The sequence below is a fragment of the Selaginella moellendorffii genome, unplaced genomic scaffold, assembly GCF_000143415.4.
Source record: "Selaginella moellendorffii unplaced genomic scaffold, v1.0 SELMOscaffold_27, whole genome shotgun sequence".
Taxonomy (NCBI): Eukaryota; Viridiplantae; Streptophyta; class Lycopodiopsida; order Selaginellales; family Selaginellaceae; genus Selaginella; species Selaginella moellendorffii.
In genome coordinates, this window is record NW_003314288.1 from 708,726 (window position 1) to 780,431 (window position 71,706).

At 42.2% G+C, this 71,706-nt stretch overlaps 4 protein-coding genes across 8 annotated transcripts; 3 read left to right on the forward strand and 1 right to left on the reverse strand.

Annotated features, from left to right (window-relative positions):
* Positions 1 to 19,564: 19,564 nt before the first annotated feature.
* Positions 19,565 to 21,584, reverse strand: LOC9629899 (alpha-L-fucosidase 1). Its single transcript, XM_002975356.2, has 2 exons — positions 20,894 to 21,584; positions 19,565 to 20,706 (listed from the first exon to the last, which is right to left on the reverse strand). The coding sequence occupies exons 1-2, from the start codon at positions 21,454 to 21,456 to the stop codon at positions 20,553 to 20,555; spliced, it is 717 nt and encodes a 238-aa protein (XP_002975402.2). The 5' UTR covers positions 21,457 to 21,584; the 3' UTR covers positions 19,565 to 20,552.
* A 234-nt stretch (positions 21,585 to 21,818) lies between these two features.
* On the forward strand, positions 21,819 to 24,304 carry LOC112348126 (protein transport protein SEC16B homolog). Of its 5 annotated transcripts, none has more exons than XM_024680194.1 (9): positions 21,827 to 21,858; positions 21,913 to 22,035; positions 22,086 to 22,257; positions 22,314 to 22,795; positions 22,848 to 22,906; positions 22,955 to 23,183; positions 23,238 to 23,330; positions 23,388 to 23,668; positions 23,718 to 24,304. In XM_024680194.1, the coding sequence occupies exons 7-9, from the start codon at positions 23,259 to 23,261 to the stop codon at positions 23,980 to 23,982; spliced, it is 618 nt and encodes a 205-aa protein (XP_024535962.1). In that variant the 5' UTR covers positions 21,827 to 21,858; positions 21,913 to 22,035; positions 22,086 to 22,257; positions 22,314 to 22,795; positions 22,848 to 22,906; positions 22,955 to 23,183; positions 23,238 to 23,258; the 3' UTR covers positions 23,983 to 24,304. The 5 variants fall into 5 exon arrangements, with proteins under 5 accessions (XP_024535961.1, XP_024535962.1, XP_024535963.1 ...); XM_024680195.1 differs by having other exon boundaries at positions 22,101 to 22,257; XM_024680193.1 differs by lacking the exons at positions 23,388 to 23,668; positions 23,718 to 24,304 and having other exon boundaries at positions 21,819 to 21,858; positions 21,913 to 22,257; positions 22,314 to 22,618; positions 22,668 to 22,795.
* A 187-nt stretch (positions 24,305 to 24,491) lies between these two features.
* On the forward strand, positions 24,492 to 25,907 carry LOC112348157 (pentatricopeptide repeat-containing protein At4g02750-like). The gene has a single exon (XM_024680252.1). It carries the CDS (start codon positions 24,492 to 24,494, stop codon positions 25,905 to 25,907), a length of 1,416 nt encoding a protein of 471 aa, XP_024536020.1.
* Positions 25,908 to 66,537: 40,630 nt separating this feature from the next.
* On the forward strand, positions 66,538 to 67,613 carry LOC112348158 (pentatricopeptide repeat-containing protein At2g41080-like). The gene is made up of 2 exons (XM_024680253.1): positions 66,538 to 66,624; positions 66,732 to 67,613. The coding sequence occupies exons 1-2, from the start codon at positions 66,538 to 66,540 to the stop codon at positions 67,611 to 67,613; spliced, it is 969 nt and encodes a 322-aa protein (XP_024536021.1).
* Positions 67,614 to 71,706: the final 4,093 nt, after the last annotated feature.

Genomic DNA, 71,706 nt, shown 5'->3' on the forward strand with positions numbered 1-71,706 from the left:
TCCAAGTAAACATTCCTTGGTGGATCAATTCAAGATTCCAACCTTTTTCGGTGATGGTGGTGTGGATAAGTGTCTAGCTTGGCCAGCGAATGTGAAAAAGTTTTTGGCTGCTAGAGGAACTCTAGATGCAGAGGCTTTAATGGCTATTCCAATAGTTTTGTGTGATGCAGGTCTTTGGTGGTGGAATTGGCTTGAGGAGTCTTATGCTGCGAATAAGAAACCATTAGTGTCTACGATGGATGAGTTTGAGGCTGTTTTCCATTTACTTTTTGCCCCTCACTATGATATGAAGAATACTCACACCGAAGTTTGACATTTTCAACAAGGGAAAGACTATATTGAGAAGTTGACTCGCTTGAATAGCCATGTTCCAACAAAGGATTCAGATAAAAAAAAATTCTATTTCATTGATAGCCTTCATAGTGAGAGCATGTGGCAACACTTGTGTCATTCTTAGCCTACAAAGAGTTTGGAGGAGCTCTTTGATGTTGCTCGTGGACTTAACAATGACAAATATAAGTCTCACAAGCATTCGAGGAGTCCTTTTGTTGAGAATCGTCATGATAATCATTGTGAATACAAGAATGTGAAAATATCATAAGTTGAAGTCTATAGTGGCTACTTTGGGTACACATGGGTCAAAGAAGCAAAAATTCTTTATGAAAAATTATAAACAAAGTTGTCATCATTGTGGCAAGCTGGGACATTACAAGGCTGATTGTCCATAGTGAAGAGCAAACAACATGGCAACAAGAATGACCAATCTTTTACTAACAGTAAGTCAAATATTAAAAAGTTGCAAACTTTACAGCACAAGGATGACGGGGACGACCATTCCAGTTGGAGGAAGAGGCTTTTGATTGTTGTTCGTCAACTTAACTGGTGGAACAAGGTCAAGGACACTTGTGCATCAGATTTAATGCTGGAGGGCATGTTCTGTGGCAGTCCAATGTGGATTTTACTGGATAGTGGGAGCAATGACAACTTTGTTTCCATAAAGTTTGTTGAGGAGCATAGCTTGGTGACATGAGGAGTTCTTCCATACATGGTGGAAGGTGCAGCTACCTCTACTTAGCATTTCGATATTTGTGTAGAAAGGTGTAAGCTCATGAGTTCGAACTTCCCAGGAGGTCACGCAACCCAATACTATTCAAACCCAAGGATGCTTAATCCTAAATATCCCAAGACCTTTAATCAATTGGAAAACAGGGTGCACTCTTGTTCATGGGCCCTTTCCCTTTATATTTAAACCCTTATAAATCGCCTCTCAAATCATTCTCTTTGGTTGCTTATAAAAGGTTAGAAGTGTTGGTTGGCAAAACTACACTTGTGGAGACTTTTTATCTCATGGATCTTCATCATGTGGATCTCATTCTTGGGATGCCATGGTTGGTGAAGGTGGATCCGGAGATAAAGTGGAGTATTAAGTGTGTCTTGTTGGAGTATGATGGTGTTAAAGATGTATGGTTTGGAGAGGGAGTTCAATCTCTAGTTGTTATGCTCTCCACTACATCTTTGAAGTGGGCTTATTGTAATGGAAAAGCACTTTTGAGTTACTTGCTATTTGTTCATGACTTAGGGGACTAAGCCATGTGTGGAGGAGAGGCAGCAATGTGGATTATACTCGAAGAGTTCTCTGATGTTTTACCCTCTAAACTTCCTCATGGATTGCCTCCATTACGAGGTGTGGAACATGGGATTATGTTGGAGCCAAGGACACAGCCAATTTACCAATGTCAATTTTAGTTGAGTTATGCTAAAGAGCAAGAAGTTCAATAACAAGTCAAGGAGTTACTTGAGTTTGGATTTATTCAACTAAGTAAATCTCCGTTTGGTGCTCTAGTCTTGCTTGTGAAGAAGAAGGACAGTTCAATGAGGATGTGTATTGACTACCGTGCCTTGAACAAGAAGACTGTGAAGGACAAGATGCTGATGCCGCATGTGGATAATATCTTAGACAAGTTTAGTGAAGCACGAGTGCTTATTAAAATTGATTTGAAGAGTGGATATCATCAGACTGCAATGGATGATGCATCTATCTCCAAGATGGCATTCAACATAAGTTTTGAGCATTTTGAGTTTACGGTTATGCTGTTTGGTTTGATGAATGCACCAGCCATATTTACTCGGTTGATGACAGAGGTCTTTGGGCATTATTTTCATGAGTTTATGGAGATTTTCTTGGATGATATTCTTGTTTTCAGCAAAAATATGGAGGAGCATAAGATGCATTTGCACAAGGTCCTTTTGTTACTCCATGACAACGTTATGTAAAGAAGAGCAAATGTGAGTTTGCAAAGTCGGAGGTGGAATATCTAGGCTATATTATGACATCTAAGGGTGTCAAGATGGATCCAAGGAAAGTGGCTATAGTGGAGAATTGGCTTACACCGACTTCAGTGGTTGAGTGTAGTGCATGTGGTTTTGACCCTTTATCCTATGGTGATTTACCATAGGATAACACCATGAAGCAGAACCTAAACCCTTTTTATGCCATGTGTCACACGCCATATGTCCAAGAATAGTGGTGTGGAACCCGAGTTTCAAAGCCTTGGGCCATTGAACGAAGGTATGAAGCCAAACTCCTAAGCATGAAGCCAAGGAGTGTTGGGGGAAGGAGGGGTGCCTCCCCCAATATTTGCTCAAACACGAGAAATGCTTCACTATTCTCCACAAAATGCCCCCCCTTGCCCTTGTGGGGCAAGGGTTTTATACAAGGAAGATGGGGAATATTCTAAAGACCAGAATATTCCCTCTCTCTCTCTCTCACTCTCTCGGTGGCCACACCCTAACTTGTGACCACTGTGGATCGCGCTTGCTCCAGACGCGTGAGAACCTGCCAAAGAGTGTAGAGTGTACCTCTACTATTGATGCCAAGTGCTGGTAGCTGCGTGAAATAGTAGAAACTCTAGAAAACAAAGTGGAAAAGAAAGAAAAGAGGTAGGTGTGAAGTTTAGAGACAGGGAAGAAAACCTAGTGGGAAACCCTGTAGTCAAACTGAACCTTGAAGTTGAAGAAAAAGTGCAAAAAAAGTGTGAAAAGAAGAGGAAAATTGGAGCATACCGGAAGTCATCAAGAAGTTGCATTTGCATATTACACTTTCTTGAGCTGAAATCCAGGTATGGGTTAAGTTCTTTGAGTACTCACTCTTTTTCCTCTAGGATTGGCCAAAATCAAGAAAGAAAGAGAGGTAGAAGAGGGGATGCATTGCCCAAGGGTGGTAAGTGTGGAAATGATGAAAGATGGAGTGATATGGTGGAGTGTCGAGATAGTGATGGCACTCTGAGAAGGTGGCCATCTTTGAAATAAGAGTAATAAGGGTGAAAATGGAAGGAGACGTAGGCCTCAAGCACACATAACCGTTGACCCATAGAGTAAGCACTGACCTCTTGGAGTAGCCGGTAACCGGTAACTAGTAACCAGTAACTAGGGACCTGTAACCGGTAACCACCTGCTCTCACTCCTACCCTTGCGCCTGCTCCAACACCGATATGGTGGAGCACCAAGAAGGTGGGCATCTCTTAAAGTGTTAGGCTAATGGTCTGATGTGTCAGACTGAAGAAGACAGTAGCTGAAAAGGATGTCATAGTCACTAGGTTGCAAGTAAAGGGAGGTGGCATGTGTCCACTGAGTGCTGGAGCAGAAGAAAGTGGCTTTGGCTTCTATGGCCTCGCCTAAAGATCCACCTAGGTGCCTTGAGTGAACAGGTTCACCTGGTTGGAAGAAAGTCACTCCAGAAAAGCTAGTGCGTCATCGGCAAATGGTCGTAAGGATATCTTAGAAATAGCATGTCCAAATGAGGTGGTGTCATTTGTTGCTGGTGCACGTATATGTGTCCGTGGTATGGTGTAAATGTGACCTCAAACGAAGATGTGAATGATGGTGAAAGAATGAAAGATGCAAGACAAGCATCTAGAGATAAGTGCAGGCAATGCTGCTGGAAGTGATTGGTGATGGAACTATGAGTGTAGATGATATAAAATGAGTGAGGGGAATGTGTGGGGTGTAGTAATGGTAAGGTAAGGGCCAAAGAACCTGGAACATAGACCGAGCCAAGCAAGGAACCTCCATACAAATGGCAATGCAGCATGAGCACGAAATCCAAGGCATGGGCCATGGTCCAATGGAGAAACACCCCCTGAAAATAAGAAACAGAGCCATGAAAGTAAAGTGAAAGAAAGGAAGAAAAAGAAAAATAAGAGAAGAGGAACACTTCACCGGATGAAGCATTTGAGGTGAGAGTGGTTGTGAGCGTGTGGGAGCTCATGTCCATCAGCATCAACTAGCACATATGCTCCACCTCCGATGTGTCACTGGACAAAGTAGGGGCTGGTCCAGCAAGGGGAGAACTTCAATGGTGGTGTAAACTCCTTGAATAGAACAAAACTGCCATCCTCGAATGGTTTAGTAGACTGCTGGTGATCAATGATGGACTTAATCTTCTACTTGCCCCAAAGGAGATGTTCAGTCATGGATCATCACTGTTCTTCCAATGCAAGAACCTCCAAGTCACGCGCATGAAACTTGTCCTCGTCGCTAAGCTGCATTGCTGTTGCATATCAAAGTGAAAGTGAGAGTGATGGCACTTGGATCTCCACTAGAAGCACAGCCTTTGTCCCATAGACAAGGGAGAATGGGGTCGCGGAGATGGATGTCTTGAAGGACGTTTGAAAGGCCCACAATGCCATAACCAAGTGCTCATGCTAATGCCTTGCTCCATCACATGCTTCCACCGCATGTGAAAAGTTGGTTAGAACTCTTGGATGGTCACAATCCAAGATAAAGTACAAGGACTATGAACTGGTCATTGTAAAAGAAAGGTCAGCACAGTAAAACAGACATGGAAATGGATACAGGCTCCAGCAAGAAAGTGACAAAATCGCTCCAAGGTATAAACAATAGCCACCGCTTCTTTTTCTGCATCCACGTACTTCTTTTCAGTCTCCTTGAACGAATGTGAAGCATAGTATGTTGCATATGGTGGCTTTCCAGGCTGTGAACATTGGCAAAGGCACACTCCAAAAGCCTCTATACCCATCGTGATGGGAATTTTGAAAGGAAGTTGTTGTTCTGGTGGTACCAGGGACTCCACGGTAGGAAATTCTGAACTCAAAGAGCTATAACTTGCATGAAGCACGTCCAATTGGCTTGATTCCTTTTGCTGATTCTGTGTCTGGATGTCATCCTCTGTCTTCAAGAAACGGCATGACAAAATACGGTCGGAGTCATCAGCTACTGTGATTTTAGTAAGAAGATGCTGGCTGTATGACACCTCAGATAGTTGCTGAGAAGGATTGAGTTCAGCTGTGTTCTGTGAAAGATGGGCCTGGTCTAGAGTGATTGTGTCATCAAGCTCCATAAGAGAGAGTTGGTCCCATGTGAGAAACAAATTGAGAAGCCCTTCCTCTATCAAGAAACACTCCAAAAAGCTGGATATGGAAGCCTATACCCTATAAGCCCCACCATCAAATAAAGATGTCTCGAGCTATCTGACTTGCCTCCAACCATGTCAATCACATTGCAGGGGAAAGCACCTGTCATATAGATGATCGACTCCACCGCCAACTCAAGAAAAACCTCTGTGAGCTCAAGAGGGAAGTGTGGTGCAGAGGCCATCTTAGTCTGAGCCTACTAGGCTTGCTGAGAAAGAGCTCTACCATGGTTGTTGAGAAAGGTGGTGCTATGGGCTCCATCGCTAATTGCCATCTTGCCTTGCGTGCTGTCAATGGTGTAATGGGCTGTGACTTGCCATGAGTGGCCAAGGATGATAGAGTCCTTCAAAGAGGACGTTCCAAGACATTGGTAGTCAACCATGAGGAAATCTACCTCAGAAATAACATCTTGTATTGAGACCTTGACACCACACCAAATGCCCGCTAGAGGAACGGTGTGGTTGGCGAAGGTCTTGAGCACAATGGAAGAGCTCTCAGTGATCTGTAGCTGTGTTGAAAGGGCAGTTTCGAGAGAGATAATATTGCTTCCAAAACCGGAGTCAACCAAAGCATCCATCCTACAAGAGGAAGTACCAATCTGCACCAAGACAAAGAATGGACCAGGATCTCCACCATATCTTGTCATGTCGACAATATGCACCTCTTGAGGAGTTCTCTTTGAGAGTGCTCTCTAGTGTTCCTGACCATGCAAACTCCTCTACGTGCTGGCTGAATCCTGGGATAAGACATAACATGTCTTGGAGCGAAAAGGTGACGGGAGTGTCAACCAGCTGTTGAAGAACTGGCTCTAGAACAGGAATAGTTGTTGGTGATATCTTAGGAAGAAGAGAGTAATGACTTGAAGGGGAGTTTACAAACCACCCTCTATGTCACTAGATCTGGTGCCAACAGAGATTCACTCTCAATTGACGCTGGGGGATCTATGGCAGGCTGAGCGGCTGCCTTCTTCTTCGCTTGGGCTCAAGTGGCTACGGTTTGCTGCTGTTGCCTATAGAGTTCCTAAGCTACCAAAATTGTGTTGACCAATGAGGCTGGTGCCTTGCCTTTGCTTGATGAAGGGGCTGCTTTAATTGCTTGTCACTCCAACTGCTCTTGATATGTCTCTGGACTTTGAGATGATGTGGAATTATCAGCAAAGGGATGTTGTTGGACACATTGAGAAGGTGGAGGCCAAAGCTCTGGATGAAGCTTGAAGTAGCACTGCATGTTGTGTGTGTTCGTTTCACAGTGAGTGCACCAACGGGACTTAAATTTGCATTCTCGAGTTGTAGCGGCCTCTTTCCTGGACTCCACCAGCTCCTGGAGCAATTTGTCATAGTGTGATTGTTGCTAAAGAATGATCTCCTTCAGCTGCCACATCTCATTAGCAAAGTTCTCAAGGGCTGGAGGTGTATGCTCAATAGTGATGGGCTTTTGTATGGACGGGCGAATGGCTGTAGAAGGTGACTTTGACGGGGTGATGGCTTGGTCAAAATCAACTCTAGCAATCCCCAGGTCAACCAAAAGCTCTCTTTCTAGCTTCATGGCAAATGAAAATGCCTCACGGCAAGACCTGAATGTCTTCTTGAGAAGTTTCCACTGAAAGTTCCCACGCAGACCCGCTGTGAATGCCGTGATCCCTTGTTGCTCATCTTGGACCACTCTACGATCCCAACACTGCTTCTAGTATGCTCAAAACTGGGTGATGTAGTCAGGAACAGACTCATGAGCACCTTGCCGGAACGAAAAGAGGTCGACAAGTAGCCGATTTGTGGGGTTTTCTTCAATAAAACATTCTCTAAAAGAAGCAAGTAGTGTCTAGAAGTCTGTCCAGTCTTCTGGGAGAAGAGAATCTGCCTAAGTTGCTGCTTTGCCTTCGAGAGACTGCAAGAAGTCACAGCACATACGATCATTGTTGACAATCATGTTTGTGGTGCAGTAGTAATCAAAGCGACTGATATGTGATGCTGGAGAGACTATTCTAACACCTGAGAAGGTCAGGAGATCACTCCCCTTCTGCAAAACATGGAGCTGAGGTCGAGCTAAAGGTGGCTGCGCCATAGCTTGTAGATCTAAGTCACTGGAATCTGCTGAGGATGAAGAGGACTTGGCCCATGAGGGCGCTGTGTCGTACCTAAGCTACCTTTGGATGTGAGAAAGTTTACTCCATACCTTAGGGCCTTGAGGTATGGTAAAAGGGTGTTAATTTGTCGCACGTCTAGTTTGTACCGGCATCAAATATCTTGAACACTGTAAATGCCCGGCCAAGGAAACTGGGTTGACAGGAGCAGGAAGACTGTAGACTTGTGCTCAAGCTACTCAAAGTTGCCCAAAATGCCTGTGATGAAGAGAAACAAGGGTGAACTTGGAAGGAGATGTTGGCCTCAAGCACATAACCATTGACCCATAGGGTGACCACTGGAGTAGCCGTTGGAGTAGCCGGTAACCGGTAACTAGTAACCAGTAACCGGGGACCTATAACCTATAATCGGTAACCCCCTACTCTCGCTCCTACTCCTGTGCCTGCTCCAACACCAACTCCTATCCCTGCACCTACTCCTACTGTCCTTATTCCTACACCAACTCTTGTTCCCGCTCCTCCTATTCCTGTTCCTATGCCAACCTCTATTCCTTGAAGATTGCTTCGTTCCCAAGGAACTCTCAACAAAGTTTAGCCTGAAAGAGAAAAATGAGTCCTCTAGTTTCAATCCTTCCCCATTTTGACTGTTGGTGGGCTTGTTGGAAAGGGTTCAGCCCCGTCTACCTTCTATTGCAGGAATTTGGGAAGAAGCTGCCTCAATATTCCCTAAAATCCAAGAAGAGGTAGCCTAGAATGCCAATATTGTGGAAAAACATGTGCATGTCATTAATGTAGATTGATACTAAGTCGCCGTTGGTATTTTTAGAAAGCCTAGGACTAGGATTACCTCTAGAGACAAGCGGCATCCAAAACAAAGCCTGGAGAGGCACAAATTCACACTATATGAGAAATGCGCTAACTTAAATGAGTTATGGTAACCTTTTTGTCTAATGTGGATGCCCTACCAACTCAGACATCTTCTAGCCGTCACCGACAAGGAAATGACTAATGGAGTTAGCCACCCTTGCTGCTTTGGGTGTCACCCAACTTACAAAAGTGTGATACACCATTGCCCACAAGGACATAGAGAGAGAAGCTAGAGGCCCTAGCCATCCGGACCAACCAAACCAAACCCTTTGGTAAAGTTTAGATAGACTCCTGTAGCCAAGTAATTAGATTTGTTTACCCAGTGTAGCACATGGGGTTTTGTCCCTTTTTCCTAGGGGGATTTCCCATAGGATACCCTTTTGAAGGGGAATTTAAACCCTTTTTATGCCCCATGACCCATGCCCCATTTTTAAAGGACAGTGGTGCGGAACCCGAGGTTTATGCCCTTGGGCCCCTGAAAAAAGGAAGGGTGCCAAACTCCAAAGCATGGACCCAAGGAGGGATGGAACCAACCCATGGGGCAACTCCAGAGCATCCAGCCCAAGGAGGGAAGGGCCAAGAGCTCAGAGTGACTTAAAATATTTTTGAAATGAAATTTGGGTTTAGACCCAACCCAGTTCCAAAACAAGGACAGGCCCCCAAGGGGGAGATTTTCCCTCAGGTTATTGGGCCATGCCCGATTTACCCACTATCCCTATTATACATTTGGCACCCTTTAAAGCCCCCCCTTTCCCCCCCCCCCCCCCCCCCCCCCCCTTGAGGAACACACGCTTTGGGCTTTCATCCTAAGCCTTCTTTAGTATTAAGAGTTAGTCTCTGGGACAAGCTCAAAATTTATTAAATATGGAATGGTGCTAAATTGCGAATTTGGACACGGGATAAACACCATTGTATTCAAGTCAATCTTTACATTCCGTAGATATGCCAAATGAAAAAATCTAGACACTTTCCATAAATAACATTTGGGACCGAAATGAGATTAACACAAAGGGCATGATAGCAAGGGTGTTTCACGGTAAGCTATCATCCAGCGATATTGAGGAACTAGTCTCAGTACGTGAGGGTTCTTGTCAAGCCAGTGCAAGACAAAGCAAAAGAGAACTACCAAGCCGGGCCGAGTATGCTTAGCTAAATAGACACTTAAGAATTCCTTCTTTATGCTCATCCGGCCAAGTACAGATGCAAAGTCCAGTTTACCAACACTTGAACAAGAGGGGCTAATAAAGGGTCCAGCAATACCAACCTCTTGCCATCGTGGTAGTAAGGAACGAGTGTCCATAAGGATTGGCCGACAGGTAACTTTCGATACCTGAAGTCACATTTGCAACACACGGTCACGCCCTTTCAACGGAATAAGGAACATCAACAAAGAGGTAAGTGATCCCAACTATAGTTGTTTACCACAACTATATTAGCCAATTTGTTGAGTCAAACACTCATCTGGATCACTTCCTCAACTCAATGAGGAAAACCTTGCACTATTCCCAAGATCCCAAAGTCGTTTTATTATTGGCCCTTTTCTATCCACCACTGTGTCTACAAGTTCACACATGAACTGTAATGGAGAGCCATGTTTTCCCGACTTGCTACTCCTCAAGGCCCACTCCTCGGACCTTCCGATGCCAACACCAATGGTGATATACTTGAGCACCAATAAAAGTTGAACTAAGGAACAGCTCCGATACCAAGTTGTAAGCGACTAATTTTTCCATTCTACTTTAGTCACTTAACCACACCTCCGACCACTTGGAGGAGTCTCATTCACAACCTCCTTAAGTCCAATTCAGGACTTGGGACTTGCTAATCCCGAGAATGGCATCTATGCCACTCAACTCTTACACTTGGTCCGCGTGCTCCACGTGTCCAGTCCCAAGACCGACACCCAAAGCTACCACTAACATATTGGCCTGTTACGCTAAGGCCATGCCCATTCACCTTTACCGCACTAGTGGTCCAATACCACTTGCATCACAATCCCGTCTCTCCAAGACTGGGCCGTCCGTCCACGAGTGGTCATCCCAAATCCACTCTTTAGCATCCTTAGGATGCCCACAGACATGAGGAATAACCTACCCCAACATCCCCTTGTCAGTTCTTGCCAAGTCCCTTTGAATCCATGGCCGTAATCACCAACACTGCCACTAGATTAAGGCCCGCAGGCCCAGCCACTAAGTCCTATTGTCCTCTGGGACTTCCTTACCATGTGACCGTATCCGTAGTCACTACACTAGAGGACTGCTCCTCCTCCTTTCCCCCATTTGGGACTTCAGGACAACATTTTGGAACACTGTGGCCCTACACGAGCCCCGTGGGTACTCTCCCACCTTCCGCCTTTAGGTGCTCTAGTCATGGACTTAGAGCGAGGTTCCGTTGAGCCACACCAGGTATCCAAGTAGGTAGTGCCACCCGCATTTGGACTAGGAGCATCGGCTAGTCGATCTCCTGGGGGAACTAAAGCCGGCTCTTGAACACTTCACCAAGCTACCCCACTTGTCGGTCCGTATTCACTCTAGTCTTGGACTTCCTAGTGGTCAGTTCATCACCCAACACTGGGTCTGGCCTTCTTGGGCCAAATTGGTCTTTCTTGGCCAAACTGGCTCCACTGCAGTCCTCCCCCTTACTATACTTTTGGAGCTCACCAAACCCCCTAGGGTCTTGGAGACGAACGCTTTGGGCTTTCACCCTCTCATACTCGAACTTGGACTCGGACTCAAGCTCGGTCTCGGGCTTGGTCTTGGCCTCGGCCTCGGTCCCGGTCTCGGTCTCGGTCTCGACCTCGGACTCCATCTCAGGTCCTTCTTGGATTCCATCTCAGATTCCATCTCGGACTCCGTCTCGGTCCATCTCGGACTCCATCTCGGACTCCATCTCGGGTCCATCTCGAACTCCATCTTGGGTCCATCTCGGACTCCATCTCGGTCCATCTCAGACTCCATCTTGGACTCCATGTCGGACTCCATCTCAAGTCCATCTCGGACTCCATTTCACACTCCATCTCGGTCCATCTCGGACTCCATCTCGGACTCCACCTCGGACTCCAACTCGGGTCCATCTTGGACTCCATCTCAGACACTTCCACATGTCATGTGTTGGTCCTTTTGGGTCCCTTTTTGGAGCCTCGCTTATTGCTCGCTTCATGCTCGTTCCTTGAGCATTCTGTTGAGAGTTTCACTCCCGCTCTCGACCTTTCAAGTTGGAGCCTTTTAGTCCAAACGTGTTACGCTCGTTTGGCTTTTGCTTCGGCCACTACCACGTGGCACCCTTTCGGCTCCACTTTGGGGCTTAGGGATTTGTGTCTCACAATCACCTGAAGGAAATAACATTCTAATCTATCAAAACTAACTCAAGCAATAATCAACAAAACAGAAGGAATGTGGTAAGACCAACAAACATTTAGTCATGCTAACCATCACACTAGCTAATTTAAATAGATCCCAGTCAACAATACAAAAGAACTCAAGTTGCTTAAGCAAGTGTCAGCAACATTTTACTAATGTCTCAAACCCAAGAGACCAATCCAAAGTAAACCACAAAGAACATGTGGTATTGCATAAAGCCATAAACTATCAAAGAGAACAACTAACCATCATATCGTATCCTCTGAGACCAAATGTAGTGTACGTGGTTTTTACCCTTTATCCTATGGTGATTTACCATAGGATAACCACGAAGCGGAACCTAAACCCTCTATAAGCCTTCACAGCTTGGGCTTTCAACCCAAGCCTCCCTTAGTATCAAGAGTTAATCTCTAGAACAAACTTGAAACTCACTAAATATGGAATATCTTTAGATTGTGAATTTGGACATAGGATGAACACTATTGTGTTCATAACAATATCTACATTCCGTAGATATGCCAAATGAGCAAATCTAGACACTTTCTATAAATAGCATTTGGGACTGAAATGAGATTATTACAAACTGCATAATAGCGATGAACACTTGAATAAAAGGGATTAATAAAGGGTCCAATAATATCAACCTCCTACCATTGTGGCAGTAAGGAAAAAATGTTCGAAAGAACTAGCCGATAGGTAACTTTCGATACCCGAAATCACATTCGCAACACTAAGTTACGTAGTTTTAGTTACTACCGACATTTTCAACATAAGTTTGCAAAGATGGCTATTCCTTTGACATAATTGTTGCACAAGGACGTGCCATTCGAGTGAAAGAAGCCACATGAGGATAGTTTTGTGGCATTGAAACAGTTGTTGAGCACGGCTCCAGTGCTTCGCATTGCTGATCCATCAAAACTTTATAAGGTGACATGTGATGCAAGTGGTTATGCACTGGGAGGAGTTCTCATGCAAAAGGGATAGCCTATTGCATATGAGAGTCGAACTTTGAATCCCACGGAGCAACGCTATTCCATATATAAGCAAGAGTTACTCTTCATTGTTCATGCTTTGCGGACGTGGCAGCACTATCTTTAAGGTGTAGTGATCATGGTGTTGATAGATCACAAAACCCTTATATATTTTTTCACACTTAAGGAATTGAATACTAGGTAAGCTCGTTGGATGGTCAAACTCATGGAGTTTGGGAAGTTTCCTATTGAGCATCATTGAATATGGTGGCAGATGCTTTATCTCGTGTTTGCCATGTAATGACATTACAAACATGGTTTTGTCATCATTTGAGTAAGGTGGTTAGCAAGTTTGGGTAGTTGGTTGAGCGTGCTTAGTCTCAAGATGTTAAAGTGGTCTCGTTGCAAGCCCAAATAGAAGCACCTTTCTCATTGGTGGATGGGATTTTTTACTACAATGGCCATGTGTATTTGCCATGGGTGGATACATTAATTACTCAGGTTTTATTCCACTATCATGATCGTCCAAAGGCCGATTATTTTGGGGGGAAGAAGACACATGAGTTGATTAAGCATAATTTCAATTGGAGGAATATGAAGGCTGATATCCTCAAGTACTGTAAGTCATGTGAGCTCTGTCAGTGGGTAAAGATGCCATGAGAGAAGCTAGGGGGACTTTTGCAACCTTTACCTATTCCTCAGAGCCATTGGTGTAGTATCTCTATGGACTTCATCATTTGTTTGCCATGAACACAGAGGCAAAAGGAGCAAGTATGGGTCATAGTGGATTGCTTGACGAAGTATGTGCGGTTGTTGGCTCTTCAAAAGAGTGTTACTGCCTTAGACTTGGTTGCGGTCTACTTGGAGAAGGTTTTTTCTGATTTTGGTTTGCCGGAGGACATCGTCAGCAATCGAGATTCAAAGTTCACTAGTGGATTTTGGAAGAGTTTTGCAAAAGCTATACAAGTGACTCTGAAACTCTCGAGTGGAGATCATCCTCAAACGGATGAGTAAACTGAGCGTGTGAATCAAGTGGTGGAGGATATATTACGCTGTAGCATTGGTCAAAAGCAGGGATAGTGGGATCTATATCTTCCATTAGTGCAATTTGCCTACAATAATAGCTAACACAGTGGAACCAAACTTGCCATGTTTGGAAGGCATCCTTGAATAGCAGTGGAGTTGAAATTGCATTTGAGTAAAGATATTTAAGAAAAGCTTGATTCAGAGGCAACTAATCTAGCCACGGAATTTAATGAAATTCTGGTGGTGTGCAAATAGAATTTACAAGTAGCTCAGGATAGAGTGGAGAAGTTTGCTAATAAGCATCACCAATTCCAGGAATATAAGGTGGGTGATCTTGTCTTTGTGTGAGTGATCTTTGTTTCAAGTGAGTAGCAGAACACTTTAGTGCCTTTGTGGAATAGGAAGAGTGATAAACTTTTTCATTGGTATGCTAGTCCATATGAAGTGCTGGAGCACATCAGTAAAGTGGCTTATTGAGTGCGGCTATCAGCTGGGGTGAAAATTCATTTGGTATTTTATGTTAGCCATTTGAAAGATCTATTATCTCGGAGTGACGAGCCCAATGCCTCTTTAATGTATACAATTTACGACTGTGGAAGATGGATCAGGAGCTTGAGCAAAGTTCCTTAAAAAGGGTGATCACTAGTATAACTTATCTTTGGGACAAGGACTTTGTTGGGGGGAAGAATTATTAAGTGCCAATGGTCAATTTTGGTCAAAGGGGGCTCAAGGGTTTATGAAGGCATGTTAGGGTAAAGAACATAACCTACCCTAAGGCTCATAGTGAAGGGGCGATGCAGAAGAGCTTTTGAGGTAGTTTAAGGGTGGTTGGGTGGTAAGGAAACTCAAGAGGAGGTATAGTTTAGTCTAGGAAGACTAGATTGTTGACTTTTCGTTCTGTGTCATAACACAATTGTTGTTCATGATGTGAGGAATGTCATGGATGGGGACATAACACTAGAACTTGTGCCATGCTAAAAAATATATCTATGCTCTTTTGACATTTATGGATAATAGGAGTTCTATTTCTTGTGCTTCTTCTCTATCACCAACAAATAACAAAAGTCCTCCTATTCTCTCTCCTCCACTCTCTTCATAATATGCAATATAGAATTAATGGAGGATGAGTAGTTTATGTTTGTTTTTGCTGGAGTCATTGATCTTGGTGGACTTTAGCTTAGCAATTTCCTCTATTTAGTGTTTAATTGTTTGAAGTTTCATTATAGCAAGTCTCTTGTACTTGACCTTCATGACTTGTGTTTACTAATCATAAGTCATCAGTATAGATATTATCTATGGAAACGCTGGTTGTCTACGTGCGGTGTGGGCATTTGGAGGAATCGAGAAGGATCTTGCACTCCTCCTGCTCCACATCAGTGCAATGCTAGGCGTGGCAATCCAGATTCTCAAGACCATGCTGGTGAGAGTGAGCTGTGGAAGTCTCTCATGAGCTCTTGTTGAAAGTGGGAAGCAGTGGTGTGGAAAGCTTGCATTTGAGGCGCGGGTGGAGATGGGCTCATTGCAGTAAGGTGATTTCCCATTCCCTTCCTTTTGTATCCTATCTCCCTCGTGGCCTCCCGACATGCTTCATATGTTCTCCTGTCTGTGTTCCATATGTTATCCTCTCCGCTTGCGAAGCATTGCACAGCATGTTGCTGGAGCTGGGTCTCAGCCCATTCGTTGATGGCTAGCATTTACGAAGGCTTCATTGGATGTTGATACAGAGAATTAAGTTTAAAGACAATTGGCCCACTTTTATGATGGGCTTAATCTATGTTGACTGGATTGTTCTTTGCAAAGCATGTATGCAAGGCGATTTTACAAGGAAATATATCAAATCTTCCTCAAAGTCAATGCCATAATCTGTCAAGAACCAAATCCTTGGAGAGCTTTAGGAATTAATATATGCATAATGAAGGATAGTTAAGTAATTTGATGATGAGAAGTTTGACATATGTTATCAAATATATTATCTAGCATAGCAATCAGGGATGCTCAACATCCCAAACAATTCTCCCAATTGAAAATAAGAAATATCACAAGTGCCATTTCCTACTCATCCATTCCCTTTGAAAACTTTCTTTCTATTCTGAAGGGTGGAGTTTTATATATAATGTTGTTTTATAGGGCAATATTGCTTCTTCAATGGCAACTAGCACTTGTTCAATGTTTCGTGACCAATCTATTCCCTTCTCTTCCAATATCATGGAATATAAGTATATGAAATGTTTCAAAACTAACATATTGGAGTACAATCTTAATCATTCTTAAACTCTTAGGAATACTAGACTCAACCAGAGATATAATTCAGTTCCCTTTAATCTTCCAGTCTAGCATCATTCCAAATCCAGGATTGGTATTCAGATTAGAATATTGCTAGCCTTTTGAGACAAGTATAATAGTTGTTTTGAATCATTAGGATCATCCTTTAGTGATTTTAATCTACATTGAGTTATAATTTAAATAGATTGCTACTTTGTCCTCGCTAGATGGAGAAAAAGTGTTATATAAGCTCATATGTTTTATGCATCAAGTATTCTTACAAATCAAATATTTATTTTAATAGCTTATTTTCTGCAGGCTATTTGCAAAAGAACACCCACAAGGTGTATGACCTGTTTAGTATTTGCACACATATCAATTTTGTTAAATTTATATTCTTTATTTTTCCACAATACCTATCTTTTATGGCTTCAGTTAAGTTATAGTCCTTTGAGTATTTCTTCAATTTAGGCACTATATTTTTGGTTTGCTTAAGCAAACCAACATAGAATATACCTGGGTATTCTTGAATATTCTATAATTTAATTGTTGATATTTATTTAGAATAATTTTGTGTTTATAAATTAAAAACATTTTAATAATGGTCGTCCCATTGACTACATATAGTTGACCGACGGTTTCCGCAAAAAGATGTTCTAATTTATTTTCAAAGCTTTTAAATCTGAGAACTACTAATTCAATGTTTGGACATGTGTTTGCAGGTGTGATTTTGTGGCGAGGAAGTAGAAGCAACAGGAGGTCCTCCAGACAAGCTAACTTCTCAAGTTTAACCCGCTGCCACCTCCATGCAAGGGTACTTTCCATGAGCTCAAAGGGTAGAGGGCTGGCTTTTGATTTTTTTTGGTTGTTCTCTAGCCTCCAATCTGTTAGGAGTGATGCAAAGAGACTGTTATTGATCAGGCTAGGGATTTCCAACCCAAAGCTATGTTTCTCATACCTGAAAAGTGTATCCATGAAATATACATATCCTCTTGTAGTTTCTCTTCTAAATAGAAGACAAGTGCCTGAGGTTGTACATATCGAAGTACAAACCAAAGAAGCAGATCAATGGATCTCCCCGCAAGGCATCAATCAGCAGTTGAATGAGGCAAGCAGCGCATACTTGATCCTCTTCCAGTCGATCCACTTTCCTGTAACCAATGGTGCTACTGTTGCTCACCAGGTACCAGCCCAGCTCGCTGTCCCATGCCTCGACGAGATATTCCATGACCCTTTGTCCCATGTTTACTGGCTCTCGGATCTCCAGTGTGTTGAACTTTGAGACCTTGCCAAGATCAAGCTCGATCCAGCCGGTCGACTCCCCTTGCATTGGAGCCCAGAAAGTTTCCATACGCTCATCAAGGATTTGCTTTGGCCCAAACGAAGAGCTGCGAACGCTGCTTGCTGTCACGGACAAGGGATTTGCTGCTAAGTTGACGCTGAAGATGGAATCTATGGCAGAGCTAAACCGCTCCAGTGTCTGGAAGTCGGATTCGTCGATCAGTCCCAACACGTTTGGAGGGACGTTGAGCAGGAGGAAGCAGTTTCTGGCGGATGATTTGTAGAAAACGTCGAGCAGCTGCTCCAGGGATTTTGGAGCCTCATTCCTGTGCCAAACCCAACTGGGCCTGATGGAGATATCGCACTCCGGAGGGAGCCAGTTGGTTCCAGCACTCTCTCACGACATCAAGTACCTGTTGATGTTGCGAATTGGATCAAGTTTCACAAGAACGAAAGTCTCATGGAAGGATGGATTTTACGTACTGGCCATCGCTCCTGCCGATCGTAATGGAAGATCTGTCGCCATTGCCCAGCATGGTTGTCTGGCCTCGCCATACTCATTCCCAACCATGGTTGGTCCTGACTGCGTTCGGCCGAAATCCCAACTGCCGCCGAATGCGGTCGGACAAGTCCGTTCGGTGATTCCATTTGGCAAAAACAATTCTTTTAGGATTTTAAATTAATTTTAAAAAATTAATTCTGAGCGATGCGTGTGTACCGAGCTCTACAGGGCGACACTCTCCGGCCTCTGCTTTTGATTGAGCATTGAGCAGCTCGCTGAGGCCTCGCAAATCAAATCGCCCAGCCCGAGTAGCTCGCTAAGGCCTCACAAATCAAATCGCCCAGCAAAGCTTGAAATTTTTTCCCTAAAATGGAAATTGCAGTGATTTCAGAGATTTGATTCTAGTGATTCATAGCGATTCTGGCACAATTGAGCGATGGCGCCTGATTGGGCATGGTCCCATGTTACCAAGCTCACTCCTTATGCTTCTGGCAAAGGTGTTGTAAATGTAATTATTGTGGTAAAATGTATGGCGGTCCGCCGAAATAAATCAAGGTGCATTTTGCTAAAGTTTCTGGGAAAGATATTGAAGCATGTAGTGCTTCAAATGTTCCTCTTCATATTTAGAACCAAGCTCACCGAATGTTTGTGGAGCAAATCGCAAATGCCCCTTTGTCTTTACCTTCTACAGCAAATCTACAGAATAGGCATTTTGATGGGGCATTTGCTTCTAGAGCTGGTACACAAAGTGCTAGTCAATCTCAGCCTATGAGTGCTTCTATAGGCCATGAAGGATCATCTCTTGGTCGAAAGCAAATGCGAGATAGCAATATTAGGGAAATGCTTGATGATGCAAGAAACATGAACTTAGATGATGTGATATCAAAGTTCATTTTCTTGAATGCTATACCATTTAATGTTGTGAAAAGCCCATATATTCATGCGATGATCACAGCCACTTGTAGTGCTGGACCTAGTGCTGCATCGAGGATTCTTGGTTATAAGAAGCTTTGTACTACTCAGCTCACTCGTTACTATACTCTAATCAAGGAGAAGTTAGCTCCCTTTCGTGATGGATGGGCTCGATTTGGATGTACAATAGTGACTGATGGATGGTTTGATATAAAGAGCAGATCATTCATAAATTTCATGGTTACCTCTATCCATAGCTTAGTATTTTGGTAGGGTGTTGACACCAAAGGAGAAGAAAAGACTGGTCTTTGGCTTTGGGAGCAACTTAGACCCATCATTTTGGATGTTGGTGTTGAAAATGTTGTTTAAGTCATCACTGATAATGCTTCGAATTGTGTATCGATGGGGGAACATATGAGAGAAGAATTCCCCTTTATTTTACACAATCGATGCATGTGCCTGTTTTGGACTTGTTATTGGAGGATATTGGGAAGTTTGATTGGGTGTCTAAGATCGTAAATGACTATGAGAAAATCGTAAAGTTCATAACTGAGAAGCTGATGTTACTTGTTTTATTTCGAAAGTTCTACTCTAGAGAACTCATGAAGCTTGTGAAGACTCGATTCGCTTACATCTTTCTTATGGTCAGCCAGCTCCAGCATGAAGATGTTTTCCTGTGCCTTCGACGATTCATAGTGAGTTAGAATTTGAATCGTCAAAGTGGTATAACACAAAGGATGCCAAAAATGTTCATACAACAATTTTCAATGATGAATTTTGGAAGAATGCTTCTACTTTATTGGTTATGGTAGCTCCTATTTTGAAGGTGCTACGTCTTGCTGATCGTGAGGGCGCAACAATAGGATTAATTTATTAAACAATGTATCATATGATTGAAAGATTGGAGCTTGCAGCTCAAGATGGCAAGCTTCATATGGATAAAATTGATGCAATTAAGTGTGTCTTGGTTGAAGACTAACATAGACGGAGAGCTCAATGGTTTATGGTGCATAGCTCTATGCACAATGCTGCATATGCTTTGAATCTTTCATACTTTGAGCAAGACTTAGATGTTGAGGTAAGAAGTGATTGGATGGATTATTTATCACTCTATTGCTGTGGGGACACTCAGCTGGAAGAGAAGTTGGATGAACAATTCAATATGTTTCGATGAAGAATTGGAAGAACTATCAATCAGGATTTGCCGAAGAGCAAAGCAAAAAGGAAATTTCTAGTGTCTTGGTGGGAATTCTATGAATATGAGATGCTTGAGCTCAGGAAGTTAGTACTTCGTGTGTTGAGCCAAGGAGTGTGCTCTTCTCCATATGAGCAAAATTGGAGTAGTTGGAACTTGATCCAAACCAAATGACGCAATTGCTTGCTTCTAGAGAACTTGAAGAAGTTGGTTTATGTACACAGTAACACCAGAGTGGTGGATCATATTGAAAGTGAAGGAATGAAGTTGCTAGAGATCGATCTTGACACAATTGCAATCAAACCATAGTGGATGAGGATTGTAGAGATGCAAGCTAGGCTTGAATCTCTTGGTATAGAAGATTTAGCTGAAAAAAATTTTCCAAATGAAGATGTGATTGTTGAGGAAGATGCTGGAGATATCAAGGAACTTGCTAAAGATGTTGAAGAAAATAAGTAATAGTTAATTTGGTTTAGTCTAATGCTTTGGTTTAGTTTGGTTTGGTTTGGTTTAATGCTTTGGTTTTCCTACTTTTATTAATGTGGTTTTACTAAAAATGTTTTTTTTTTTCAAAAAAATTTTGTGAACCGTTCGGCCGTTCGGCATTTTCACAGCCGGTCAATAACCACGGTCGAGCAGTCGGCATTTGGAACGGTCGGGACCAACTATGTTCCCAACCCATCGGATGTTAGGGCCAGTCGGAAAAGATGTTTGCACCAGGGATGAATCGTGTCAAACCAGAGCTCAAAATCGTAGCTCATGTTCACTGCACTGGGTGATTTCGCACCATCCAGCCACACCTCGGAGATCGGCCCATATCTGCACGCAAAACAAAATGCCGCGTCAAGGCATCTGCTGCTAGAGATGAAAACTACAAAAGCCCACAAGCTCGCGAGCTCCTAATGCTAAAACCGTTTAATGGGCTGGAGGAAATGCAAACATATCACACAGTGATCATGCCACCAAGAAAAATGCGTGAAGAAGAAGCAAATAATGTCTCACTCACCCAGTAAGAAGCTCTCGGTAGAACTCGTTGTAGAGAAGAGTGTCGCCATAGCAGCTCTCGTGCAAATCCCATGGCGAGAGGTAAAAGCCCACGTACGCTCCCTGGCGGCGGCCACGAACTCGGCCACCACATCCCCCTTCCCTCCTCGCGCTAGCCACGGAGAAATTGGTGTAGGCCGAGGGCCACAGGCAGAACCCGTCGTGGTGCTTGACCGTGAGGATCACGAGCTGCGCGCCCGCGGATTGGGCCGCGTCCATCCACTGCGACGCATTCAATCGCTCCGGGTTGAAGATGGAGGGCGATTCGTGGCCGGATCCACGCTCCGAGTCCGTGAATGTGTTGACGCCGAAGTGGAAGAACATCAAGAGGCGGCGCGAGTGGAACTGCTGGCGCCATGAGGGACTTGGGCGGAGAGGGAGCGATGGGGGCGAATTTAGGAAGAACACTAGTATCTCGAGGAGCAAGAAATAGAGATGGAAATTCATTGCTATAGATAATGGAGGAGAGAGCCGTGCAATCTTCGAATCCATAGAGAATCCTAAGCTCTTCTCCTCCAAAATCATGATCCAGGCCTACGCACAGGCGAAAGATCTAAATCGAGCGCGCAGAACGTTCGATCGGATGCTCCGGCGAGATGCCTCGACGTGGAACTCGATCGTCACGGCATATGCCGACAACGGGTATCTTGATAAAGCGCGAGAGATTTTCGAATTGGCTCCAGAGAAGAACGAGCTCTCTTGAAATGTGATGATCACGCTTTGCATCCGCACTGGAAAGATAGCTTCTGCCAAGGATTTGTTTGATCGGATGCCCGTGAAGACGATCGTTGCGCAGACTGCCTTCGTCACAGCATTTGCCAGGGAAGGGCATTTGGAAGTAGCCGAGGCTTTGTTTGAGAGCATAAAGAGTCATGGGCTTTTGGCTCTCGCTGTCTACAGAAAACTCCAACCGAACAGCAAATGCAGGTTGGGCAGTCTTTTTCTCTTGAGTTGATACAAACAAAGACTTTCTGGCGACAGGCAACTGCATTTGAGGTGAAAAGGCTACTGATTCCCGGAAAGCAGAAAGAGGCTTTACGGGCTGCCCAAGACGGGCAACTTTGGGGATGTGCTCTTCTTATGGCCCGGCAGCTGGGAGAGAAGGTACCTAGTCTTGTAGAGACCGTTAGTGATGGTCTTGTGGTTTTTAATAGTTCTACACACTATAGTGGAGATGGCTCAACGTCAGTTTCAACCCTCCGGACTCTAACTCTTCTTTATGCTGGTCAACATGCTGGAGTGTTCGTAGGGAACACTAATTCGTCGAACGTAACAGCGCTTCAACCTCAACCGGTTCCAGCGTCCGCTGTAGATGGTGCAACACAGGTGAAATACTTTTATCAAGCTGCTCTCTTGCTTAAGGAGTGCATGTTGACTTGCAGGACGCAGTAGAAGGAATGCTCGAAGAATGGCAGGAAAACCTGGCTATAATGGCAGTTAACCGAACTAATGGGGACGAGAGAGTGGTTATGCATCTTGGTGATTGTCGCTGGAGACATCGAGATGAGGTATATACACGGTCACACGTTGATGTTTCTCATAGTTTTAACTTGCAGATATGTGGAGCCCATATTTGCTATCGTGTTCCAAATGCTAGTTTTGAGCCTTTCTCTACTTCTGCCAGACTTTGTCTTATAGCTGCCGACCATTGTTTCCACGCACGTACGCTAGTCCAGAAGCTATCCAGGTAAGCCGTGTTTGTCCTCAATAACAATTGTTAACCTTTTCTTCATCAGCGAATGGAAGTGTACGAATTTGCAAGAATGACCAGCAATTCCCAGTTTATTTTACTTCCTTTTCAGCCATACAAGCTTATTTATGCGTCGATGCTTGCTGAAGCTGGAAAGATAAACGAAGCTTTAAGGTTGGTAGTGTGTATCCTTAAGGTTTCTCTTTGAAAACAGTGGGCCATGCAGCTGATGTGTGCAAAGAAGCGGCTGTAGCCTTGGAAGAGCGTCTTCGTATCCACTCTCAGGTTTGTAAGCAGGCACTCGGCTTTTATACTCACTTTCCTGTTATCCAGGGAGGCTCGACGTCAATTGTGCAACGGTTTTTTGGCAATATTGGTCTACACAAGATGATAGGCCCTTCGCCCCCGAAAGCTTCCGATAATGCTGATATTAATAACCGTCCCGCAACAGCTTCTAGCAAAAGCAGTGTATCACTTGCCTCGTCAGCATCAATGGAACCCATAAGTGATAACACGAGAAGATCCAAGAAGCATTTCTGAGACTGAGTTTAGGCCTGCACAGGTAACTCGACTTGCTCTTGTGTACCTTCGATTAAGACTTGTATTCTTTCATCAGATCGTTAGTCCAGCGAAAGGAATGCCAAACAGAGGCGTCTTTACTTCTTTCGTGCAAAGAGCGATGGGCTTCATAAAAACACCATCGAAGGAGGTTTGTAGAAGCTTTGGAAAGAGCGCTAGCTGATTGATGGTCGGGTATGTGATGCAGGCAAAGCTTGGCGACAGCAACAAGTTTAGATACGACGAGACACTGAAGCGCTGGGTTGAAGAAGGAGCCGAGGCACAAGCGCCAGACCTTCCGTTGGCTCCTCCTCCCACGGCAAACAAGCTCGTCTCGCGCGTGGAGGAGAACGGCGCTCCTATTTCCATGTCTCCAGAGAGACCACAGCCAACTCCAGAAAGGCCGCAACCGGTTGTGAGTGGAATCCCACCAATGCCTCCGAGCAGTAACCAGTATGCAGCTCGCACACGTCAAAACGTTAGATCAAGGTACCGTTTTGGTCATTCCCAGCACTCCAATCTCACGAGGTTTTTGCAGATATGTCGATACATTCAACAAAGGTAGCGTAACACCATCCAAGACATCATCGGACTCTCCTCCACTGTTTGGCGTGGTGCCAAAGGCAAGCGCAAAGCCTTTGGCTCCAGCGAGATTTTTCGTGCCTGCGGCCGCTGCTGCCGCTGCTCCAGATATCATCAACAGCAACCATTCGGTGGATCCTTCCTCGGCACCAGACTTTGTCTCGACACGGCGTTCTCAAACGGGAATGGAGCATTCGCTCAGCCGGTTGTACAGGATATGAGAAACGATCCGGGGCCAACGCCTGATCATCTCTCGAGCAGCTCTTCGCCAGCAATGTTCTATTCGAATCACTATCCAGCAGCACCGTCGACCGTCTCGTTGCCGCCACCTCCAGCTCTGGAAGTCACTCCGCCAGTGATGGTCGAGCAGCAGCAGCAAAACCAACACCAGGAAAGTTCGATTCATCGGCACCACCATCAACAGTCCGGCACAGTGGGATTCGAAGCTGCCAGTTCCTCCGGAGTGTTTGGAGACGACTTGCAAGAGGTGGAATTGTAAATCACACTCCACAAGTAAGTAGTGTTGCTGGGTGGATTTTGGTAGAGCAGTGTAGCGAGGTAGTAGTCGTGGAAGGAGGAATTTTTTTTGGCTGGGGTGATTCTTTGGAGCCACGAGCGAAGCGAGAAAGCTCCTTAAAGTTGCTAGAGAAAGGAAACTCTTTACTGTGTAACAAATAAAAGCAAAGGCCTTGTGATGAATATACCTCGAATAATCTCCCGGATTTAAAATATGGCGCGCGTAGCTCCCAAGGCGTCTTGGTGGGATAAAACGCTGGTTATCTACGCGCGGTGTGGGCATTTGGAGGAATCGAGAAGGATCTTTGATGCATTGCCGGCCAAGAACATCGCGTCGTGGACGGCGCTCGCGACCGCGTATGCCGAGAGTGGGCATCCGGGGGAGGCCAAGGCAGCGTTCGATCGAATGGCGGTGTGGGACGTAGTTTCCTCCACTGCGATGGTCAAGGCGCTGGGCGATTGCGGGCGGATTGGATCGAGCAAGGCGGTGTTTGATACGATGCCCGAAAGGAACTGCAAGACGTGGGCGACGCTGCTGCGGGGATTTGCTCGGGGCGGAGAGATTGGGCGAGCGAGAGAGGTGCTGGATCGGATGCCCGAGACGAATGTGGTAGCGTGGACGATCCTCGTGCAGGGTTTCGCGCAGCGCGGGCGAGTGGGCGATGCGAAGGCCGCGTTTGATTCCATGCCCGAGAAGAACAGCATCACTCGCGCGGTGATACTCGTCATGTTTGCGGAGAATGGATTCATGGAGGAGGCGGAGGATGTCTTCCAGGAGATTGTCCACCGAAACGCGATCCTCTGGGGGGCGATGCACTGCTGCTATGCCCAAAATGGGGATTTAATTCAAGCCAAGAGTTTTTTTGATAGGATGCCTCATCACAGCGTACTTTCGTGGACGATTATGATCAAGTCATACGCGAAAAACGGTGATGCTGATCAAGGAAAACAAATGTTTGAGGAAATGCCACACAGAGATCTTGTTTCATGGAACGCGATAATCGCTGTTTATGCCCAGAGAGGTCGTTTCAAAGAGGCGATCCGGGCGTTTTCTTTGGTTTGCTGCTGGGATTCCTATTCATGGAACACAATTCTAGTGGTATATGCTCTAGATGCAAATATTCGTGATGCTAAGAAATCGTTCGATGAGATGCCAACTTGGAACTTGGTCTCCTGGAACACGATTCTTGCAGCATATGCCCAGACCGGGCATGCGTATTCTGCGATCCAGCTCTTTTGGGCGATGTTTCTTCACGGCTTTGACCCCGACAAGGCAGCGTTTGCCATCGTTTTGTCGGCGTGTAGCCATCTGGGGCTCGTCAAGGAAGCAGTAAGCTACTTCACGGCAATGAGCTTTGACAATGGATTGGATCCTTCGCAAGACCACTACACCTGCATTGTTGATGCTCTCGGACGACTAGGGCGATTGAAAGAGGCCGAGGATGTCCTGGAGAATATGCCTTTGCCAGCAGATGGAGTTGCATGGGCAACGTTTCTTACCGCGTGCAAAAACCACGGGGAGATGAATCGAGGGATGCATGCTGCGGAATTTACGTGCCAGTCCAGCCTTGTGAGTGATGCATTGCCTTATGTGATGCTGGAAAAAATCTTCAGAGCAGTTCAGACTTGATTCTTCACTGTTTTGATGTGTTGACCCAAACATCGATCGTTGATATCCAGCAATTCCTCGACCCGCCCCATCCCCCATGGATGGAGAGCGGGACGCACAGAGATTGGGCATAGGAGAGTCTTCAGAAATCTATCTGGAGTGTTAAGTGCAGTGGGTTTTCTATAGCCAGCAACGCAAGATCCAATGCTGCTGTTGTGAATTTGAGCAGCAGCACTGCGCTCCTCCTGCTCCACATCAGTGCCACCTCTCTGAGTTCCATATGTTATCATCTCCTCTGGGCCTCAGCCCATTCTTGATATTTACGAAGGCTCCATTGGATGTTGATACAGAGAATTAAATTTAAAGACAATTGGCCCACTTTTATGATGGGCTTAATCTATGTTGAATGGATTGCTCTTTGCAAAGCATGTATGCAAGGCGATTTTACAAGGAAATTTATCAAATCTTCTGCAAAGTCAATGCCATACCTGTCAAGAACCAAATCCTTGGAGAGCTTTAGGAATTAGTATAGGGATATATAGGGATGCATAATGAAGGATAGTTAAGTAATTTGATGATGAGAAGTTTGACATGGCACAAGCAGAGTGTGCCTCTCAAGGCATCCAAATCTATGTTCTAGCTCCCATTTGGAAATAAGAAATATTACAAGTGCCATTTCCTACTCATCCATTCCCTTCGAAAACTTTCTTTCTATTCTGCAGGGTGGAGTTTTACATATAATGTTGTTGTCACAAATAATTATAAAGCAAGTATAAGGGAATATTGCTTCTTCAATGGCAACTAGCACTTTGTAAAATGTTTTGTGACCAACTATTCCCTTCTCTTCCAATATCATGGAATATAAGTATATGAAAATTTTCAAAACTATCATGTTGGAGTACAATCTTAATCATTCTTAAACTCTTAGGAATACTAGACTCAACTCTTCAGTTCCCTTTAATCTTTCAGTCTAGCATCATTCCAAATCCAGGATTGGTATTCAGATTTAGAATATTGCACTAGCCTTTTGAGACAAGTTGTTTTGAATCCTTAGGATCATCCTCTAGTGATTTCAATCTACATTGAGTTATAATTTAAATAGATTGCTACTTTGTCCTCTATGACATGCTAGATGGAGAAAAAGTGTTATATAAGATCATATTTTTTATGCACTCCCCAAGTATTCTTTACAATTCAAATATTTATTTTGATAGATTTTTTTTCTGCAGGCTATTTGCAAAAGAACACCAAACATCTGATTGCATAAATAGACGATGATGGTCACATTAGCTTATGGTTTCCAGACATGCAAATGATTCTTTCACAAGGTGTATGACCTATTTGCACACATATCATATTTTTATATTCTTTATTTTTCCACAATACCTATTTTTTATAGCTTCAGTTTTGAGTATTTCTTCAATGTAGGCACTATATTTTTGGTTTTTTTAATAAACACTACACATATGACTATCATAGTCAAATTGTGATGGCCACATCAGCAATTTGAAGTAACATTGCCTTAGTACATGTCACCGTCACTATCATTTTTTTAACAGTGGCATTGTGACAGTGAAATCAATTTGAATGTTTTTCAAAACTAGCCCAGCTGGTTGACCACTATGAAACTTGCAATAGCAAGTTAAAATGCTAATGTGGTAGTTATTTCCTCCTGCCACTATTGCTGACATGTCAATTCATGGTTTTATGGTCTTGAGCAAAATGGGAGAGTAGCAGTTGAACGATTTGGAGATTGTGTTCTCCACTCAATGTCATCAAGAGTTTCTGTATGATGGTTCTCAATTCAGTAGGGGGAATTTTACTGCTCCCACTCCACCGAAGCCTCTGAAACCAATTAAAAATTGAGGGCATTGGTCTTTAAATGAATTATTGGCTCTAAATGAAGCAAAGAAGCATAATTTCTTCTTACAGTAGCAAGGTAGCATTCAGGAGAGGCACAAAACTACAAGCATTCATTGACAGTAAGTTTTGGATTTTTTAGACTTCCAGTCATTCACTAAGTTTTCAGCTATTGTTTGACACATGGTGTCAACCATTTGCTTGGCAATGCCAATCTCGTTAGGAGTATATCTACAAAGAGTTCAACAAAATCAAGTCATATGAATATCATGTTCCTACTGGTAAAAGCAATATTGAAACATGACAATAGAGCAACATTGTGAAGCTGATTTACCACCAAAGTTCAATGATCAACTCTATGCAATGATGGATAAGTGGCTTTAGGACTGTCAAACTGTAAATTCACAAAGACAAACTTAGGAATTAATGTCTTCACTACCTACATCCCAACAATCACTATTACCGACACCAAGAGCTTCAAAACAACAATCACTATTACCTCCATATGGAGAATCAGAGCTTAAAGGTATGTTTTGTAGTTTTTGTTTATAATCACTTTTGGCAATCATAGAAAACAACAATAATCCTGAAAAGCATAGTTCAGGCCGGCTAAGGAAGAAGTCCCACACGCAACTTGCAGAACAACTTGTGGGAGCATTATGTGAAAACAATGTAAACCTCATTGATACAATGGAAAATAGCTAGAAGGAAATTTGTTGTCATAATCTGAAAAAGGAAGAATTCATGGAGTGTCCTCTGTTTGTGGATAGCCAAATGGTGAAAAGTGTGGATCAAATAGCTCAAGCCTTGTTTGCAATTGCTAATTCTTTGGTAAGTTAATTCATTTTCTTATTCATGAACTTCATTTTTGTAGTTTACAATGTCACTGATTACTAGCATTCCCATCTTGCATTGCCACTACCAATATCCTTGGATCGATTTCATCAATTTAGATAGAGCATTCTTGTTGGAAGGACATGAGTGTTCACGTAAAACTGTTTGTATCAGTTGTCTGGCAATAGAAACACAAATGGATCAGAGTTAGATTGAAAGGAAAGAAAGAACTTTGCAAGAGTAAGTACCAAGAATGCCACACTGCGAAATGACAATCTTTGTGTATGGTTGATTGAATCCCCTCTCAATGACCACTACTCAGGTATTGCCTATAAGCTTGGCATTGCTGTGAGGATTCAAGATGAGATTTTTCCCAAGGAACGAAGAGAAGAAAATACATATCGAAAGTAAAGATTGCTTGTGTTATCTTTGACCACCCTAGTACTTGCAATCTTTTGGACAACATCCAGGCTTTCTATCACCTGCCCTACCACCGAATTCATTGGGAATTTTGAAGAATTCGTTGGGAAACCAAGTAGGATCCCAACTTCTAGTGATAGAACAGCTTCAATGGCCACAAGCTGCATTCCCTTGCGTCAACAGCCTCAAGCTGCATTTCCAAGCATCTTCTACAGTGCCATTCCAAATCATTTTCTTCCCTCTTCCTCTTGCTACCAAACGACTCAACACACAAAACCCCCTTTAATCATTTTAAAACCTTCCTTATGAGAAGAATGGAAAACAAATATGAATGTTAGAATCAGACCAACATTGGCAGCAGCTGTGACTTTAAACTCATCATAGCCCCCCTCTCTCTGCTCTCAGCCAAGTTCCCTGCTGCACCTGCATTCAAGCCCTATACTGAAATCTCCAAATTAAAACCCTGAAAAATAAAACAAAACTTGAGTTTGTGAGCACACTAAAATAAATAAATTTGTGAGATTCACGTGGATTTGTTTAAGTCTACTACATAAGTAATGAGAATGTCTCTAACCTCCATAGCAGCACCATGAGGCTCCGGTCGCCAGCCTTGTGGTTGATTAGTCACTAGCTCAGCCTCAATGTCCATTTCCCCTATGTCACCTATACTAATAATGAAGTTATGCAGAATGTAAGCTATTTTTATGGCAGATGTTAGCTGAGTGATGATCTTAACTTTAACTAGCTTCTTAAACATCCTTTAATGACCTTTAAGCAATCCAAAACTTCTCTCACATACCATCCTCAAAGACGACAAGTAAAAGTTGAATGCTTCCCTCAATTTAGTTCCATTTGCATTTGGAAATGGTCCAACCATGGAAGCTTGTAATATCCTGAGTCTCCAATGATATACTCCCGAAAGTGGTATTGGCCTCTTGAGACTGTTGGTCCGTTAAGAATTTCACCTGATTGAGCTCTTTTGTAGAATGAACTCTTCCTCAAAATAGTTATGTCATTGCCACTCCCAGGATCTCCAACTCAAATATCCAAGAACTTTGCTTCATTATCAATGATTGCTTGCATGACAATTGAGTTATTTTTGTCCTTGTTGTAATAATCACTTGCAAAAGTGTTTCCAGGAAGTTCAATTTCAAAATATATGCAGTCAATTGCACCATAGCACTTTCCATGAGCTCAAAGGGTAGAGGGCTAGCTTTTGATTTTTTTTGGTTGTTCTCTAGGACCAATTTGTTAGGAGTGATGCAAAGAGATTGTTATTGATCAGGCTAGGGATTTCCAACCCAAAGCTATGTTTCTCATACTTGAAAAGTGTATCCATGAAATATATATATCCTCTTGTGGTTTCTCTTGTAAACAGAAGACGAGTGCCTAAGGTTGTACATATCGAAGTACAAACCAAAGAAGCAGATCAATGGATCTCCCCATGACGCATCAATCAGCAGTCGAATGAGGTGAGTAGCACATACTTGATCCTCTTCTAGTTGATTTGCTTTGAAAAACAATTTTTGTCTAGATTTAAAACAAAGTCTTCCATAAATTAGCTATTATATGTTTGAAAAACTACTTAACATCATTTCATAAGTAAATTGATTTACAATAGGCTATCATACACTAGACAATTTGACTTTTGTGTTGATTCCATTAGGCAATTTCATGAAATGGTCTCCACGCCTTGTTCAAATTAGTCTCTAGTGTTGATTTAGTTTGCCTAAATTTGCCAAGAGCAATAAACCATTTTTTCTAATTTCACAATTGTAGAGGTTAAGGATTGACAACCCTCTATATTCCTAATAGAAGTTGAATGGGGGAATTGGGGTAGACAAGATAAAAATGTTTATCAACAATCCATCACACCTATCAAAAAATACATTTTACTTATAGACCCAAACAAAAGTTGGTTGATCCCCATTCTGTATATCTAAGCAAAAGTATAAGAAAGAAAAAACTAAACTATCTTGTGTGCCTAACTAGGCCAGCGAATGATAAATTTAACAAAATTGCTTAAATAGTTCAACGAATTATCAAATGAAATACTTAATAATATTCTGCTCAAGGTATACAAAAGTTTGACCTCTTGTATTTTTATTATTGTTAAAGAAAGTGTGATAATACTTTATAGGTATACAGAATAAATAAAACTTATATCTGTAGAGTTACCTATAAAAAAAGAAAATAGGACTAAGATTCTTCCTAGATAGAGAGATAATTTGCTTATCTGAACTAAATGCAAATCCTGAGTATTATAACTTGTAAAGGATTTATAAAACTTTGCCTACTAAACAATTGCTAAATTTTATGCAATCTTTAAGCAAAAAGGCTATTGTGGGAACTTTAATGGTTCACAATAAAGCTTGGATACCCATAAGCAGAAATACACTTGGTGATAATTGGGTTAATAAACGTTGGATCAATTCCAAATTTGAATTGGTAGGCAACAAAATTTTATGGAGTAAAAATCTTTTAAGGACCACATTTGAGCAAGATCTGAAAAATAATATTTATTGCTCAAGAAAGTTTTGGGACTTTTGTATAAAAATTGTTCTAGGCATTTAGCCTTTAGAGGAAAGCAATCCTTATTTTGAAATTGGTTGAAAAGTTAGATACTTGCTCCTAAGAGTGGCTGATAGGCCAATTTATAAGAGGGATACATTGCATACCAAAACCCCATACCACTCACTCCACAAACGAAGCATAATAATTAGGCTTGCCATAGTAGCAACACCAACAAACTTCAAAATATATAGGCATAGACTAAAAATTGAACTTATAAAGGTTTAAATGGCATAATCCTTATGTATAAAATTTTCACTATCTATACCAAACAAAGTAATAGATATACAATATTTCTTTCACAATCTAATGAGCAAAAGACAGTCTAAATAAAAGTATTCACAAAATCTAGAATGAAATTATAAAGCACTTGCTTGTGATATTTATGATTTTAACCTCCCTTCAGAAAAAACTAAATCATTGTTTAATCAAGCTAGAGAAAAACTTGAAAGAGTGCGAGCTAAAAGTATATTAGGTACACCTCAATGAAGAGGAGATAAAAAATCTAAATACGACTTTGATGGTAATCTAGAATATATGAATTTATACACTAATCCTCTTTGGTAGCATCAGCACATACAAAATACCTCTACTTTAATTGAGAATAGTGGAACACAAAACAACTAGAATAATTCCCCATAAGTAAAAGAAGCATAAAATTTACAACCCTTACCATTTGACGGTGATTTAGGTTTCCCTACAAACCAAACACTTGTTTTGCCTATACTATTTACAAAATAGAGCATTTTCTGTCAAATTGCAATGAGAACAATTGGGAATTGCAGGAACAGTAATAAGCACTATCATTACATATCCATCCTTTCCTAAAATTAAAGGAGAGGACCCACAACTACATATAAAGCAATACGTAGAAGCAATTAAACTTAACTAAGCAGATAGGCAAGAAAAGAATTTTTTCCTCTATACGCTTAAAAACAAAGTCAAAAACTGGTACTATGACAATGATGTCAAAAATCGTGGCACATTTGATGAGTAGACAAAGTTTTTCCTAAAAGCTTTCTTCATGAAACAAACCCAAGCAAAAACTATGATGAGTTGCAAAAACTTCATAAAAAAAAATCTAAGACAATGGAGAAATATACAACTTGATTTAACAAGTGTTATAAGTATTAGTGTTATAGACAAAATGCATCTATGCCTATATATATAGAGCCTCAAGAAAATTTATCATGAACATGCGATAAAGAGAGTTCATGCAAATTTCGATGATTTAAAAAAAGCCATGATTGCCTACTAATATCTCATAAAATAATATAACATGGTAGATATAGTGAAGTTAGACAAAAAGACAACTTCTATAGACAAAAAAACTAGTCGTTTAAGGAGCCTCAAATTGCAAACCAATATCAAACAAGGGATTTAGTGTACTACGTGCAAAAATAAAGGCCATAGCAAAGAAGAATGCGAAGTTTAGCTGATCAAGTGCTAATTTTGTGAATAATAAAGATGTCAGCTAAGGAGTGTAAAACCTTGTTTAAACAACCAGGAGGCCAACAGGCAGCCCGAGTTAATAAAATAACATATAGGCAAAGTTATCCATTTAACAATAAAAGTTAATAAAGGAGGAACAATTACAATGATAATCGAAGTGCCAAACATGAATACTCATATGCTAAAAGGCTAAATGACCTTCGGGATTATCCACCTAGCTATGAGGAAAATAGGCCTAAAGACTATAATCGGCTTAAAGAATATGATTAACTCAAAAGGTATAATAAGCTTAAAGAATATGAAAAGCCAAAAAATTATGATCAAGCTAAGACTCCTACTCGCTATCCTATGCTATACAATCAAGTTGAATTATCAAACAAGAATGATAGACCTTATAAAGATGGACTTCCCGGGAGGTCACCCAGCCTAGCACTATTCAAACCCAAGGACGCTTAACCCCAAATATCCCAAGACCCTTAACCGATTGGAAAAGGGGGTGCACTCTTATTCATGGGCCCTTTCCCTCTATATTTGAACCCCATGGACCGTCTTTCGAGTCGTTCCCTTTGGTTGCTTACACCTTTTTTCATTAGGCTTTAATCATGACATAGATGTTAAGTAGTAAAAATCATCCTCAACTCTTAATGGCACCAAAAGAAAAATATCAATACAGAAATCACTCAACAATTCCAAGATTTGCAACTACAAGTCGATTTAGAGAATGATGATTCTAACACAAAGAGTCTCACACCTTTACAAGCTGACACAAATTTATCATTAACGCAAAAGGAAAATCCTATACTAAAGCTAAATGGCAAGGATGAAAAGAAGGCAGTGAAAGGCACTTTGAATGTCAGAATTACACTCATTCTAAGCCAACTTTTCATTATAGCACCTTACTTTAGAGTTATATTGCTCAAAAAGCTCTCGCCTAAGAAGGAAAAAACTTTAATCTCATCTATGGCTATTGTAATTGAGCTAAGAGATTATAATGATGAAGTTTTTACAATTGATATAAAGATTGGTAAAAACTATTATATGGAACTCTTATTGATGGTGGGTCAAGCATAAATATTATAGAAAAGAGTATTTGCAAAGAATTAGGCTTAGGCCCAATTCAACCAGCCCCATTTAATATACAAATGGCTCATAACTAAAGTGTTAAACCCATTGGAATTATTAAAAATGTCTTAACCAATGTGGTTGGACTAAAATACAAACTCAATTATGTCATGCTTAAAATAACACGACAAGATTATGCCTACAAAACTCTACTATGCAAACTTTGGCTAAAAATTACTTGCACAAACCCCCTAAAATTCAGCCAATTTTAGAAGTTGATCTTTATTCAATACTCAAAGGAATACCTAGACAAGAAACCCTTAAACCAGAAATTAGTTTGGATATAAAAGATTTTTTCTTAAAGGAGGATTTGCCTATAAAATTGATCAACAAAGAAACCATGTTTCACATGTTTCTTGTGATCAACCACTTGAGCAAATCAATTTAGTAGATTAACAGCACTTCAACCTCAACCAGTTCTAGCATTTGTTGTAGATGGTGCAACACAGGTGAAATACTTTTATCAAGCTACTCTCTTGCTTAAGGAGTGCATGCTTACTTGCAGGACGCAGTAGAAGGAATGCTTGAAGAATGGCAGGAAAACCTGGCTATAGTGGCAGCTAACCGAACTAATAGGGATGAGAGAGTGATTATGCATCTTGGTGATTGTCTCTAGAGACATTGAGATGAGGTATATACATGGTCACATGTTGGTCTTTCTCATAGTTTTAACTTGCAGATATGTGGAGCACATATTTGCTATCTTCTTGCAAATGCTAGTTTTGAGCCTGTCTCCCCTTCTGCCAGACTTTGTCTTATAGGTGCCGACCATTGTAAGTATCCACGCACATACACTAGTCCAGAAGCTATCCAGGTAAGCCATGTTTGTGTTAACCTTTTCTTCATCAGTGAATGGAAGTGTACAAATTTGCAAGAGTGACCAGCAATTCCCAGATTATTTTACTTCCTTTTCAGCCATACAAGCTTATTTATACGTCGATGCTTGCTGAAGCTGGAAAGATAAACGAAGCTTTAAGGTTGGTAGTGATTTTTAACTGTATGCTTCGTTAACACAAGGTTTCTCTTCAAAGGTATTGCCAAGCGGTGTTGAAAACATTGAAAACAGCAGGCCATGCAGCTGATGTGTGCAAAGAAGTGGCTGTAGCCTTGGAAGAGCGTCTTCATATCCACTCTCAGGTTTGTAAGCGGACACTCAGCTTTTATACTCACTTTCCTGTTATCCAGAGAGGCTCGACGTCAATTGTGCAACGGTTTTTTGGCAATATTGGTCTACACAAGATGATAGGGTTCTTCCCCGAAAGCTTCTGATAATGCTGATATTAATAACCGTCCCGCAACAGCTTCTAGCAGAAGCAGTGTATCACTTGCCTCGTCGGCATCAATGGAACCCATAAGTGATAATACAAGAAGATCCAACATGCCAGCGAGAAGCATTTCTGAGCCTGACTTTAGGCCTGCACAGGTAACTCGACTTGCTCTTGTGTACCTTCGATTAAGACTTGTATTCTTTCATCAGATCATTACTCCAGTGAAAGGAATGCCAAACAGAGGCGTCTTTACTTCTTTCGTGCAAAGAGCGATGGGCTTCATAAAAACACCTTCGAAGGAGGTTTGTAGAAGCTTTGGAAAGAGCGCTAGCTGATTGATGGTTGGTACATGATGCAGGCAAAGCTTGGCGACAGCAACAAGTTTAGATACAATGAGACACTGAAGCGCTGAGTTGAAGAAGGAGCCGAGGCACAAGCGCCAGACCTTCCATTGGCTCCTCCTCCCATGGCAAACAAGCTCGTCTCGCGTGTGGAGGAGAACGGCACTCCTATTTCCATGTCTCCAGAGAGACCACAGCCAACTCCAGAAAGGCCGCAACCGGTTGTGAGTGGAATCCCACCAATGCCTCCGAGCAGTAACCAGTATGCAGCTCGCACACGTCAAAACATTAGATCAAGGTACCGTTTTGGTCATTCCCAGCACTCCAATCTCACGAGGTTTTTGCAGATATGTCAATACATTCAACAAAGGTAGCGTAACACCATCCAAGACATCATCGGACTCTCCTCCACTGTTTGGCGTGGTGCCAAAGGCAAGTATTTCGATAAATACTAAAAATTCTAGTTATCTCACATTATTTAATAATCCTGCCTAAATTCAAACAACTTATACAAGCTATTAGTATCATAACACTACCCTTGCATTTCAAATTCTTTGTCAAGCTTGCATTTCAAATTTTCCCCCTCTTAGCCTTATGGTTTTTTCTTAGGTTTTATTATTTGGGTTCTCTAGGGTTCGCCACTACTGGTTCATGGATCACATCTTAGGAGACATTTTTCCTTCCTCTCTAGCACATCCTAAGCATATATCTCTCCCACACTGTTTTGGCTTGTTTATGGCCATGGTAAGTTTTTCTTTCCTCAAAACATATATTTTCCATTCTTATAAAGAATATACATTCATATTTCAGTATTGCTTGGCGTGAGACTATATGATAGTGTAGTGTATTTACAAGAGAGACATCCCATACTTGTCTATAGGCATGAGAGTGCATGCCTAAAAATCTCAAAACAAAAGAACAAAGATTTACAAGAGATAGTCATCCAAAACTGGTCTTAGGTGTACAAGTGCATGCCAAGAAATCTCAAACTTCTTTGGAGAAACTCAAATTTGAGTTTGGCTAGGCATGAGCCCACACACTAGCTTAAAAAAACAAGAGACCATGAGAGAGAGAGTGTGTTAGAAATCCTTACATTTTTAAGAATGAGTGTGAGACCATGCTTGTTCAAAGTAACTCTTGTTTCTCTGGTCATTTTACAAACTTGCATTTACCAATCTGTTTCTCTCTTTATTTGACTTTGGTTTATTGTGAGCTCATATTCTTTCATCAATACATTAAATTGGGTCTTTAGCGTGCAAGTGCATATTAGAAATTCTTTGACTTTGTGTGTACTTATTTTATGCATTTTTAATTATTTTTGCTACATATTTTCATGTTTTGTTTTCTCATATTCATAAAAGGAGCTTTGTTTTTTCTATGTTGTACTCGGCTCGGTAAAGTTGATTAGTCTTCAACAAAGTTGTTGCTCGCCAACTTTGGGATCGAACAATAGAGCATACTATAGCTACTCTTTTTACGAGTCCTTGTTGTGTTAAATTATTGTAAAGTAATTGTGGCCTACCTCTAATTGTGTTGTATAAAGTCATGCACGTCCTCACTATGAGCATCTGCATTCTCCAGTTGATGGTGATATTCAAAAATTCTGAGCTGAGTAATGGTTATATTCTAAGTGTTGTTATCCTCAAGGTTGTTATTGATACATGTTTCTAAATTTTTGATTCTTGTATTTTTTATCTTGAATTGCTATCCATGCTTCGACTAATTGTTATTTTCATTCCCCATCGTCCCCAAGGGACCTCCACTTGTTAAATCCTTAGTATTTGATTTTTGTTTGCTTGGTTGCTTCTTAATAGCTCATCTGATAAATGTATATTTTCATTTTCAATAATGTGAAGAAGAAATGCAAGTGCTTATTAGTATGGTAGATGGTATACTATTACCAAAAAGAGTTTGGGATAATTTCCATCAAACTAGACTACCTATTCCAACTTATTTGAAACAGTTGATTCTACTTCTATATAGAAAACCCACTAACATCCAACTCATCTATAAGGTGGGAGTAATTCAAGTTAAACACCTTAATAATGCAAAGCAAAACACATCTAACTCTAAAAGAAGCACAGTGACAAATGCAAGTAGTATCTAAAGATTTTATTCTTCCTTTTGCAATTGATTCTCCATTATCCCAAATAATCCCTATTACATCTCCTTTAACAACTTGAGAAAAACAAAGAAAATTACAAATATCAAAACACAAATAAAAGGAAAAAAGTACAAAATAAAGCAAATAGGAAATTCAACACAAATACCAATACATAAGATCGTGTTAGTCTACACCACATAATTTTACAACTACATAACATTTCCTCAAGAAGAACACAACAAACTAAATACAACAACAAAAAAACCAGGAAAGCAAATTCAAGAAAATAATAACTCAAGAAAACTCTAGCACATCATCGACTATAGAAACACAACCCTGATCCACTCAAGAAACAAGAGCGAGATTAGATGCAACAAATATGAGAAGAGAAGAAACAACTCGAGCAAAAATTAGAAGTAGACAAGCAATAGAAGACTCAAGCTTTTGAAATCCTTGAGACTATATTCAAGACTTTCCACAAAACGACCTAAGCCACACAAGTTGGCAAATCAAGCAACATCAATACAACCAATGCCGAGGAAGATATAATCAACTAAAATTTAGACTTAGATCAAGATTTACCACCACTCGAAACTCCTAATTACAAAGATTACAACATTAACAACTTTCAGTCTTATCCAACTTCTCCAAAAACTGAACCATCACCAACAATAGAAAGATGGCACTCATCAACCCAACAACACCCTATGGCATCATGATTACATATCCAATTTTCACTAGTAACAAAACTGAAGATGCAGAAAGACATTTAAACCAATTCAACCAAATTATATAAGTTAATCAACAAGAAGACAACAAAGAACTTCTATTCCCTTTCACACTTAAAAGAAAAGCATTAGAATGGTATTATAATCTTGATGAAAAACTTAAGTTTTAGGAAAAAGTTAAGAGATTCAAAGAGAAGTACCAACCTGGTGGCACAACAGCTGAATACTTTGTACATCTCAAGAGCATCTAATAAGGCAGTAAAGAAGATATCGAAGACTATATCTAAAGATTCAAATATCATGCAAAGGGCTACAAAGATTTACTCACTGAACAAGGTAAGTATATTTGGTATGTACAGGGATTGAAGAAGATATACTAGCAAATGGTTGCTCTTGCAATACAAAAGAAGATCTAGATGCTAAGACCTCTATTGACAATATTTCCAAGAAAATCAAGAACCTCGAGAAACAACTCCAAAAAATTTTAAGAGTAGAAACAACAAGAACAAATTACTCTTCTGATGATAGGGAAGAATACAAACTCAAAGTCATGAAAAAAGACAAGAATCAAGAACTTACCAAAGTACTCAAGAAAGTTACAATCAAGAACGAATTTAAACAAGGAATATGGTGTATGAAATGCAAGAAAAAAGGACACATCCTAATAAAGTGTAAAGTACTGATTCCTAAGTGTCAGATTTGTAAAAAGGAAGGATATATAGCAAAGATCTGTCGATACAAAAGAGCAACTAAAGTCACATGAGTCAAGAACATACCTTGAACTCTTATACCAACTAGAAGACATTACAATCAACCCAAACAAGAACCACAACAATTGTAGCTAAACTACCACAATCAAGGTACATATAATCCTAACCCTAGATATCATCAATAATACAACAATGGCAACCAAGACAATTAGTATCAGCAATCATACTAACAAGTTTATCAGCAGCCTTATCAAGACAATTAACAATGGAGACCACCACCCCGGCAAAACAACTATCAACAACAGTACCACAATAATCGACAATGGCGACCACCTCTGCAACAACTAAACTATCAATAGCAAAATAAACAATATGATCCACCACCCAGAGTATTTCCTCGCAACAACCATCAATAGCAACCTCAAACTCAAAAAATCCGACCCCAATACCAACAACATCAAAATCAAGGAAATTAACCTCCTCAGCAAAATCACCAACATTGAAGAGCTCCTCCAACAACAAGAAATGTCAACATCGATTAAATCGAAGATGAACACTTTGAAGATGAACCTGAGGTAAGAGCTCTAATTCAAAGTCAGAAAAAACACTAGACTCCTGAAGATGACCTTGAGGAAAAGTCAAAGAACAAAAACTCCAAGACAAAGTGCAAGAAATATCATGGCATGAATGGCAATAAAGCAAGGAGCTAGTCAACACAATTCAGCAAACCCTTCAACAACAACAACCTGAAGTTAAAGATGATCAAGAAATTGTGACTAAAACTCTGTCAAGAAAAGAGGAACAACCAAAGCTTATCACCAACATTCTTCAACAAGGTATCATATTCACCCTTCTAAAACTTTTACAAGTAGTTTCATACTTGAGAAAACAACTTCTCAAGATATGTCAAGCTTCTCCACCAAAAAACTTCAGCTTAAGTTAAGAAAAAAACCAATAACTCATCCCATAAGGCAAACATCCAACCTAGCGACTATGATGAAGATGTACCATACATCCCAATCTTCCCAATTCAAAATCCAAAATGGCTATCACCACTAGTCATTGTCCCCAAGAAGAACAACAAGCTTAGGATTTATGTCAACTATAAGAAGCTCAATAATACAACTCAAAAGGACACCTTTTCAATTCCATTCTCTAATGAAATTCTTGATGCAGTTGTAGAATATGAGATGTACTCCTTTCTCAATGGCTTTAGTAGACACAATCAAGTACATATTGCACCTGAAGATCAACATAAGACGGCTTTCATCAATCCATGGGGAGCATACGCTTACCTTTGTATGCTTTTTAGTCTCTCCAATGCACCATTCATGTTTCAATGGATCATCACTGATATTTTTCAAGAATACCTCACTAAATTTATGTGAGTATTTATGGATGACTTCAGTGTCTTCAGCAACAAAGAAGATCATCTCCAATTCTTAGAAAAATGCTTTATCAAATGCTATGAACACAATATCACATTGAACCCTGATAAGTGCATTTTCTTCGTCAAATCAGGAATTCTACCTAGACATGTAGTTTTCAAAGAAGGAATCCTCATTGACAAGGACAAGACCCTCACAATCACCAACATACAACATCCATTCAACATTTCAAGCCTTCAATCATTCCTTGGCAAGATGGGATACCATCGAAGATTCATCAAAAACTACGCCAAAATTGCAAAACCCATCACTGAACTCCTCAAGAAGAATCAAGCTTACAACTAGACTCAAGATTGTCAAAACGCCTTTATCAACCTCAAGAATTCCCTCACCCAAGCTCCAATATTTGCTCAACCAAACTGGAACAAAGACTTCAACATCCAAATCAATGCCTCCAACTACACCCTCAGTGTGATCATTTTGCAACAACAAAAAGATCATAAAAACCGACCAATCTACTATGCAAGTTGAAGACTCAACTCAGCCAAAATGAACTATACTACAATTGAGAAAGAAGCTCTAGCAATGGTCTACACACTTCAGAAGTTTCAACACTACCTACTCGGTAACTTCCTTTAACTTTTCAACAAAACGATCCTCACCGGCAAAATTGCACGATAGTTCTTACTACTTCAAAAATACAACTTCGAGATCATCTACAAGCCTGGAAGAGAACATGAACACTTAAGCTGCATTACAGCCAATAAATAATCAAAACACAATATGGACAACTTTCCTGACTCCAATATCCTTTGAATCCATACATCACCAACCTAGATGGACAACATCTACTACTACCTCACAATAGCAACAATCCAAGTTGATATTCAACCTCCGACAAGTGCAAGCAATTTGTCTTGAGGATAAGACCATATTCAGTTGTGGGAAGAAAACTGTACAAACAAAGAAGACATAACATTTTACGAAGATGTGCAAACCTAGAAGAAACACAAAATCTACTTAAAGAAACCTACTGTGGACAAGAGTAGAAGGACATTTTGCTGAAGAAATCACAACTTGAAAAATTTTACAAGCAAGACTTTAGTGGCCACCACTTTGGCACAACTAAGCTAAGTTCTATAAAAAATATAACATCTACCAATGAACCAAGTATGCACCAAAGAAATAAACTCAAGAACTTCATCTAGAAACTCCATTCGAACCTTTTCAATGATGGGGACTTGACTTTGTTGGTCCACTTATGACAAGCTCCAAGCAAAACTAGTACATTCTAATTGCAATAGACTATATGACAAAATGGGCTAAAACTCAACCAATAAAGACTGCTACAACAAAGAACATAACAAAGTTCATCTACAAAAACCTCATCACAAGATATGGCTTACCTTGAGAACTTGTCACTGATCAAAGAACACACTTCATCAATGAAACTATCAAGATTCTAACTCAAGAATTCACTATTCAGCACAAGGATTCAACATCATACTACCCTCAAGGCAATGGTCAAGTAGAGTCTACAAACAAAACACTCAAAAACATCCTCATGAAAATCATGAAAATAAATTAGAAAGACTGGGACGATTACATCTACAATGCCCTGTAGGCATATCAAACCGGCCATATAACGTTTCAATGAATTTGACATCATTCAAGCTCGACCGACGGCCTTGAAGCTTTAACATCACTCGAGTACATTGTTCCATCACTACGAATGGCAATACAATATGAAATCAACCAAGAAGAATTGATCAAATGAAGACTAGCCATGCTAAAACAACTTATTGCTAGCTGAGATCCTTTGACTATCTCGTTTTGAAGCTTTGGAATGCTCAAGGAGTCTTTTCTAACTTAGCAAAGATGTTGCTTCATATGATGGCCGAGGCTAACTATTATCAAACAGTTCTTTTGATAGAGTTATGCAATCTCATACGCGAGGCACTACTTTGATGATGTCCTACGACTAAGGTGGAACATGAGATGCATGTGAGGCAAATGTTGCTGCTATTGAGGGAGAACAAGCTGTATTCTAAACTGGCAAAGTGAGTTCTTCTTGGAGGAGATCACCTATCTCAGACATGTGGTGCCACGAGATGGTGTGCAGGAAGATCCTCAAAAGACTCAGATAGTCATTGACTAGCTTGTTCCCCCTACTGTGCATGGGTTTCCTTGGTATGGTGGGAGTCTTTTGCCGGTTTGTGAAGGACTTCTCCTTGATTGCTGCTCCTTTGATGGATATTCTTCGAAACACCACCAAGCATGCTAAGTTGGTGTGGGGTGAAAGTGTCAAGAAGGGTTTGAGTGGTTAAAGTAATCATGTATATTCTACAGATATTTGCTTGTGATAAGCCACTTGTGGTAGAAGGCTAAGGCTCACGCTATGGAGTCTATGTGTTCAGAGGGCATGGCTCATGAGTCCTTTTCTCTTTCTGATCCTAGTGAGCCCATGGGTGTCAATGTGGACCAAGGAGAGAATGTATCTACTCATGTTCTAGCTGACACTGCTGTCACTAAGCTTTCTGAAGGAGTGAAGAAGAATTGTATCAACTCATCTGAGCTGTACGGTTGTTTGTGCAATGAGTTGTGCATAGACAAGTGCTCAGTGTCCTCTTTGACTCTGGTGCTACACATACTTTCATTAACAAGGCTAGTGATGAGGTTATAAGAGCTGTCTTAGTGCAAGACTGCTGTCCTATTGCCTACATAAGCCACAAGTTTGACGCAACTTAGCTAAACTGCCAACTCAGGATAGGAAGTTGTGTGTTGTAGTTGTTGCGGTCAAAGAGTGGAGGCATTACTTTACCACATGTCACTCTTTTCACTCGCCAGATGGAGCTTCGAGGCCGGCTAGCTCATTGACTAGAGTTTTTGCAGGAAATGGATGTGCAGATTCCAAACCACCAGAGGAGTTTAGCTCTGGGGTTTAAGGTGATGAAATAAAAGTCAAAGGGGAATTTTGACTGGATGTGTAAAGAAAAGTTGCTAGGTTTTCCAAGATCTACAACTTTTCTTTAAGACAATTTTCCTGTTAGACAGTAAAGGTGGTTGTTTCTCCATTGTCTAGGATGGTGAACTCTATCTCGTTTGGGAAGCTCTCTAGTGGTTTGCTGGATGAAATTAAGGAGCTTGCTGACTTCAACTCCTTTGTAGTGAAGGCAACGTGTAGTTGTTTTGAAGAGGGATGCCTCTTCCAATGCAATTGTGCTTCCTTCAATGTACGAGATGGTTTCCTAGTCAAGAGGAATCTGGCTATGGTTCCTAGAGCTGATGTTCTTTTACAGTGGCTTCTGTAAGAGTGTTTGTTGCACCAAGTGCAGGACATCAAGGACGTGTGTTCTGGTAGAGACACATTTGGTAGAGACACACCTACCATAGTTAACCTCAGCAGAAGTGGGATAGCATTTTCTATGAGTTTCATAGTAAGCACTTCAAGGCAATGATGTTATCTGGGTTGTTGTGGATTGTGTGATGATGTTGGCTCACTTCTTCCTTGTGAAGACGAATACTAAGGCTTTTGAACTTGCTCAGCTGTTTGTCTTTATGGGCTGCCTAAAGATGTTGTAAGTGATAGGGATCCCACATTCACTTTGGAGTTTTGGCAGATGGTTGTTAGATTTAATTCGACTTTTGTATATAACCGTTCTAGAAGCTTGAGACAAAGCTAAGCATGAGCATCCACAGTCAGATGGACAAACAAAACGAGTTAATTAGGTGCTAGAAGACATGCTGAGATCGTTTGTTGGTCATCTGAAGAGGCAAGGTATTTGGGAGAAGTACCTGGCTTTGTTAGAGTTTGCCCATAACTGTGCCTTCCATTCGGCTATTGAGATGGCTCCGTTTATGGCAATGTATGGCTTTCAACCTCAGTCCCTTGTTGGTATGAACTTGGCTTCTCTTAAGGTGCACCAGGCAAAGGAGTTGGCTGATGAGCATCAGTCCACTGCTGAGGAAGAAAAACAAGATCCCAACAAGAACTTTGCTGTAAGTGATGGCTTGCTAGCTCTTTGTAGATCCAATAAGTCTTTGATCGAAGCTCCCACATTTCTATGCCACCTAGGCCAAAGACCTCTACCCAAGCCTGGAGCTGAACAGTCACCTATATACTGTTGATTACTGTTCTTATGTGCTACGTTGAAGAACAAGCGATCAGCTAATGCCTCTGTCAGATGGTCTGGTTCTTTCTGACTTAACCTGGGTAGGAGTGTGACTTTAATATCTTTAACATGCTATTCCATCCTGGACCTTCTTTGTGTTGAGAGGAGCAGTGCCAATCGATTCCTTGTTTCTAGTTACCACCCTGTCTAGGTAAGATCTTCTGCAGCTGAGCTCTGAAGAGGAGGTGCCAGCTCTGGTTTTGTGGATATAAACCTGACACAAGCACTTTGAAGAGAAGATCTTTGGATTGAATTCCTGGGTGTGGCACATTCCGAATAACTGAATTCCACTCTACTTTTGCCCGGACTTTGCACCAGCTGGAGTTTCTAAAGTTTCTACATATGTCGTTGGTGATCAAGTGTTGGTAAGTTATCGGGTGTTGTGGATCCAAGGTTTTTGCTGCATAGGTCCTTATCACATCGTCCAACAAGTTGGTCCACAAATCTATGTGGGGCACTCAATGCACAACATTAAGAGAAGATCCATGTGAAGCGGTTAGCTCAATATCGTTTGTGAATGGATTGATGTAAGGATTCTACCATAAATTCTATGGTAGATATAGATAAACTCAACAAGATTGGAATACACTAACTTTTTAATAATAATAAATTAACAATTTTTAATGTGTATTTATGGAGCCCACAAGAGTAGGAGTGAGGTGTTATCATATTATGAATCCCAGAAGATCAAGAGTGAGAGGTGTTAATCACATTATTTATATGCTCCATATGATCCTGAGGTTTAGGGATATGAGGGGGGCCCAGGTAAGTTAGAGGAAGGATAAAAAAGAATTAATTAGAGTGAAAATTCGAGTTATTGTGAAATTAGAGTATAAATGTGAGTTAAGAGTTAACATGAGCTAAGAGTAAAAACGTGATGTAGCAGCTTAAAAGAGGGAAGTAGGAATGCTCAGATGGAGTTCCGCCAGGTAGAAAAGACAAGTCATACCTCAAGCCTCAGATTGCTCCCAACCCCCTGCCTCCACCCGGTTGCGTACTTTAACCAAGCCCCAAACCACCCAGCAGTCTTGGCGCACAGGGATGACATCAGCCCTAACCTCTTGCTCCACTGCTTCTCCCCCCCTTAAGAAAAAAGGTCTGTTGTTCTCTTGGAGTTCAAGAGGCATCCTCTTCACCGTCTCCTCTGTTTTTGCTAGCTAGTTAGCTCTTACAAGAGAGCACAAGCCAAGTTCATCTCCATGCTCAGCTCTATCATCTCCTCTTTAAGACACCTCACCTCTTTGAAGCCATTCAGAAGAGCGGGCGCGGACCATATTTGAGCTCACGAGTTGAGCTCAATTTTCAATTGTAATTTAGTACAAACATTATAAATTTTAAAATTTTAAGGTTATGGCAAACCTAATAATTTAATAACTCTCTATATATTATATAGATAAAAATGTTCTAAAGAACACTTTTTGTTCTAATAATTTAAATATTTACTACATGCAATGATAGGGATATTTGTTAGAACATAAAATAAAATGTTTGCAAAAAGAGTATTCTTGTCACTTCTTTAAATTTGTACTCTATGCTTTCTGGCTAGTAAATGTCAGGTTTGTCAGAATTAAAAAATTATTAAATTTGAAATAAGATTCTATGTAAAGCCATATAACCGTTTGAAAGGAAAAAAAAAGAACCATTGATGTAAGCTTCTTGCATATAAAAGAAAGACTTGGTTCTTTGTAAAATACATTCTTGAGGGGTTTGTCATAGCATACTGTCTAGAATTTATTGATCTTCATTCACACTCTCATTCGCAAAAAGGGAAATACACACAAATGTTTATGGGTTCTAGTGTTGGTAATTTTAACTTTCATAATCTTTCTTCCCAGGGTTCAAGGGCTAGGAGATGTAATAACTATCCCATTACACAGCATAACCAAATCACACAAGAGAATGAAAGAGAGGATAGTGAGGATAGTCATCATGAGTTGGAGATAAATGCAATGACAGAGGGTGCAACAAATTGAGTGAAAAAGAATGCCCTTTTACTTGTTTTAGAAAAGTGCAATTCTGCCACTTTCAAGAAGTGCCCCATATGTTTTTTAGTGTCTGGTGGAAACAATGGCAATGATCAGTATGATGGTATATATGCTCTTGCGACACACTGCAATATCACGCACCCGAAAAACTACCATGAATTTTTTTTTGAGATGGTAAAGACAGAAATGGAGACACACGAGCACTATGGGCAGTATTGCGAAAAGAATACTCAGAAGCATATAAAATGAAAAGTGAAATGAAAAAGCACATTTTTATTAATTATATAAAGTATAATAAGTTTTATTGATAGAGAATAAACATCGATAGTGTTGGAGAAATCTAATTAGCTCCAAAAGTTTTCTGCAACTAAGCAATAGTAAGGCTTGCTTGGTGTATATGAATATCCACTTTAGGAGCCTGGTCCAAGATGTTGATGAAGATGTAGTACATATGCTTGCAAGGAGCATATGCCTTCCCATATTCCTCATGCTTCGTAAAGTCTGGACATGTGTAAGAAGGAAAGTCGTGAATGACAATTGTGTACTCTCTGCCTTCTGTTTTGACTATGTACTCCTTTGCAAGCGCAGTGATGTACTTCATAGAGAGAATCTCACACTCAAGTGTTTGAGCCAAGGTTATTTGACCTTGCTTCTGCTTGGAGATGGTACCAATAAATTTAATTGCCTTACCTTTTCGTGCTGGGCTTCTGTGCATCTCTATAGGAATAGTCCTACTCCTGTCACTCATGTCTCCAACTCTCCTCTCAAGATTAAAACCAAATTTCTCAAGGTTTTCAATCTCATCCGAGGTGAGCGTGACCCCATTAGCAACAGGCCATTCTTTAGGTACTGCATCAGGTTTAGTCACTATAGTGTCTTCAATCCGCTTCGTATGGTTGGCGTCGGTGTTGCAACAATATAGCCAACACCATCTTGAAAATCCTACTTGCTTTCGTTCCCCATAGAAACATGGGGTTGGAATAGAAGCAGATTTTCACCACGAATCTAGGCCCAACACTTGCCCCTCGGAAGCATCCCCACACACCTTACATTCGATTTTGCTGGCACGCGTCGGATTGCCCATTGCTTCGGCTCCACGCTATGGTAAGCAATTTCAACCTGTTGCGATGCACTCTCTTCATCAGCCACTTGAGGTGGCTCAGTCTGAGAGCAGTGTCTTGGAGCAGAATGGTACTCGACATCAGGCTTGTGAGAGCTTTTTGCTCCAAGGTCCATACCAACATCTTCCCCAGCAAAGGAAAAACGATGCTTTGAGTAGACAGTCTTCATATCACCAATAGAAGCTCGGGGAGTGTACTCTATAGATGTGCTATGGACCACTTCCTCAACTGCAGTTGCCATTGTTTGAGCGGGTGGAGTTAATTTTCTCTTCATCCTATCATGTAACATCTCAATAGAAGGCCCTATTCCCATGTATCTTCCTTCCTTGAATGCTAGTGCTTTCGAAGATTGCTCTATAGCACGTATTAAATTTGATAGACAGGCTTCATATAGACTCATCTTCCCTTTCTCTGCCTCAGAGGAACGCCAACTCTAATGCTTACTTTCAGAGAGATTCACAGTTAGGGTGTATGCGAGGTGCTCAAGTGGTTGATCCTAATGGAAAAGGCAATATTAAGAGGTAATAAAAGGAGAAGAAAAAATATAAACCAACCTGAAAAGAGTGATGTCCCCACTGGAACATCCTAACTTCCCACCATCCTAACCATGACTCAAGTTGTGGTAGGCAACTTACGTCTGTATGGCCATCTTCATGCCACCACATTCGAATCTCGTTTGCTTTTGCCTCATGCTCTTCTTTAGAAGGTGCAACCTGCCATTGTTTGCACAACTCCTTAAATATTGATTGAAACTCTGGCTTGATTAGGTGGCAATGCTGGTTTAAGCTTTGAGCCCAATGGAACTCACAAGTCCTCTCACGACCTTCCAATAGTTGACCATTCCCAAAAATTGCTCGGATACCATTCCAGTTTGCACTAGCCCCATCTGCCATGAAATCACGAAAGTTTGCAGGCTTACCAGTCCGCTTTAGGACAATATCAGAGAGGGACTTCCAAAATATTTCCTATGTTGTCTGGTTTTGTACTTTAAACTCTACTATCGCAATTGTTAAGTTACAATATAGCCTATGAAAACATAAATATTATAACAATTTCAATATAATGAGAATAAAAATTACCTTGGATCATACACATGAGTTCCCATGGTTGTCTAACCAAATACACGCTCCATATGGTCAAAATGTACCCATGCATTTGCAAGGTCACTGGACCCAAACATGTCCATTTGGGAGACAAGATCTATGCCAGAGGTAGTGCCCATGGTAGATATTTTGAAGACAAAGGGGCGCTCTTGCTCATTCATAACTTGGTCTGGAAACAAACTTCCATGGATGAACACATATGGATAGGTCTGTTTTAATTCAAGGATGGAGTCAATTTTTGATTGCAACTTCCCCTCTTGAGATTCACACATCCAAGATTTTATCCTAAACAATATAATGTAAGAAAAAATTATTATTATAACGTATGAAAAATAACGGATGTACCTCCTTAGGCTAGCAGCAGGTTGTACTCCTCGTAGTAAGTCCCGCAAGCTAGCCTCGTTTAGTTAAGTCTTTTGGCAACCTGGATTGAGTAAGGTATTTGCGATAAAATCCTTGAGGACGGTTTTCTGAACATGCTTCGGAGTTGCAAATGAGTTTCTCATAGTCTCTTCCTATACAACATCTTTGAAATGGTTGCACAATGTTTATAGTTCATTGTGGCGGGCATTTAGATTGTGTGGATGAAGCATGCAATCGAGACCGCTCTAGAAACTCTATATTTTTCGAAGGGTCTGCAGTCAATCCTCCAGCCTGTGACACCATTGCTGTTGGATTCAAATATCGATTCTACAAAAATGCTCCTATGTCGTGCTATCTGCAAGGCCAAGATGTACTACTTTCTTCCACGGGATGGAGTGGCTGGAAGAGTTGCAGTGCATGTTGGCACACATATGCATCCAATGCAGGAAGGGATACAAAGGCTGAAGAGTTGTCGGTAGCTTCCAAGTCTACGTGCACTTGTTTTTGTATAGGCTTGTGAGTGAGCTTCCATCCTTCTACAACGGCAACTATTTCTTCGAGCTACCACCTCTTGTCAGTAGCACAGGTTCTAAACGAAAAGGGATGGAAACCAAGCAGGATGTCCACAATTGGTGCAAAATCAAGACCACACACTTCCAACATTTTGAAGGTTGATTAAGAAGCATGAAAACTAAAAAGCATTGTTAACGGCTTTGAATATTGTTGAAGTTGGAGCTGAAGATGGAGCTGGAGCTGGTGAATTTAGCGCTGACACTAGCATGACATCTCCACTTGAACTAGAAGAGGACAAGAGGATAACGACTGACTCTTGCTTCACATTCACTTTGGCTGGAGTGCATTTTGGCATTTTGACTGGAGATCCAAACACTCGAATCTCCTTCGACTTGGAATTTTGTAAATCCCATTGTTGTCCACCCTCGCCCACACCAGAAAGAAGAAACTCCGAGTATGCAACTATACCGGTGTCATTGCAGATCACAGCCTCTAAAGAAATAGAGCCAAGATGAAGATCAAAACGGCGACATAAAAAACTTTCAGAAACAATACTCTAAGAGAATGAAAGAGGTGGGTGATCTCGAAAATGAAGAAGAAACCTCTCCATCCTTCTCAATAGGTTTTGGAGTTCTCTCTCTTTATGCTACTTGTAAAAATCTATAGTGAAACATAATTGAAATTTAAATAGAGTAATAAGAAGACAACGTACAAAATGAATTTAAATTCTATAGAAAATTTAACATGTGTAAGTGTGACAGTATTAATATCACTGTCATCTATTATTATGTCTAATGCATGTATACACATAGATCCAAGGAAAGATTTTTAGCACGTGAAGTTTGATAGTTAATAATGATACCAGTAATGACATTCTGCTATAACATGTTAAACCAAGAGATCCAATCTAACTATTAGCACGTGTGATATGTCAAGTTGTCAAATTTTAAAAGGTAGATGATAATAAATCTTGTCAAATCTTATTCTTCAATAACAGATTTGATTTGTATTACAACTCAAGTTTTATCCATAATTGTGAACACTGCTCAATGACATTTAAAGCACATGCCTATTGTTTAGGATCTAATACAACACAAAATAAATTTCTGGATGAGGATTCATCCATTCATAGATGGATATAGTACAACATATTTTAACGTGCCTTATTTATACTCTTTAAAGTTCTTGTAACAATTCCAAAATATGTACAAAATATTGATGAGAATGCATCCTTTCTAGATAATTTGTAAAATATAATATAATATCTCTAATAACAAAAACGTTGATAGGTGCTAGTTATACCATCATTAAAATATACAAAATAAAGAAGCATAATTTACATATAATAATAATGATAAGATAAAATAAGATCAAAGATATTATGATGGTTGAGATTTAGGTTATTCGGAATGAACGGCCAGGATTAGAGATTGGTTAGGGTTAGGGCAGCCGTCAGGATTAGGGTTAGGGTAGCTGCCAAGATTAGGTTACTGTTCGCACCGTGAGTGGAGCGCGGGAGAGATCAAGAGATTGAGTGCGAAGGAGATCGAGGGATTGAACGCGAAGGAGATCAAGGGATTGAGCACGCAAGAGATCGAGAGATTGAGTGCATGAGCGGGAGAGATTGAGTGCACGAGTGGGAGAGTTTGAGCGTGCAAGCCGGAGAGATTTAGTGCGCGAGCAGGAGAGATTGAGCGCACAAGAAATCTAGCACAATCAAGAAATCGGGGGAGGAAAGATGCCACCAAGGGTGAGTTTCGATTTGATTGCTTCCACTTCCATTTTTTGATTCCATTGCTTCCATTCCATTGCTTCCCTTTTTTTTTCTTGATTGCTTCTTTGTTGCCCGAGGTTGCCGGCCCGAGCTCAACCTCGGGCAGTTTTGCTCGCCAAGGGGCCGAGGTTATTCAAATAACCTCGGCCCCTCGGGTGGCCAAACTGCCCGAGGTCGAGCTCGGGCCGGCCACCTCGAGCACTTTGGCTGCCTAGGGGGTCGAGGTTATTCAAATAACCTCGGCCCCTTGGGTGGCCAAACTGCCCGAGGTCAAGCTCGGGCCCCGACGGCCACTGAAGTGCCTGAGGTGGAGTCTAGGCCCACTTGATTTTTTTTTTCTCTTTGACTGTTTGAATTTCTCATTATCTTTATTTAGTTTGACTAACAAAATTTTTTCTCTTGCAGAAAAGGAAAATTGTAACACATAAAAAGGTTGTTGGAGCCAAGAGGACATGAAAAGTTCAATTTGGCACTGACAACGATATCATGATTGACATGTCCATTGGCACAACAAAGACACATTTAGTTAGAGATTCACCACCTCCACCACCATCACTACCTCCACCATCGCCATTGCCACCTCCATCACCACCTCCACCACCTCCATCACCACCACCACCACCACCATTGCCACCACCACTGCCACTATTGCCTCTGCCCCCACCACCACCGCCACCACCACCAACGCAAATCCCTGAAGTTGGGCAATCTAGTGGTGTTCACGATAGGGAACCTGAGGAACAGCCTGGAGCTGAAAGAGTTGCAAACCTTCCTGACAACGTGGTGGACAAGCGCTTCCAAGAGACTGTTATGCGGACAAGGGAAAAAGTAGTTCACCAAACACTTGAGGCGCTCAAGTGGCCAGGCCCTTGTGACTTGATTAGAGAAATCCCCCTTTGCCATTTGCAGCAGACAAACCTTGTCTGCATAGCATCTAAGTATGTCAACCTAGATATATACAGTTTGTTCAAATAAATTGGCCTTGCAACAAATATTGGTATGTTTCTAGTCTCTTTTTGCAAGCTAGGAATAATAGAGATCATTACTGTCACACCCGAGATTGTGAATAGCTGGGATCCTATTTAGAGGAGGAAGTCCCTAGAATTTGATGACATGCTTATCAGACATCTTGAGACTCAATAGTTTGCGGGGACAGTGTTCCAAATTATTGACAGTAACCACCGATATGGAGCTTGGATGAAGTGTATCGACGATCATTTTTGCAATGATCCCGTCTACCATATCAATATTCCAATCGGCCATGTCTACGCGAGGGGACCTTTGGATGTTAATAGACTTATCTTAGCCTGCCAAAAGATCAATGTGTAAGTGTTATAGTTTTACCTCTAACTCCACTTTAACTTGTTTTGTTGTGTTTAAATGTAGGCTTGGGCAGTTTACTGTTCAAAAACAAAACCTTGTCCATGACATCGAGCAACTTCAATTTTTGGCAGACTTGAGTGAGGATGACATCCGCCAACATTATGGTGATGATCTCGCAACACTTGTTTGGCACTCACGCACTCGAAATGACAGTACAACTTGGTTCAACAACCCAATCAGTTTTATGCTCGCCGTGTGGTGTAAGGTATATCTTTCCCTTTTATTTTATAAAAGCCTCTTTTAATTGTTTTGGTTTTTAGCCCTTGGTGAAGGTCAAGCAAAATGCTTATGAACTTGCATATCCGGAGAAGAGTTGGGAAGAGCTCTCAGCTGAATTTGTACAAATTGAGCACAAAATTCAGCATGCAAAGTCCTCAAAGTTGAAGAAACTAGTATGCATTGCAGACAATTGCAGGCCGAAGGAGTGGCTAGAGATTATAGCCGAAATTTCTTCTCATGAATATAAGTTTCTTATCACACTTCATTTTTCTTAATTATGTATATGTTACTTTTGCAGTGAACAAAACTCCAGATGACATGATTTACAATATGACAAAATCGAAGCTTCCATATAAGCAATAGATAGAGACTCTGGAGTTCCTCAATGTCTGCTTAATGAACAGAGAGAAAGGACTACCAGAACTATTTGAGAACATGATGAGAAGGGCTGTCTACATCACGCAAACTAAAAGTGAAGGTGAGAAGTTCTTGGCACCACACATTGGTGACGATCCAGATGGCACATTCATATCTTTTGACACCTACATCAACACGTCATTGGAAGGGATCGAAGAGGGGTGGCTGCCAGAGAAGTCTACAAGCACAACAACTTATGATTGCCAATATGGTCAACCTTATTTCATGCAACGTGCAGCTTATAGGTATAATATGATTTCTAAGACTGCTTTTTAATATATATTGTTTACAAGTATCTTTGATATAGAGGCATGCCATTTGAGGCACCAGTTTGCACTCGACTTGTTGCAAAAGGTGTAAAGGATGGAGGAATGTACCCAACAATGTTTGCAAGAGTTCCGAAGGCACGGAAGATAGAATGCCCTTAGGAGTTGGAGCTCCTAGGGAAGGAGACCTCTACACTAGATCGCGAGGAAATTATCAATGCTAGCAATGATGGCAATGCAAGTGACGATGGAGACAAGGATGAGGAAGCTCCAGATCAAGTTCGTGTTCCACCACCAGACAATCAGGAACAGGCTCCAATTCAACCATCAAACAACCAAGACCCGGATCAAGTTCTACCAGTAAATAACGATGATCAAGTGGTTCACAAAATATTACGTCGACCTCGAGGTAAGCAAAAGTGAATTTTACAAACTAAAGGTGGTAATACATTTTTTTTGCAGCAATGACTGTTGGTAGTAATTTCATTTCAGCTCAATGAGATGCTCATGAAGAGGAGTTGGAGGAACTCTCATCGACAACACGCCATATGATAGTAGCATACTATTTATTAATTTTTTCATTCACTTAGCTCTTTTATAGGTCCGTCCTGTGTCCCCAATAACACAACGAGGCATTGTGGGTATCTTCATTGGCTCTTACAGTAGATTATTGACATCTTTCATGGAAGACGACATCAATATGGATATACGGCACTAGTTCAACTGTTGGTGTCAAAAAATACAAAGGCCCTTGCTCCTAGTTGCGGACTTCATTCTCTTTGACTTTCCAGATGGTCTTTCAGATATTGATGGGAAAGTTGAGGATTGGAACTTTCTCACACCTGACCACTTGCGCGATGCATTCCTATTGTCCAAAGCACTTATGCTCAAAGCTATGTCGTCTTCATCCTACCGAATGACCCCAACTGAATGTATAAGCTTATGACGTGCACAGCAGAAGTTCATTTCAAGTCATTCTCTTTCGGGTGCATCATGGATCCTATTGGCATCGATACGAGGGGCGTCCAAGGGAAGCCTGAAAAGGTGAGTATGTATTTTATATTTTTATCTAATTTCTAAACATTTTTATTTTCCAGGTTATGATGTGGACCTATCATGTCTTCTGCAGAAACAGACATGATGGGTTTCATGATAGCGAACGTGCAGCACGTGTTTTGCCTCGATACGACAGTTCCACTAACATCATACCCAACCTTGTGGATGACCAGATCCGCAACACGTTTATAGGGTACCGATTCTGAACTCTATCGGCAAGGCAAGTCTTGCTTGAGCTCTATTGCCCACCAGATGGTGTTGTGATTGATTGCACAGCAGGTAGCGGTTCTATGGTGGAGGCAGCATGTGACTCTGGTAGGTCGGTGTTTGCTATTGAATAACATCATTTCTTCAAACGCCAGCTTAGAGGATTTCGTGAGTTGCCTTCAACCTCAAGGAGGTAAATTATATTTATTAAAATTTCAATATATATTTCATTCTATTTTATAGATCACAGTCATCTGGAGTTTCTAGAAATTGAGGCTTTGGAAGTCTCCCTGAGTATGCAGAAGCCATGGCTCAACATATGCAAGGTGAATCTTCCCCACAATACCAATATAGGGGGAAGTATAAAAGAAATCATTATGTTGATGATGAGGCAGAAGAAAGTTAATTGCATCCTTACATAAAATGGAAAGCTTGTTATATGTTAGATGTTAGTGAAAGTGTCAGATGTCAGTAAAATTGTCAGATGTCAGTGTGAGTGTTAGATACCATAATTATAGATTATCATTCTCACTTGTCATCATCACTTTATAGCGCTTGTGTGTTGCCATCTCCTCCTTCAACATTTTGTAAACAATTGTATGTGATATGATAGCATCTTCTAGAACAAGGTATGTTACCTACAACTTGTCAAGACCCCCAACAAGATCAAGACTGGAAAATGCTAAAGACAAAGAGAAAAAGCTAGTGAAAACAAAGAAGAGGCCTTAGACTGGTGTTGATTCAGATTGTGGAGAAATGGAACAAGGCTAACCTATATATACTATAGGTTGATGAAGCTCCACCACTCTTGAATCAAGGACGGCCTAAATATAGCTGAGGTCGAGGAGGCGCCACATCATCATCAGGAATATGGCTCGAGACTCAGGAATTGGGAAGTGTCTCGAGAGTCAAGAATAGAGAAGTGTCTCGAGAGTCAGGAATGTGGTTTGCAGGTCAGGAATCCGGCGAGAGTCAAGAATGTGGCAAGAATTGGGGGATTCCTGACAGCACCCCCTCCTCAAGAACGAGTGGAACGAGGATGTGAACGAGAACGAAGAGGAGGATGAGATGAGCGGTGAGGGATGGGAGATGGAGAAAAAGAATGAGGACTGGGACGAGAAGGATAGCGGCGGTGGAAGTCCTGAACAAGGTCAGGAGAATGAATCAGGTTGTCCGCAGGTTCCCAAGTGCGTTCCTCAGGTCCGTAACCCTTCCAGTCCACCAGATAGTAGAGTTTAGACCGTGAAATCTTGGAATCAAGGATGTCCTGAACCTCGTACTCAGACCCATCCTCGAGCTGCACTGGTGGAGGCGGAGGAATGACCCGATTTGGAATAGGACTGGGAATATAAGGCTCAAGGAGAGAGGAGTGAAAAACGGGGTGAATTTGATATGAGGAGGGAAGTGCAAGGCGATAAGTGACAGGATTAATGATGGCAGTGATAGGAAAGGACCAAGGCGTTTGAAATCGAGTTTTGGACAGGGCCTGGTGGTGGAGATATTTCGCCTGAGGAGCCAGACTTTATTCCCGATATTGTAAGGGGGACAATCCTGACGATGGACATTGGCAAATGTTTTATTAGATTCCTGAGCATGATGGAGGTGGAAGGAGATGGAGTTGTGGATTTCCTGGAGGTTGGAGATAAATGCCTCAGAGCGGGGATTTGAACGAGAGGATTCAGATGGAGAAGGAAGTGAGAGATTGAATCGGGGATTTCGGCCAGAGTTTGCAAAGAAGGGGGAAACTCGAAGAGAGGAGTGAACAGAGTTGTTATAGGAGAACTCAGCAAGAGGAAGGATATCGAACCAGTTATCCTAATGATAGTTGACGAAGCACCTCAAGAATTGTTCCAACGTCTGAATCATTCGCTCGGACTGCCCATCAGTTTGAGGATGATATGCCAAAGAGAGGTTGGCCTTCACTCCAAGCAGCTGCAAAAACCGTTGCCAGAAATGAGAGATGAACTGAGGCCCCCGATCTGAAACCACATCTGTAGGAATCCCATGAAGTCGGAAAATTTCCCTGAATACCAGTTTTGCCATGTCCTCGCCCGAAAACTCCTTGGTACATGGCAAGAAGTGCGCCATCTTTGTGAAGCGATCCACCATGACTAAAATACTGTTGAAGCCTCTAGAACTCGGAAGATCACACAAGAAATCCATGGAGATGGATTCCCAAGGACCTGAAGGGACCGGAAGGGAACGAAGCAAATCTAAAGGAAGGTGGCGAGGTACCTTATTCCGGGCACAAGTGTCACAGGAGGTAACAAAAGCTTTCCATGTGAGGCCACCAAAAGTCCCGTGCAACTAGCTCATAGGTTTTCGCAATGCCGAAGTGACCAGCAGTCGGGCTATCGTGGCACGCCATCAGGACCAACCTTCGAGCATCACCTTCAGGAATGTAAAGCTGCTCCCCATGGTACAATAAACCATCTAAGAACTCGAACTCGTCAAATCGCCGACAGTCGGGAGTCACTGGGTGTCCAGCCTGAAGATGGGGGAAAATGTCGCTAGCGAGATCATCGGATTGAAGATCGTTTCTAATTGCATCCATCAAGGAGGACTCCTGAGGGGCTAGGGAAATTGCCATAACTTGAAGCTGATCAGGACCGAGGATAACTTGATCCTGTTGATCGAAGGCAGGATTACCAGGCCTGAGACTGAGATAGGAGCGCCTTGAAAGAGCATCAGAAAGGCCTTGAAACTTTCCAGGTCTGTACTCGATAACAAAGTCAAACTGACTTAGGAATTGTGCCCACCTTGCTTGACGACGGCTTAAAACTCGGGAAGTGGCAAAGTACTCGAGATTTTTGTGATCCGTCCAGACTGTTGTTTGATGGCTCGCCCCCTCCAAGAAACGGCGCCACTCTCCAAAGGAATCCACGATGGCAAGGAGCTCCTTGTCGTGGATTTCGTAATTGATCTCCGCAGGCTGGAATTTCCGAGAATGGAAAGCGACCGGATGAAGTTCGTGATCCGCTCCGAGTTGAGACAGCACAGCACCAATGGCAAAGTCGGAGGCATCAGCCTCGATGAAGAAAGGTTGTGAGGAATCAGCATGGATCAAGACAGGAGCAGAACTAAAGGCCGCCTTGAGTGTGTTGAAGGCCTGCTGGGCAGCAGCAGACCAAGAGAAGGGAACATCCTTGCGAGTGAGATGTGTGAGAGGAAGGACAATGTCAGAGTAGTGATCAATGAATTTGCGGTAGAAGTTGGCGAAGCCAAGGAAAACCTGAACGTCCGACATTGATTGTGGAGGCTCCCATTCGAGAATAGTCTTGACTTTGGCAGGATCCATCGTGATACCCTCAGGAGTGACAATGTACCCAAGGAACTCCACAGACTGTTGATCAAAGGAACATTTCTCAAGCTTCGCGTATAGGCCGTGTTCTCGCAGCTTCGCTAGCACCTTGCATACATGTTCGTCATGCTCCTCCTGAGTTTTTGAGTAGATGAGGATGTCATCGATGTAGACGATCACCATCTGATCAAGAAACTCCCAAAAGACGTCATTCGCCATGTGTTGGAAAACTGCTGGAGCATTTGTCAAGCCAAATGGCATGACAGTGTACTCGAAGTGGCCATAGCGGGTTCGGAATGCAGTCTTCCACTCATCACCAGGCCGGATCCGGATCAGGTTGTATGCTCCACGGAGGTCGATCTTGGTGAAGAAGCAGGCACCGCCGAGACGTTCCAACAGGTCCGAGATCAGGGGCAGCGGATAACGGTTCCGAACAGTCACCTTGTTCAAACCTCGGTAGTCGATGACTAGCCGCAAGCTCCCATCCTTTTTCTTGACAAAGAAGACAGGCGCTCCAGCCGGGGACTGCAAATGCTGAATGTAGCCCGAGGCAAGGTTCTCATCCACGTACTCTTTGAGGGCCTTAAGCTCGGACGGGGATAACCTGTAGATAGGCCCCCACGGAGGTGACGCTCCTTCCTGTAAATCAATGGGACAATCATAAGGCTGATGAACAGGCAGTACACTAGCTTTTTTCTTGTCAAACACATCCCCAAAATCATGATACTTCTCAGGAGACTGACAGGAAAAACATGCAAAGCAAAAAGAAAAAGAGGTTCTTCATGAAGGAGTTCTTTCATAGTGATTGTGGAGATAGGAGGAGGCGTACGACTAAATGGAATGATGAGACGAGGATACGGTCCAGTGTAAGATGGAAGAGAGGAAAAAGAAGAGGGTGAAAACTTTATAGAGTCAGGAACAGAACCCCGATTTGAGTTTAGGGAACTTTTCCTGATTCAGACTCGATGAACAGTAGGGGAAGCCGTGGGAGAGATGAGCTGTAATTCCTTCCAACAGATTTGAGGCTGATGTAGTTAGAACCAAGGAAGACCGAGCACCACAGAGGAGGACTTGCTGTTGATGATGTTGAAGGCGATATCGGTGACGGTGGACCCGATGTGTACTCGAACAGGCAACGTTTCCCTAAGTCCAGAAGATGGAGACACAAAATGCCCGCCGATGCCTTCAACCCTCAAATCCCGTATGGTAGGAGAAAGAGGAACGTGATGTCGGGCAGCAAAGTCCATGTCCATGAAGCAGGAAGTTGCACCCGAGTCCAGTAACGCCAGAGCCTTGAGACCAGATTGTCCGGTGAAAGAAAGGAGACATGGGACGCGGAAGTTGCGGGAATTGGTGGTGGCTTTGATGAAAGGTGGTGAGGAGCTTGATAAAGAAGAAAAGTGATTTTTATTCGGGGAGTCCAAACAGACAGCTCCTACTCTGTTTGGACAGGGTCGTTTCCCGACTGCAATAGAGGTGGACTTTGAGGCAGAGTGAACTCGAGCAGTCGAGGAGGCTTCTTGGGATATACAGCTGCTTTGTGATTAGGATCAGCACAATAGAGGCAAAGATTATGAGATATTTGACGTTGCTTCTCAGCAGGACTCAACTTCCCTCTAATGAGTCGGGGAGTACCAGAAATATCCATCGGAACTGGAGGAGTAGGTTCAGGAGTATGCTCGAAGACTCAAGCAAAGATTCCTGAGTCTAGGACGGAAAAACAGCGGCGCGGCGACTTTCTTGACGACGTTCAAAGAGACGATTGTCACATCGAACAGCTTTGTTGATGGCATCCAACAAGTACTTGGGATCCTCCATGGTGAGCAACAAATCCTTGACACCGTTGTTGAGGCCGAAACGAAATTGGTCAATCAGGGCCCGCTCATCCCACTGAGTGTCCAAAGCAAGGAGTTGGAACTCTGCAGCATAGATCGAGGCAGGACGAGACCGCTGAGAGAGACGTCTCATCTTTGTAGTAGCAGCCCGAACCCGATCCGTCTTGCCAAAACATGCTTCGAGCTTCTCTTTGAACAATTGAAGATCCATCAGTTCTGGAACCATGACCCCTTTCATGCTCTTCTCCAAAAGAGGAGAAAACCATGACAAAGCTACACCTTCGAGCAACGTCCCAATCGCGCCGATTTGAGACTCGGGAGTAGGGTACCGCCGATGTTGAAGTGCGAAGATCAACTCCATCTGGTTCAGGAATCCGCGAAGCTCCGAACGCTTGCCTGAAAATTTCGCTAGGAAGCTCACCTTCGGTTCAGGAACTTTGCTAGATCCTTGAGCCGAAAGTGAAGCAAGCTCCTGCTGCATGCGAAGAAAGGTCGCCTTCAGCTCGGTATTCTCAGACTGGATTTTTGCAAGGACTTCAGCAAAGAAATCAGGATGGCTTGGAGACTCCATTGGCAAGAAGAAAGAAAAAAAGGGGGAAAAAAGCCAAAGGTAATCAAACAATCAAAGCGAGCTAAAAGAAAAGCAAAAACCACAATCTGAATCAAACTGTCAAGACCCCCAACAAGATCAAGACTGGAAAATGCTAAAGACAAAGAGAAAAAGCTAGTGAAAACAAAGAAGAGGCCTTATGATTCAGATTGTGGAGAAATGGAACAAGGCTAACCTATATATACTATAGGTTGATGAAGCTCCACCACTCTTGAATCGAGGACGGCCTAAATATAGCTGAGGTCGAGGAGGCGCCACATCATCATCAGGAATGTGGCTCGAGACTCAGGAATCGGGAACTATCTCGAGAGTCAAGAATAGGGAAGTGTCTCGAGAGTTAGGAATAAGGAAGTGTCTTGAGAGTCAGGAATGTGGTTTGCAGGTTAGGAATCCGGCGAGAGTCAAGAATGTGGCAAGAATTAGGGGATTCCTGACACAACTAATATCATTTTATTATATTTTTTCTTTTAATAGTGACAATACTATAGTATAGTAAAGTAATTCTAGATTTTACATTCCACTGTAGGGTGGCTTAAAAACCCTATATTTTGCACTAGCCAATGCAGTGTTTCCCAAAGGGATGTTGTTCCTCACCATGAAGCAATAGTGGGTATGTGTCTGTAACTCATTCTTGAATCTATTGTATGTCCACACGTGCACATTTTCCAGACCTGCCATTGGGCAATTCCTATAGTGCTCAAGAAAAGTCTGTAAACCCATAGAGCTATTTGTCTTGTCCAAGAAAAAGTAGCATATTGGACACCAAATGTAATAGTGTTCTGTGCTTTCAAGTAGTCCCGCTATGTCAGGAACAAGATCTTGCAAAAACATGTGGCATTGCTCTTGAAGCGCTAAAGGCAATCCCTCTCTAGTAGCAAGATCCAGAATTTCACATATAGGGAGCTCTAGTTCAGTTTCACTAAAGCCCTCAACAGAAAAAGGATTGTTATGTGGAGGTGAAGGTGGAATGTTGGTAGAACTTGGGGATGGAGGTGGAGATTGATATGAAATGCTAGGGGGCCAAGTACGAGTAGCAATGAGTCTCCTTTGAGCCATTTTAATATAAGCTTCTAATTAGCTCAAAGAGAACAAAAACCTACAATGACTATAACTTTTCTAGATAGTTTATATACTAAGGTTTAGTCTTGGGAATGAGGTTTATTTATTATGACACTGAAGCTCTATTTCGTTAAAGTGGGAATTGTCATTATCCCACTTGTAAAATAAGGTTTCCAAACCTTTATATAGTATATAAATATAACAAAATTCAATTGCATTGAGGCACATGCCATTTTATTTTAAACAAGGAAATGTCTACTCAATCACTTCTCCTCCCCCTGCCACTGCTTCACCTCTCTCTTCTCCTTGTCATCGTCGTCCAATTTCTTTCCATCCTTTTAATATTGGCTCAGTTGCTCCGAGTCTAGGTGGAGCCCAAGTCCCCATTCAATCTTTACTTTCCCCTTATTAATAAAACAACTTCGTAGACTTCCAATAACATGCTGTAACACTTCTAGTATAATGCAAATCCTCTCAAAGAATTGTCTTTTAATATTAATACAATGGCATGGAACCCCATGCCATAATAAGTTACATTTTTAAATAAATACATGCCATCTCAGATTGTTATTTTTTGCCTCCAACGCCTATACAATAATCTTGGAATTTCATCACTCTCCACACTATCAGGATTTAAACCCAATAGTAATGCCATCTCTTCTCTAATATGTCCACGCTCATGTTCAGTGGTCGAAGAACCCATCCGGTTGAGCAGATTATGGAGATGCGGATAATGCTTGGCTAGACAATATACATGCCATAAATGATGACTGGTGTCTGTCCGATCAAATGGCTTCTGATATACCATTCCATCTGCCATTTGGTTGATTTCTGCAGCCACCTCCTGGACTGGCCGGTTCTCTATCACCATCGCTCCAAGCCGTTTTGCAAGGTCCCCCAGAACATACGGTTTCTTCTCCCTAGTTTCCATACTGCAAGAGATGGGGTGCACTGCATATGTGTGCGTGTTCGCTGCAGTTTTAATCGGCGAGTCATCGATGATGAGGATTTCACTTGAGCTAGCAGTCCGGTTCATCACTACAGCCTCTGGCTTGACGAAGATGGGCTTGCTACCCCTCACATGGACCATAGTCAAGCAATCCTCTTGCGTTAGGAGAAAGTCAAATGGTAATATTACTCGCGTCTGATTGTGCATCATCTGTAGCAACGTTAATGCATTGTGGCGCATCATGGATGTCCAAACTCCCAATTGCAAATTGAACCCGGCCCTCTGTTTTAAGTGTCGCATGGTCATTATTAGATCCCGCAGTTTCTCCCGTGTGATTAATGTGAATCTGTCTCTTTTGACCAACTTGCGACCGCAGGCTTTGGAGGGTGCAATGACATTCGAGGACGAGCCACGCTCATGGGAGAAAAGGACACCGTTCAGATCAAAAACGATACAGTACCTTCGCCGTGACTCTGAAATGAAATGCGTCAGCATAAAAAATGGTATAAGTCAATTTTACCATCTACAATATTAGCGAATGTTGCTCCCGATGGTCGTTGAGAGGGTTTTGGTCGAGGAAACGTGAAGGGCGGAAATACTCTCCTCTGCAATGTGGGGTCAATCGCATCCGATGGCGTGTGGGCACATGCCATTTCAGCTGTAGACTCTGGTACAACTGGCTCAACAGTGGCATGGGGTGGTTCCGATGGCGTGTGATCACACGCCATTTCAGCTGGTGCCTCCGTTGGCAAAGTGGACATGACCGAACAGGCAGCAGGGGCGGTGTAGGGAGGTTCCAACAGCGCGTAGTCAGACGATTGGGCACACGTTGAGTCCGTTGGAAATGAGGATACGACCGGCTCGGCGGCTGGGGCGGCCTCATGTGGGTCCAATGGCGCCTGGTCACCGTCAGTTGGATACGTGGACAAAATTGACTCAGTGGTATGGGCAGCATCAAGTGGAGCGTGGTCAGCTTGCTTGGCGTTGATATGGATAGTAGCCTCCACCAGCTCTGATGACTCTTGCAGCCAAGTAGAGTCCACTGGCGGATCCATATGCATGTCCAAATATCTCCCTTCGATTGAGATGGTATCCTCCCGTGCTACTAAAAACAAACTCATTAGCACATTGAATCGACTATACTGTATTTACCATCAACTGTTATTGAGGAACTAGGACCGATATCACTTGGGCGCACTGCTGATTCTGAAGGATTGGACATACGTTTCGACCCTTGCTTGGCACTATCCTTCCTCGACACTAAAGGCTAGAGTTTGTAAATTCAACTGAATAATCTCTACTTACCATTTGCTCTGCGACCTACATGGACAATGTTAGAAATGGTAAAAGGTTAGGAATGGATGTACTATTATTTACCTGATGGTTTGTCTTGTATGACCTTCCTCCGCTGCTCTTTGGCCACCTCAGGCTGGCCATCGTCGTCATCATCGTCGTCGTCGTTATTGTGATCGTCACCATTGTGAGGACCATCCAAGTCCTCTTCGTCCTCCTCTTCTTCGTCCTCCTCTTCTTTGTCCTCCTCTTCGTCCTTCTGCTCTTCCTGCTCATTATCTTTCTCTGGCTCCTCATCCCCCTCCTGCATTTCTTCCATAGGCTGCTCAGGCTGGATGGCTTGTTCTTCCAGGACCATCTTGGGAAAATCATCTGGCCGAGTCTCCATCTCAAAATACAAGACATCCATAGCCTGTTTTAGTGCGTGACCTAGGACCGTATCCTCACCCGACTGTCTTAACATGGTTTCTGCACGTTCTTGCACCCTTCGAAGACGACGAGATGAGAAAAACGTGGCCCTGACTTGAAAAGCTTCCCTCATCCATTGTACCTCTCCATTGAGATTGGGGAAGGGGAGTCCGCCATAGGAATCTGAGTCATGAGGTGGTGACTGCCTGCTTTCACTCAGCCCTTGATCTGCAATGAATGGCATGAGCACACACGCCATAACCGCGAGGCACACACGCCATAACCGCTCTTCTTTAGCTTCAGATTCGGCTTGTTCACCTTGACAATGAGATTTATTATACAACCAGATGGACTCAGTCTGGACACAAAGTCACCGCGCTAGTCACCATGCCCCAGATATGTCTAGGCCCTGGACAAAAAACATATAATTTCACGTCATTTTCAAATACTTGAAAATTTGTACCTAGTCCCATTTTACTGAATAAATCCCACTTTAACGAACTAGAGCTTACTGACAATACTCAGATTCTTTAAATGTCAGTCTTGGAAATGGGGCTTTATAGTCATAGCTTTCTTGTAAATATAAGAGCTTCTAGAATTTTAGATTATTATGTATACACATACTCTATCATTATGATGAATCCTACTTTGCTACACATATATTCTTTTCTACACATGCCAAATGTCTAGGGAAATAAATTGTAAGGAAATATAGACCACATTATAGTGGTAGAGCACATTGGCACACTACCATTCTCTCATGTGAGATTACCTTTCAGTCTTGGAAATGTAGATAAAGTTGATTCTTTGATGTGATATTACTTTTGAGTCTTTCGAAAGATTTTGATTTCTTTTATCATTATTTACAAACAATTCCCAAAAACTTTTAATGAGGATTCACTGCAAAATATACCTTGGTCTTATCATATAAGAGGATTGCGATATAGGCAAGCAATAGAGTTTTTAATATGAATTAATATGTAAAGTACAAATATCATGGAAAGTTTTATGAAGTAAATTTCTTGGTGCTTTTTGCTGTGCTATTCATTTCTTCATTTCTCTTGCTCTAGACTGTTGTTTTAGAAGTAACAAGAGCATTTTTATCAATCGTGATAATGGTCTCCACATTCCCAGATGGGTAATAAAGACCAGGAATGTAATATGGAGGTTGTGGTAGTGAAACAAAATTAACATTCTCACATTCCTTTGCACTACAACTCTTACTCACAGATCATGTATTTTCCTTGCTTCCCATCTTCTCAAGAACCCTAAAAAATCTTTTGAATGAAGGAATAGTATCTACAACTGTAAAAGTATTCTAAATATTAAGTAGTCAAATCAAAATATGACACCTGTAACAGTTGTCATAATAAAATAATATAGTTTTATAAAAGATAGGTTCTTATGAACTTTGTCTTTTTTAAACAATTCAATCTTATAGAAACTTTTAACTTAGATATTTACGTATTTTAATATTTTAAAGTTTGCTAGAACCTTCATTTGTTCAATTTAGATCTCCTTTTTAATATTTCTTATTGACTATATTGACTTGTTGAGGCACTCCAAGCTGGTTGTGGTGGCACTCCAAATAAGCCTTCCTTCGTGGATTGATTCAAGATTCCAACCTTTTTCAGTGATGGTGATTTTCCACTCCATGGGAACTCGGAGTGTTGTGTCTTACACCGCGATCATCCAGGGCTGCAACACGAACGGGCGAGCTGAACTTGCTCTGGAGTACTACTCTGCCCTGAGAGCTGATAACACCATTCAAGCTGATGCTTGCACCTACACTTGCGTCCTTGTTGCTTGCGGGAGTGTGATGGCGATCAAGCTCGGGAGGGAGATTCACCAGCTGGCGAAGCATAAAGGGCTGCTGAAAAACAATCCAGTTCTGGGCTCCAGCCTGGTGAGAAATGCGGCGATGTTGATTCTGCTCAGGAAGCGTTTGACGAGTGCCGAGCTCGGAACGACACGGGTCTCTGGAACTCTCTCATACAGGCTTACACTCTCCAGGGCCGATCGATCGAGGCCTTGGAGCGTTTCTATTCCATGACTCAGGAGGAGGGCTGTAAAGCTGACGATGTGAGTTTTGTCTCGGTGTTGAACGCTTGCAGCCATGGTGGTCTGGTCGGGAAAGGAAGGCAGCTTCTGGATGAAATGCCCAAGCAGTATGGAGTCAAGCCACGTCTGGAGCATTATGTGTGCCTGATCGATATGCTCGGGCGAGCTAACCTCCTCGACGAAGCTGTGAGAGTTCTCAGAGCCATGCCTTTTGAAGCGGATGCAGTGGTTTGGACGTCCCTGCTCGGAGCCTGCCGGAAGTGGAAGAATTACACGATTGGCAAACTCGCGTTTGAGCGTCTTGTGGAGATGGATCCCAAGAGCGGCACGCCCTACGCATTGATGGCCAATATATTTGGAAACCTGGGGATGCTCAGTGAAAGGGCTGCTGTTGTGGAGAGAATGAGAGGTGAAGGCAGCTTCAGGGAGCCCGGGAGAAGCTGGTGGACGGATGTTAGCTCAGGAAAAGTGCATTCTTTTTCTGTCGGGGATAGGAGTCACTCACAGAGCGACGAGATTGCGGCCAAGCTCAAGCAATTGCTGCTGAGAATGAAAGAGGAGGGGTACGCGAGCGATGTGATCAACGATCTAAAAGACATGCCCGAGGAAGATCACCTGTGCGGCCACAGTGAGAAGCTTGCGCTGGGGTGTGCTCTGGTGAACTCGCACCAGAAGGAGACCATCAGAATCGTGAAAAATCTCCGAGTTTGTGACGATTGCCATGCGGCCACTACTCTCATCTCTAAGCTGGAAAAAAGGCTAATCATCTGCAAAGATGCCAGTCGGGTTCATGTGTTCCAGGATGGCAGATGTTCCTGTGACAACTACTTTTGAAAACATGTCAGTGCTCTTTCTTGCAGTTATTCCTGGTTTTAAACCCTCCATGAGTCAAGCAGAAACATGGGCCGCTGAGTGAGCATGCCTCGTCAAAGTACCGCCGTCAACCTGAACTTCATGGAGAAAAAATTAACATTTAAAAGTTAAAACTATGCAAAAGGAGGATGACACGTTGTCTTAAATTTAAATTTCTTTTTGGTGAATGCTGACTAAACCTACCAATAGGTGCCCCAAAACGGAGCGCCCAGATTCAGATAATAAGCCTTAGTATGAAGACTTGCCGGTACCCAACTTTGGTTTTGTGCTCCTAGAGCACGTTGAAGATGTGTGGAAGCTGGTGACGACAGCATTTGTTTCTTGCGACGTACTCAACAGTTCCTTGGCGACGTCTTCCTTCCAGATTTTTTGAGCTTTTCGTGAGTGGTGACCTGCTTGCTCTCTCCTGTGACGACTTCTTCCAGCCTCTGGTGCCCAACCCCAAATACACCAAAGAAGTGTGTATAAGAAGAGTAGAAACAAATTAAGAAATTTAAATTAAATGCAAGGGGTTCCAAAAGTATAGTAGGGATAGTGAGGTCTAGGAACTAGTCTTGAAAGAACTCTCCAGTGGTGCTTCCAAACTGACTTGAGGTTGAGATTGGGGCTGAGGGGCCTTGGATAGGAGTGAACATGGATTCGGGTGGTGCCGAAAGGGCCACCCAAGGAAGTGTTCAAGAGCAACTCCCACTCTCAAAAGGGAAACCAACTGCAGTGCTCTTGGCTCATATGGAATGGTGCCCCACTTGAGTACCTTGTGGCTCATTGGTCCTCCCTCTTCCTAGGGGCTTGGGCCTTCCCTTCAGGATTGAAGTGGGGGGGTAAAGGTACTCATACCGGGGTGTCAGGCCACAGTGTTTTCCCCCGGTATCCCGAAGCAAGTGTTGCACCCAAGACTTGGGATTTAGAAGGTCCCATGATCAAGTCTTGTTGTACCAAGGGATGTTAAGAACCTGGAGGTTTGGTGTGCTTGGCTGCTTAAGCCTGCAGGGAGTGTAGCCGAACCTTAAGTCTAGTCTAACCCAAGGAGGGGGATTGGGAGAGATTTGGGAATCTGTGGATGGATGGCTAATGCTCCGTTGCTCGTGCAGTGAGTAGCTGAAACCAAGTAGGACCAAGTAGGAATTGGTACAATAGGTGGGAACCTTGGCGAGGGAACTTAGCAAAAGCCAAGGCAGTGTTGGTCGGATAGACAAGGTAAGCTGAAAAATTGGAAAGGAAAAATTTGTGGCTTACAATTTGGTATTGGAGCCTTTTCCTCAGTTCTAGTGAAGGATAGAGGCGGATTGCTGGGAGATGGCGAAGGCAGGGCGGAAATAAACCAAGGCAGAGACGGAACCTCTTCCAGAGCTGGAGCCTCCGGTCAAACAAGAGGTTATGGATGAGGAATCTTTGCATGAGGACTCTAGTGAGGAAATTTCCAAATAGGAGTTCAGTGATGAGGTTCGGTCATCCAAGGCTAGATTGGATGTTCCAAAAGGACAATTGGCACAGACCAATGCCTTGTTGGAGACTTTTGTACGCAAGCTAAAGCGTGATAAAAAGCGGAAGAAAAGGCAAAAGATTGTTGATGCTGGCAGCACAGAAGGTGCGGACCCTTCAATAGGGACTGAAGACCGAAGTGGAATCAATCCCTCAAGCAGTTCCCAAGTACAAAACAAAGCCCCCACCGGTCTTCAAGGGAGTGAATAACTATAAGGTGGTGGAGGATTGGTTTTACAATATGGAGGACTACTTTCGAGCGTTGCGGTTACCGAGGTCAGAGAAGGTCCCATGTGCAAAACCATACTTGGCAGATAATGCCAAGTTTTGGTGGAGAACAACAGAGGCCAACGAAGGACTGATAGCCACTTGGGAAATGATGAAGGCGAGGATCCGTGCGACTTACGTTCCTCCGAATGCTACTCTATATCTAAGAGATGAGATGAGTAGGCTGAAGCAGACCGGAACCATTCAGGAGTATGTGAATGGGTTTATGGCAAAGGGGATACTTGTCACGGACATGGGGGATATGGATGCATTCCATGCCTTCATATCGGGCTTGAAAACCTAGGCTTGCAGTGAAGTGATGCGTTGGAATCCAACCAACTACAAGGAAGCATTGGATGCGGCCATCAAGGTGCATTTCAATGATAACCTGTGAAAGGGGAACACGACAGGGTTGGGGTCTACGTTTATCAAAAGGGCCAAACCAAGGGGAATGTATAGCAAAGGGAAATTCAAGAAGAGTTTCTCTAAGAATGAGTCCTCAGGGTTTCGAAAAGGCAAATCCGATAGGCTGCGAGCGAGTACATGGGGGAGTCAAACAAAAAGAGACAAACCCATAGATAAGAAGGTCAAGTCGGTTAGCAGCGTGGGAAACAACGTATGCTACAACTACGGTGAAGCAAGACACTTTTTGAGGGAATGTCCCTACCCGAAGAAGGCCAGAGCAAATATGGCCATTAAGTTGGGTGAAACCCAAATTGAGGTATGTGATCCAGTCTTTAGCTCAAAGTTACTCATTACACGAGCAACTTTGGTAGAGAGTTATTCGCGACATCTACTAGCCCTTTGAGGGAAGCTCAGAGGTAGCTTTGTTAAGATCCTTATTGACACGGGTGCTTCAGATAATTTTGTGGCTATAGACATAGTCCGGCAAGCCGGACTAACGGTCCAGCAGCTAGGTGAACCAAGGACTATAGAGTTTATTCAAGGTAGCAAAAGCACCAATGAGGTACTTCGACAAGCGAGAGTCGAAGTAGGGACATGGAAAGTAAACATGGATTTCACCGTGTTGGACATAGCAGGATTTGATGTGATCTTTGGGATGGATTGGTTCAATCATTTCATGGTAGCCCTGCATGGACAAGGTAGGAACCTTGTGGTACTAGCGAATGCCCAAGGAAGAAGATCCAGGGTGGAGGCCCAGGATTTAAAGGTAGGGCAATGCAAGGCCAAAGATTCCTGCCTAAACCTAGTGTCCACGAGAGGACAACTCACTAAAGGAACCAAGGTAGCATTTTTGTGCTTACTCTTGATGAAGAATGACAAAAAGATGGGAATAGAAGAAGTACCTTTAGTGATCTAGTGGGTGTTGGACAAGGTCCAAGATACCATACCAAAAGAGCTACCGGTGGGGTTGCCCCCCACACGACTGATAGAACATAAGATTGAGTTGGTCGATGTTGCTGAGGTGGTGGTTCATCCCCCCTATCATTTGAACGAAAAAGAACTTGAGGAGCTTAAGCACCAATTAGAAGAGTTACAAAGGGTATGTTAGGTTGAGCAAGTTGCTATATAGGGCACTGGTGTTATTTGTGAAAAAGAAAGATGGATTTATGCGCATATGCATAGACTACTGGTTGCTCAACAAGTATACAAAGAAGAACAAGTACCCTTTGCCAAGGATTGAGGATCTGTTCAATAGGTTAGGAAAGGCAAAATACTTCTCGAGGATTAACCTAAGGTCAGGATACTACCAAATCAGGGTAGCAAAGGAAAATGTCGAGAACACAACCTATTGAACAAGGTATTGGAGCTTTGAGTTTCTGGTGATGCCCTTCGGGCTATGCAATGCGCCGGCAACATTTTCGGCATTGATGAACCACATCTTTGTACCCTATTTGGATCACTTTGTGGTCATTTATATTGATGACATCCTGATCTATAGCGAAACGCTAAAGGATCATGCCGAACACTTGACGAAGGTGTTTGAGAAACTAAGGGAACACCAGCTGTATACTAAAGAGAGCAAATGTGACTTTGCTTAACAAGAGGTAAAGTTTCTCGGGCATATGGTGGGCAAGGACGGGCTCAAGGTGGACTTTGAGAAGGTCCAAGCGATCCAGAATTGGGAGTGACCATCGAATGTACATAAGTTGAGGGCGTTCTTAGGGCTATGCAACTACTATCGAAATTTTATCAAACAGTTTTCAAGAGTAGCCCTACCCTTAACAGACCAAACGGGAAAAGGGAAGATGGTATGGATAGCGGAATGCGAGGTAGCATTTATCCACGTCAAAGGGAAGTTGAGGAAAGGCTCCTGTGTTGGTATTACCAGACTTTGGTAAGG

Coding starts and splice junctions, on each gene's coding strand:
- LOC9629899 (XM_002975356.2), bottom strand. CDS start 21,456: ATGATTTTGGAGGAGAAGAGCTTAGGATTCTCTATGGATTCGAAGATT. Junction 20,707..20,893: donor TACCGAGAGCTTCTTACTGG/GTGAGTGAGACA, acceptor TTTTGCGTGCAG/ATATGGGCCGATCTCCGAGG.
- LOC112348126 (XM_024680190.1), top strand. CDS start 21,853: ATGCAGGTTGGGCAGTCTTTTTCTCTTGAGTTGATACAAACAAAGACT. Junction 22,258..22,313: donor CTGTAGATGGTGCAACACAG/GTGAAATACTTT, acceptor GTTGACTTGCAG/GACGCAGTAGAAGGAATGCT. Junction 22,619..22,667: donor CTAGTCCAGAAGCTATCCAG/GTAAGCCGTGTT, acceptor TTTCTTCATCAG/CGAATGGAAGTGTACGAATT.
- LOC112348157 (XM_024680252.1), top strand. CDS start 24,492: ATGGCGCGCGTAGCTCCCAAGGCGTCTTGGTGGGATAAAACGCTGGTT.
- LOC112348158 (XM_024680253.1), top strand. CDS start 66,538: ATGGCGATCAAGCTCGGGAGGGAGATTCACCAGCTGGCGAAGCATAAA. Junction 66,625..66,731: donor CAGTTCTGGGCTCCAGCCTG/GTGAGAAATGCG, acceptor TACACTCTCCAG/GGCCGATCGATCGAGGCCTT.